Raw genomic sequence first — 53,946 nt, forward strand, 5'->3', positions numbered from 1 at the left:
ACTATTCCTCCCCCCATGACACCAACGATGGGGCACTATTCCTCCCCCCACTGACACCAACGATGGGCACTATTCTCCCCCACTGACACCAACGATGGGGCACTATTCCTCCCCCACTGACACCAACGATGGGGCACTATTCCTCCCCCACTGACACCAACGATGGGGCACTATTCCTCCCCCCACTGACACCAACGATGGGGCACTATTCCTCCCCCCACTGACACCAACGATGGGGCACTATTCCTCCCCCCACTGACACCAACGATGGGGCACCTATTCCTCCCCCCACTGACACCAACGATGGGGCACTATTCCCCCCCCCCTGACCCCAATGATGGGGCACTATTCTCCCCTCACCACACTGACATCAATGATGGGCACTATTCCTCCCACTGACACCAATGATGGGGCACTATTCCTCCCCCCACTGACACCAACGATGGGACACTATTTCCCCCCCCCCCTGACCCCAATGATGAGGTACTATTCTCCCCTCCACCACACTGACATCAATGATGGGGCACTATTCCTCCCACTGACACCAATGATGGGGCACTATTCCTCCCACTGACACCAATGATGTGGCACTATTCCTCCCACTGACACCAATGATGTGGCACTATTCCTCCCACTGACACCAATGATGTGGCACTATTCCTCCCACTGACACCAGTGATGGGGCACTACTCCCCCACTGACACCAGTGATGGGGCACTACTCCCCCCACTGACACCAGTGATGGGGCACTACTCCCCCACTGACACCAGTGATGGGGCACTACTCCCCTCACTGACACCAGTGATGGGCACGACTCCCCCCACTGACACCATGAAGGGTCACTACTCCCCCACTGACACCAATGATGGGGCACTACTCCCCCCACTGACACCAATGATGGGGCACTACCTCCCCCCACTGACACCAATGATGGGGCCTACCTCCTCCACTGACACCAATGATGTGGCACTATTCCTCCCACTGACACCAGTGATGGAGCACTACTCCTCCCACTGACACCAGTGATGGGCACTACTCCCCCCACTGACACCAGTGATGGAGCACTACTCCCCCCACTGACACCAATGATGGGCACTACTCCTCCCACTGACACCAAATGATGGGGCACTACTCCTCCCACTGACACCAATGATGGGCCTCCCACTGACACCAATGATGGGGCACTACTCCTCCCACTGACACCAATGATGGGGCACTACTCCTCCCACTGACACCAATGATGGGGCACTATTCCTCCCACTGACACCAATGATGTGGCACTATTCCTCCCACTGACAACAGTGATGGAGCACTACTCCTCCCACTGACACCAGTAATGGGGCACTACTCCCCCCACTGACACCAGTGATGGAGCACTACTCCCCCCACTGACACCAATGATGGGGCACTACTCCCCCCACTGACACCAATGATGGGGCACTACTCCTCCCACTGACACCAACGATGGGGCACTATTCCTCCCACTGACACCAACGATGGGGCACTATTCCTCCCCCCACTGACACCAACGATGGGGCACTATTCCTCCCCCCACTGACACCAACGATGGGGCACTATTCCTCCCCCCACTGACACCAACGATGGGGCACTATTCCTCCCCCCACTGACACCAATGATGGGGCACTATTCCTCCCCCCACTGACACCAACGATGGGGCACTATTCCTCCCCCCACTGACACCAACGATGGGGCACTATTCCTCCCCCCACTGACACCAACGATGGGGCACTATTCCTCCCCCCACTGACACCAACGATGTGGCACTATTCCTCCCCCCACTGACACCAACGATGGGGCACTATTCCTCCCCCCACTGACACCAACGATGGGGCACTATTCCTCCCCCCACTGACACCAACGATGGGGCACTATTCCTCCCCCCACTGACACCAACGATGGGGCACTATTCCTCCCCCCACTGACACCAACGATGGGGCACTATTCCTCCCCCCACTGACACCAACGATGGGGCACTATTCCTCCCCCCAGTGACACCAACGATGGGGCACTATTCCGCCCCCCCACTGACACCAACGATGGGGCACTATTTCCCCCCCCCCCCCCCCCTGACCCCAATGATGGGGCACTATTCTCCCCTCCACCACACTGACATCAATGATGGGGCACTATTCCTCCCACTGACACCAATGATGGGGCACTATTCCTCCCCCCACTGACACCAACGATGGGACACTATTTCCCCCCCCCCTGACCCCAATGATGAGGTACTATTCTCCCCTCCACCACACTGACATCAATGATGGGGCACTATTCCTCCCACTGACACCAATGATGGGGCACTATTCCTCCCACTGACACCAATGATGGGGCACTATTCCTCCCACTGACACCAATGATGTGGCACTATTCCTCCCACTGACACCAATGATGGGGCACTATTCCTCCCACTGACACCAGTGATGGGGCACTACTCCCCCCACTGACACCAGTGATGGGGCACTACTCCCCCCACTGACACCAGTGATGGGGCACTACTCCCCCCACTGACACCAGTGATGGGGCACTACTCCCCCCACTGACACCAGTGATGGGGCACTACTCCCCCCACTGACACCAATGATGGGGCACTACTCCCCCCACTGACACCAATGATGGGGCACTACTCCCCCCACTGACACCAATGATGGGGCACTACTCCCCCCACTGACACCAATGATGGGGCACTACTCCTCCCACTGACACCAATGATGTGGCACTATTCCTCCCACTGACACCAGTGATGGGGCACTACTCCTCCCACTGACACCAGTGATGGGGCACTACTCCTCCCACTGACACCAATGATGGGGCACTACTCCTCCCACTGACACCAATGATGGGGCACTACTCCTCCCACTGACACCAATGATGGGGCACTACTCCTCCCACTGACACCAATGATGGGGCACTATTCCTCCCACTGACACCAATGATGTGGCACTATTCCTCCCACTGACACCAGTGATGGAGCACTACTCCTCCCACTGACACCAGTGATGGGGCACTACTCCCCCCACTGACACCAGTGATGGAGCACTACTCCCCCCACTGACACCAATGATGGGGCACTACTCCCCCCACTGACACCAACGATGGGGCACTACTCCTCCCACTGACACCAACGATGGGGCACTATTCCTCCCACTGACACCAACGATGGGGCACTATTCCTCCCCCCACTGACACCAACGATGGGGCACTATTCCTCCCCCCACTGACACCAACGATGGGGCACTATTCCTCCCCCCACTGACACCAACGATGGGGCACTATTCCTCCCCCCACTGACACCAACGATGGGGCACTATTCCTCCCCCCACTGACACCAACGATGGGGCACTATTCCTCCCCCCACTGACACCAACGATGGGGCACTATTCCTCCCCCCACTGACACCAACGATGTGGCACTATTCCTCCCCCCACTGACACCAACGATGTGGCACTATTCCTCCCCCCACTGACACCAACGATGGGGCACTATTCCTCCCCCCACTGACACCAACGATGGGGCACTATTCCTCCCCCCACTGACACCAACGATGGGGCACTATTCCTCCCCCCACTGACACCAACGATGGGGCACTATTCCTCCCCCCACTGACACCAACGATGGGGCACTATTCCTCCCCCCACTGACACCAACGATGGGGCACTATTCCTCCCCCCACTGACACCAACGATGGGGCACTATTTTCCCCCCCCCCTGACCCCAATGATGGGGCACTATTCTCCCCTCCACCACACTGACATCAATGATGGGGCACTATTCCTCCCACTGACACCAATGATGGGGCACTATTCCTCCCCCCACTGACTCCAACGATGGGACACTATTTCCCCCCCCCCCCCCTGACCCCAATGATGAGGTACTATTCTCCCCTCCACCACACTGACATCAATGATGGGGCACTATTCCTCCCACTGACACCAATGATGGGGCACTATTCCTCCCACTGACACCAATGATGTGGCACTATTCCTCCCACTGACACCAATGATGTGGCACTATTCCTCCCACTGACACCAGTGATGGGGCACTACTCCCCCCACTGACACCAGTGATGGGGCACTACTCCCCCCACTGACACCAGTGATGGGGCACTACTCCCCCCACTGACACCAGTGATGGGGCACTACTCCCCCCACTGACACCAGTGATGGGGCACTACTCCCCCCACTGACACCAATGATGGGGCACTACTCCCCCCACTGACACCAATGATGGGGCACTACTCCCCCCACTGACACCAATGATGGGGCACTACTCCCCCCACTGACACCAATGATGGGGCACTACTCCTCCCACTGACACCAATGATGTGGCACTATTCCTCCCACTGACACCAATGATGGAGCACTACTCCTCCCACTGACACCAGTGATGGGGCACTACTCCCCCCACTGACACCAGTGATGGAGCACTACTCCCTCCACTGACACCAATGATGGGGCACTACTCCTCCCACTGACACCAATGATGGGGCACTACTCCTCCCACTGACACCAATGATGGGGCACTACTCCTCCCACTGACACCAATGATGGGGCACTACTCCTCCCACTGACACCAATGATGGGGCACTACTCCTCCCACTGACACCAATGATGGGGCACTATTCCTCCCACTGACACCAATGATGTGGCACTATTCCTCCCACTGACACCAGTGATGGAGCACTACTCCTCCCACTGACACCAGTGATGGGGCACTACTCCCCCCACTGACACCAGTGATGGAGCACTACTCCCCCCACTGACACCAATGATGGGGCACTACTCCCCCCACTGACACCAATGATGTGGCACTACTCCTCCCACTGACACCAACGATGGGGCACTATTCCTCCCACTGACACCAACGATGGGGAACTATTCCTCCCACTGACTCCAACGATGGGGCACTATTCCTCCCACTGACACCAACGATGGGGCACTATTCCTCCCACTGATACCAACGATGGGGCACTATTCCTCCCACTGACACCAGTGATGGGGCACTACTCCCCCCACTGACACCAATGATGGGGCACTACTCCCCCCACTGACACCAATGATGGGGCACTACTCCCCCCACTGACACCAATGATGGGGCACTACTCCCCCCACTGACACCAATGATGGGGCACTATTCCTCCCACTGACACCAACGATGGGGCACTATTCCTCCCACTGACACCAACGATGGGGCACTATTCCTCCCACTGACACCAACGATGGGGCACTATTCCTCCCACTAACACCAACGATGGGGCACTATTCCTCCCACTGATACCAACGATGGGGCACTATTCCTCCCACTGACATCAGTGATGGGGCACTATTCCTCCCACTGACACCAGTGATGGGGCACTATGCATCCCACTGACATCAGTGATGGGGCACTATTCCTCCCACTGACACCAGTGATGGGGCACTATGCATCCCACTGACATCAGTGATGGGGCACTATTCCTCCCACTGAAACCAACGATGGGGCACTATTCCTCCCACTGATACCAACAATGGGGCACTATTCATCCCACTGACATCAGTGATGGGGCACTACTCCTTCCACTGACACCAATGACATGGCACTACTCCTCCCACTGCAAAATTACAGTTATGAAGTAGCAATGAAAACAATTTTATGGTTGGGGGTCACCACAACATGAGGAACTGTATTAAGGGGTCGCGGCATTAGAAAGGTTGAGAACCACTGCTCTAGAGGCTCTTTGGATACAAAAACCTCTGATAGAAGCTTTATGGTTGTGAGCTCTAGAGAAATGAGAGTAGTCTCTAGAAGTAGGATTGGCCTCTCTCCATGCATCCACCAAATTATAGCCATATAAAGGTTGAGCAAATTTGCGACTTTGTTTCGGGGGACACAAGTTTGGTCGCATGCAATTTATCAAGCGTTTGATCTAAAGCCAAATTTGAATCACCCACTAAAATGCCATTGCCTTCCAGTTCCGGAGCTAAAGATTGAAACAGGGATCGAAAAAAGTCTAATTGATTCACATTAGGGGCGTAGTAAATCAGGAAAGTCACTAAGTTTCCCCCCAAGTGGCCTTTAACCAATAGATATCGCCCTTCCTTGTCTCGTATCACTTTAGATTCAGTAAAGGAGAACCGCCGGGCCAAACAGAGCGCTACCCCTCAATCTTTCTAAGATGCATTAGCAAAAAGCACACAGGGAAATCTCTATGAATATAACGTGGTGTGAAAGAGGAGACAAAATGGGTTTCCTGCAGAGCAACTATATCAGCTCCCAGGGACTTATAATTATTATTATACAGTATTTATAAAGCGCCAATAGTTTGCTCAGCGCTGTACATTACAAAGGGGGACAGAACATGTGACAGAACAATACCAATACAATGCAAAACATGAGGGGATCGAGGGCCCTGCTCTTTCGAGCTTACAATGTAGGAGGTGGGGGATGGAGTGGTGGGAAGAGTTGAGGAGGTCGGCAGGGGGTGGGGTAGGCTTCCCTGAAGAGATGGGTTTTCAGGGTGCGCCTAAAGGTGAGGAGAGTAGGTGATAATCTGATGGGTTGGGGCAGGGAGTTCCAGAGGATGGGTGACACCCTGGAGAAGTCCTGGAGGCGGGCATGGGAGGAGGAGACCAGGGAACTAGAGAGAAGGAGGTCTTGTGAGGAGCGGAGTGTGCGTGCTGGGCGGTACTTGGATATTAGGTCGGTGATGTAGTTCGGGGCAGTGTGGTGGACAGCTTTGTACGTCAGTGTTAGGATTTTGAATTTGATCCGTTGCGCAATCGGAAGCCAGTGGAGGGATTGGCAGAGAGGGGTGGCGTAGACGGAGCGGTTGGGAAGGTGAATGAGTCTGGCAGCCGTATTCAGGATGGACTGAAGCGGGGATAGCCAGCGGCGAGGCAGGCCAGTGAGGAGGGAGTTGCAGTAGTCGAGTCGTGATATGATGAGGGAGTGGATGAGCTGTTTAGTGGTTTCTGGGGTTAGGAACGTGCGGATTTTGGCGATGTTGCGGAGGTGGAGTCTGCACGAGTTTGTTGAAGATTGGACTTGGGGCTGGAAGGATAGGTTGGAGTCCAGAATGACACCAAGTACTCTGGCCTGCGGGGTGGGTTTGATGGTGGCGTTGTTGGATGTGATGGAGAAGTCAATGGGGGGTGGTGTCCGGGCTGGGGGGAAGACAAGAAACTTGGTTTTGGAGAGATCAGTTTAAGGAAGTGGAGCGACATCCAGTCTGATATGTCGCTCAGTAGGTGTGTGATTTGGGCGGAGACAGAGGGGGTGAGGTGGGGGGTTGAGAGATAGATTTGTGTGTCGTCGGCATAGAGGTGGTAGTTGAAGCTGTGAGAGTGTATGAGTTGGCCAAGGGAGGAGGTGTAGATGGAGAAGAGAAGGGGCCCGAGGACAGAGCCTTGAGGGACCCCAACAGAGAGGGGGAGTGAGGGGGAGATGGTAGCATTATTGGTAACGCTGAAAGAGGGTTGTGACAGGTAGGATGAGAGCCAGGAGAGGGCAGAATCTCTGAGGCCGAAGGAGTGTAGTTTTTTGAGGAGGAGGGGGTGGTCGACTGTGTTGAAGGCCGCAGAGAGGTCAAGGAGTAGGAGCACTGAATAGTGGCCATTAGCTTTGGCGGTTAGCAGGTCATTGTAGAGTTTGAGTAAGGCGGTTTCGGTGGAGTGTAGGGGATGGAAGCCGGACTGTAGGGGATCAAGGAGGTGGTTGTCGTTGAGGTGAGAGCATAGGCAGGTGTAGACGAGGCGCTCGAGGAGTTTGTATGTAAATGGGAGCAGGGAGATGGGTCTGAGGTTGTTCGGGTCATTGGGGTCCAGGGAGGGCTTTTTAAGTATGGGGGTGATGTGTGCATGTTTCAGAGGGGAGGGGAAAGTGCCGGAGGAGAGAGATTAAAGATGTGGGTGAGGGAGCATAGGATGGAGGGGGAGGGAGGTCGTAGGAGTTGTGAGGGGATAGGGTCAAGGGGGCAGGTGGTGAGGCGGGCATCAGAGAGGATCTTGCAGACTTCCTCGATGGTAGTAAGGTCAAAGGTGTGAAGTGTTGGGGGGGCTTCAGTATGAGGAATGCAGGGTGGGGTGGAAGTGGAGGTCAGAGCAGTGGTGGGGCCATGGGAGAGGGGTGATGAGGGGGTAGCTGAGTGAGGGGGAATGGGGTTGGAGGGAGTTTGAGCAGTGATGAAGTCCCTGCGGGTTATGTCGAGGGAGAGGGGGGATGAGGGGGTAGCTGTGTGAGAGGGGACGGGTTGAGAGGGTGTGTGAGTTGTGGTGATGTCCTTGCGAATTGTGTCAATCTTCTTTTTGAAGTGATTGGCAATCTCAAGGGCGGTGAGTGAGGTGCTGGGTGGAGGTGGGGGTGGTGAGAGTAGAGAGTTGAAGGTGGAGAAGAGTCAGCGAGGATAATGAGAAAAAACCTTGAGATGCTTAGAGGGGGATCCCAAACCTGCACATTATGGGAGAGTAAGGGAACAATGCCACTATTAGGTTTTAAGGTGGACATAGAAAAATGCAAGACAGCGATGTGGAGACCCACACATCCCCCCGTAGGGGAGATCGAGAATCCAGGACCAAATAAAAATTCCCGAGATGACCCTCAAAGAAAAACAATTAAAAAAGTGAGGAAAAAAAGGAAGAAATAGGGGAGAGACAAAAGACACTGAGCCCAGAAAATGGCTATCGTCAGTTCAAGTGGTAAAACAACGATATGCAGCATAAAACAGTAAAACACCAAATAACCCAGACACAAGGTCAAGGACTGGAAGGCCTTGATTCACTATTGGGCGTGGTCGCATATTCATGGACTAACGTCCAATTTTCATGGGCGTCGGTTCATTTTTTACCCTGCAACCAAATTCACTATTGAGCAGCGCCCATAAGCAGATGCCCAATCTAATTCACAAAAAGACACACGCCCGGAATCAGACTCACAAAAGCAGACTTGCTAAGAAGCACGTCTAACACCATGAAAAATCACTGCAGAGACGTTCACTTAGAAATTTGCTTTGCCAAATATCAGGACTTCACTTTAAACAATATCTGCTATTTCCAAAAAAATTAAGAATGTGTTAAAAATCGTTTTTTTCAAGGAAATCGACACAGTAAAAATCTAGACGCCCGTGCAGTGTCTTTGGAAGATAGAACTGAGCATGTGCAGAACACATTTTAGACGTCTGCCATGGGCATTTGATTTTTAGCCACTGCCTAATAGTGAATCTTACTGTGGATTCCTCTGACAGCCGGCACTCGGTCGCGTCTCCTGTGTGTGGAGTCCTCTGACAGCCGGCACTCGGTCACGTCTCCTGTGTGTGGAGTCCTCTGACAGCCGGCACTCGGTCACGTCTCCTGTGTGTGGAGTCCTCTGACAGCCGGCACTCGGTCGCGTCTCCTGTGTGTGGAGTCCTCTGACAGCCGGCACTCGGTCACGTCTCCTGTGTGTGGAGTCCTCTGACAGCCGGCACTCGGTCGCGTCTCCTGTGTGTGGAGTCCTCTGACAGCCGGCACTCGGTCGCGTCTCCTGTGTGTGGAGTCCTCTGACAGCCGGCACTCGGTCGCGTCTCCTGTGTGTGGAGCCCTCTGACAGCCGGCACTCGGTCGCGTCTCCTGTGTGTGGAGCCCTCTGACAGCCGGCACTCGGTCGCGTCTCCTGTGTGTGGAGCCCTCTGACAGCCGGCACTCGGTCGCGTCTCCTGTGTGTGGAGTCCTCTGACAGCCGGCACTCGGTCGCGTCTCCTGTGTGTGGAGTCCTCTGACAGCCGGCACTCGGTCGCGTCTCCTGTGTGTGGAGTCCTCTGACAGCCGGCACTCGGTCGCGTCTCCTGTGTGTGGAGTCCTCTGACAGCCGGCACTCGGTGGCGTCTCCTGTGTGTGGAGTCCTCTGACAGCCGGCACTCGGTGGCGTCTCCTGTGTGTGGAGTCCTCTGACAGCCGGCACTCGGTCGCGTCTCCTGTGTGTGGAGCCCTCTGACAGCCGGCACTCGGTCGCGTCTCCTGTGTGTGGAGCCCTCTGACAGCCGGCACTCGGTCGCGTCTCCTGTGTGTGGAGCCCTCTGACAGCCGGCACTCGGTCGCGTCTCCTGTGTGTGGAGTCCTCTGACAGCCAGCACTCGGTCGCGTCTCCTGTGTGTGGAGTCCTCTGACAGCCGGCACTCGGTCGCGTCTCCTGTGTGTGGAGTCCTCTGACAGCTGGCACTCGGTCGCGTCTCCTGTGTGTGGAGTCCTCTGACAGCCGGCACTCGGTCGCGTCTCCTGTGTGTGGAGTCCTCTGACAGCCGGCACTCGGTCGCGTCTCCTGTGTGTGGAGTCCTCTGACAGCCGGCACTCGGTGGCGTCTCCTGTGTGTGGAGTCCTCTGACAGCCGGCACTCGGTGGCGTCTCCTGTGTGTGGAGTCCTCTGACAGCCGGCACTCGGTCGCGTCTCCTGTGTGTGGAGTCCTCTGACAGCCGGCACTCGGTCGCGTCTACTGTGTGTGGAGTCCTCTGACAGCCGGCACTCGGTCACGTCTCCTGTGTGTGGATTCCTCTGACAGCCGGCACTCGGTCACGTCTCCTGTGTGTGGAGTCCTCTGACAGCCGGCACTCGGTGACGTCTCCTGTGTGTGGAGTCCTCTGACAGCCGGCACTCGGTCACGTCTCCTGTGTGTGGAGTCCTCTGACAGCCGGCACTCGGTCACGTCTCCTGTGTGTGGAGTCCTCTGACAGCCGGCACTCGGTCACGTCTCCTGTGTGTGGATTCCTCTGACAGCCGGCACTCGGTCACGTCTCCTGTGTGTGGAGTCCTCTGACAGCCGGCACTCGGTCACGTCTCCTGTGTGTGGAGTCCTCTGACAGCCGGCACTCGGTCGCGTCTCCTGTGTGTGGAGTCCTCTGACAGCCGGCACTCGGTGGTGTCTCCTGTGTGTGGATTCCTCTGACAGCCGGCACTCGGTCACGTCTCCTGTGTGTGGAGTCCTCTGACAGCCGGCACTCGGTGGCGTCTCCTGTGTGTGGAGTCCTCTGACAGCCGGCACTCGGTCACGTCTCCTGTGTGTGGAGTCCTCTGACAGCCGGCACTGGGTCACGTCTCCTGTGTGTGGAGTCCTCTGACAGCCGGCACTCGGTCGCGTCTCCTGTGTGTGGAGTCCTCTGACAGCCGGCACTCGGTCACGTCTCCTGTGTTTAATAAACAGCACTCGGCATATCTTCATGTATTCTAATTAGATTTCCTTAGTTCTAGTGATTCTATTTTTGTTTCTTATCCTTTATAATTATTTCTGTAATGATTTTACTTATTTTGAAGGTCTAGATAAAATTTATTTTGACAGCTGAATGTAAAAATAAAGGTCCGCAATAAAAAAAAAAAAAAAAAAACAGCGTGGGTCCCCCTCAATATCCATACCAGACCCTTATCCGAGCATGCAGCCCGGCAGGTCAGGAAAGGGGGGGGGACGAGCGAGCGCCCCTCCCGCTCCTGAACCATACCAACCCACATGCCCTCAACATGGGGGGGTGCTTTGGGGCAGGGGGGCTCCCCCCCAAAGCACCTTGTCCCCATGTTGATGAGGACAAGGGCCTCTTCCCCACAACCCTGGCCGGTGGTTGTGGGGGTCTGCGGGCGGGGGGCTTATCAGAATCTGGAAGCCCCCTTTAACAAGGGGGCCCCCAGATCCTGGGCCCCCCCCCTACGTGAAGGAGTCTGCGGTACATGGTCCCGCAGACTCATTCACAAAAAAACTAAGTGTGGTGTAAAAAAAACACAGTACAGGGTCTTTGACAAGTCCTTTATTAAAACAATGTCCCCCGAAGTAGATCCAACGTCAATCACGGTGGCTGCGCGAACCGAAAAAAAAAAAAAAAAAAAAGGTTCCGCTCCCGTCGGAGGCTTCCAGCCTTGTGAAGAAAAGGCTAGCTGACATTTCTTATATAGGTATGGGGCGGGGCCAGCTGGGGACATCATCCGAGTGACCCGCCCCATGTCACATGCTTGCTGTTCCTGGCTGGCCCCGCCCCATACCTATATAAGAAATGTCAGACTGTCTCCTGCATTCAGCTAGTTAGCCTCAGTGGAGAGACAGGGTGACAGTTCCTAAATAGGTAAGGGGCGGGGATGATGTCCCCGGCTGGCCCCGCCCCATACCTATATAAGAACTGTCAGCTAGCCTTTTCTTCACAACGCTGGAAGCCTCCGACGGGAGCGGAACCTTTTTTTTCTTTCTTTTTTCGGGTCCCTGCCGCCGCCGCCGTGATTGACGTTGGATCTACTTCGGGGACATTGTTTTAATAAAGGACTTGTCAAAGACCCTGTACTGTGTTTTTTTTACACCACACTTAGTTTTTTTGTGAATGAGTCTGCGGGACCATGTACCGCAGACTCGTTCACGTAGGGGGGGGGCGGGATCTGGGGGCCCCCTTGTTAAAGGGGGCTTCCAGATTCTGATAAGCCCCCCGCCCGCAGACCCCCACAACCACCGGCCAGGGTTGTGGGGAAGAGGCCATTGTCCTCATCAACATGGGGACAAGGTGCTTTGGGGGGAGGGGGAGCCCCCCTGCCCCAAAGCACCCCCCCATGTTGAGGGCATGTGGCCTGGTATGGTTCAGGAGGGGGGGGCGCTTGCTCGTACCCCCCCTTTCCTGACCTGCCGGGCTGCATGCTCGGATAAGGGTCTGGTATGGATATTGAGGGGGACCCACGCTGTTTGTTTTTTTTTCATTTCAGCGTGGAGTTCCCCCTTAATATCCATACCAGACCTGAAGGGCTTGGTATGGATGGGAGGGGGGACCCCACGCTGTTTTTTATATTATTTATTTAATTCACAGAAATAATTTAAAATTCAGCTGTCAGTGGGAAACCCCGATGACAGCTGAAACATCTCCGCTATTATATTTTACATTAAAAAGTATAGAGACTGCAACATTGTATCTATTTGTATCCATTTTGGATATAGATTTTTTTATTCGGATACATATAGATTCAATGTTGCAGTCTCTGTACTTTTTAATGTCAAATATAATAGCGCAGCTCTCTGCAGGGACAGAAGTAATTACTTCGCTATTATATTTGCCAGCCGTAGACGGGGCGAAAATCGAACAATTTTTTTTACCATTGGTGGTAACGTCGGCCCATTGAACAACCGATTTTTCTTTTTTTTAAAAAAAAACGGTCAGTTTTCGCCCCATCTATGGCCTGCATTTTTCTTTTTCTTCTTTTTCTTATTCTTTTTTTATTCTTCTTTTTCATTTTCTACTTCTTTTTCTTGCAGGTCATGGCTCATGTGCAGATTTTTTTGTGTTAAAAGATCAGCCAATTTGCCGATCATTGCAGCTAAAATCGGCCGATTTTTATCCAAATTTATCAATTAAAAAAAGTGGCAAAATCCCCCAAAATGGCTGACCAATTAACCCACTAATGGCCCAAAAATCAGCCAATTTTTTTTTCGGGCGATTTTAGACCATCTAAAGCAGGCCATAGATGGGTCTAAAATCGGCTGATTTTTCTGCCGAAAAAAAAATCGAACGATTTTCGGGCCGTTAGTGGGTTAATTGGTCGGCCGTTTTTCGGGATTTTGGCACATTTTTTTTATTAGTAAATTTGGAAAAAAAATTTCCAACTTTACTGATAAAATATGCTAAAATCCCAAAAAATGGCCGACCAATTATCCCACTAACGGAAGAGGCCCTTGTCCCCATTAACATGGGGACAAGGTGCTTTGGGGGGAGCCCCCCTGCCCCAAAGCACCCCCCCATGTTGAGGGCATGTGGCCTGGTATGGTTCAGGAGGGGGGGGGCGATCGCTCGTCCCCCTCCCCTTTCCTGACCTGCCGGGCTGCATGCTCGGATAAGGGTCTGGTATGGATTTTGGGGGGATCTCCAAGCTGTTTTTTATTTAATTTCGGCGTGGAGTTACCCCTTAATATCCATACCAGACCTGAAGGGCTTGGTGTGGATGAGAGGGGGGACCCCATGTCATTTTTTATTTATTATAGTGCTGGTTTTTAAATGTAATTCTCCCTTTTTTTTTTTTTCTTCACTATAGCTCAGAAATTCACCTGTCACTTCCCCCAGCTAAAAGAGAAAGTTTTCTTGGAATTTATATCCCTAAAGGAAACAATGTTTACTTTGAGTTTATTAAAAGATACAAAGTTTTCTGTAACTTCGGGGAAAGTGACTTCTAAGCTTGTGAACTATAGTGAAGAAAAAAAAAAAGGCGGCATTTGCATTTGAAAATCAGCGCCGACATACACTTTGTATTGCGAAAAAAATAATTAACAATTGTGTAAACCGAGGCATTATTTTCAATGGATTTTCATTCGTAAACCAAAAATTACGTTAACCGAGGTGTTGGTACACCGAGGTACGCCTGTATTAGTATTGCAATCCTTTGTATTGGGATACATAGAACCAACATACATCTGAATTGGTAACATAGCACAACATTTGTGTCACATTGGAGATATCTGGTAGTTACATTGACCTTGCCCAGGGACCTAGGATTGATTCACACCACAGAAATACAGGCTGGATTAGTGTTCAACAGCTCCGTGGATTAGTGGTTAGCACTGCTGTCTCACAACGCTAGGGTTGTTGGTTTGAATCCCAACCATGGCAATGAATTTGCATGATCTCTGTGTGACTACCCTAACATACATGTGCTGGTGGCAGCATCTTTGCTTTCTGTTTAAATGATCCCTAGAATGTGAATTAGAATGAGGCCTTGTCTGTTCAATCACCTTCAATGCTGCACCTTATGTGAATGTCAAACGATGGGATGAGATAAGGGCCTGGACTAATGATTGATTGGATAATGCTGGTTTGCACTCCACATCCTTTTGGGAAAGTTTGTCAAACATGAGAAGAGTGAGCGAAAGAAATGGATTAAAAAAATAAAATAAAATAATGGCATGGAGTCCCCCCCAAATCCATATCAGACCCTTATCTGAGCATGCAGATACCGCACGCCTTCAAAGATTTATTTCCTTTGTTGAATTGCCTGCTTGGTTCACACTAGATGTGATTTAAAATTGTGATTTTTGTTGGCAATTTCACCGTGTTTTCTGTAGATTTACCAATAAGTTATTGCGTTTTCAATTGTGTTTTGCATTGCGATTTCTATTGTAGTCTATATGTGAAATCGCTACAAAATGCTGAAAAAGTTAGACGAGAACTACTTTTGAAATTGTGCTGCAGCAAATCGCTTACGTTAAGACACTCACATCCACATTCATTAGATTGGATATCAGGTACAATTTCAATTCCCAAATCGCACCTGAAATCGTGCACCCTGGATGTGACTTGGCATGCGATTTGCATGGCATGCGACTTGCAAATCGTATGCCAAGTCGCACCCTATTTTCTGCTATTAGAGCGGTCACATGGGTGCGTTTCCGACACTGATTTCTATAGTAGTACATGTACTACTTTTATGGCAATTTGCATAGATATCTGTGTCAGATGTCTTGCAAATCGTAAGGAAATCAGCATCTTCACTGTACGTCGCACAATTTCTAAATCGGCTTTGATGTGACCGCGGTGTAAGGCCTTTTTATGTTTGATTTCCTGAGTGTTTTTCCGATTTGTGGGAAATGCTGCATACTAGCAAAAGTGAATTGACATTTTCAGTACTGCATGCGAGATGTGGTCATGTGACTGCCTTAACTCATGCGATAATCTGGAGGGAATTGTGCCCATAGGGCCAAGAAATATTGCCAATAGGGTTCCCTTCACATCCCTGTTCAATGTTCTGTTGTATGCTGCACAGGTACAGTTCACTGTGGCTTTCTTTCTGACTCTGATTTGTGGGGCCTGTATACCAAGGGTTAACGCAGGTGGGAAGAGGATTCATCAGGTGCAAACACTTTCTCTGACCCAATGAATGACAGTGGTGGGTGTGGCCTACCTTATATATAGAGATTCAGTAGTCGCTGTTTTTTCCTTGTACAGGCACATTATTTCTGCAAGTCCTTGTCTGTGGTGGTTTGGGGGGGAGGAAGAGATATTGTGGTGAATTGCCCCAGGTCACACTCACACTGTGTTTTGATGTGGGCTGTAAATGTTTTGCATGTTCTTCCTTCTAAGGTGTGTTTGTGTGTTATTGTACAATGATTGTGTTTATTATCTTTGCATTGTAATCCTAACACATGTCCATTGCTCTGCTCTTCCAAGTTTGCTTTATTTAGAATGAAATGCAGTTTTCAGACAAATATGGTGAGAAATGTATGTGTGGGGGATTTGGGGAGGTGGGAGGTATTTTTATTTTGGCACGTATGTATTTTTATATAGATATTTCGATCTGCAGCTTGTATTGTGGATAAGCCCAAGTGATTCCTATTAACTGTTTGTTTCCTGCTGTAACCTGTGAAAGCACAGTTCATTAGAAGTATAGTCTTTTAGATTGTAAGCTCTTATGAGCAGGACCATTCTATTTTAGCAACATCAATCCTGCTTTTTTTTTTTTTTTTACCGAGATATTGAATGTACTTATTTGTTGTTGCTGTCCAAATAAATGTGGAATGTGTATTTGATCAATAAACATTTGGACTATGTATTTTTTGGGGGATTATTTCATGTTGTAGTTGAATGTAGCACAGTGGCTAAATGGTTAGCTCTTCCACCTGGCAGTACTAGGGTCGTTGGTTCAAATCCCAACCATAGCACCTCCTGCCTGGAGTTTGCATGTTCTCCCTGTGCCTTTTTCCTCCAGGTACTTGGTTTTCCTCCCACACTTTAAAGACATGCTGGTAGGTTAATTGGATCCTGTCAAAATTGGCCCTAGTATATGTATGAATGTAAGTTAGGGACCTTAGATAGTACGCCCCTTGAGGGTTAGGGACTGATGTGAATTTACCACATATATATGTAAAGTGCTGTGTAGATTGACAGCGCTATATAAGTATCTGAAATAAATAAATGTACTCACACCCTTAACACTTATTTTTCCTAGCTATATAATATGCCCAAATCTTCCTTGTTAGAGCGCACATGTGCAAGTATGTCCAAACTAACCAACCAAAAGCCCCCTATTGCACCACAAGACCATGTTATGTACCAATGAATAGGTCGTGTTCAATGTGCAGCTAGCTATTCTTTTTCTACAATCCTCTTAACAGTAATAAATTGGGCCCCCAATTTATGTTGACTTTGGGCCTTTACCGGCAAATATATATTTGCCAATGTCATATACACAGTATAGCTGCAAGCATACATTCACCAATGTCATATACACAGTATAGCTGCAAACATACATTCACCAATGTCATATACACAGTATAGCTGCAAGCATACATTCACCAATGTCATATACACAGTATAGCTGCAAACATACATTCACCAACGTCATATACACAGTATAGCTGCAAGCATACATTCACCAATGTCATACACAGTAGAGATACAAACATACATTCACCAATGTCATATACACAGTATAGCTGCAAGCATACATTCACCAATGTCATATACACAGTATAGCTGCAAGCATACATTCACCAATGTCATATAAACAGTAGAGCTGCAAACATACATTCACCAATGTCATATACACAGTATAGCTGCAGGCATACATTCACCAATGTCATATACACAGTATAGCTGCAAGCATACATTCACCAATGTCATATACACAGTAGAGCTGCAAGCATACATTCACCAATGCCAAATCCACAATAGAACTGCAAACATATATTTGCGAATATCATATACACAGTGGAGCCGCATGTAAAATTGCTATGGTGCACAAATAAACGCCAAGATGGTTGTTGGAGGAGGCGCTAGAGAAGCTGTCATACCGGAAATACGTCATGACATTGGCGGCAGGACGTTTGCACACACCCGGAAGTGGTAATGGGGAGTGTGAGTGGATGGGAGTGTAGTTAGGAGAGTTTAGTGGTCATTTACAAGTCTATTTTTTAGTTTTGTGAATTGTTCTTTTGTGGAATTCCAGACCACATCTGAACATGGCGAGATCGCTGTTCTCCACCGAGGAGCTGATCCTCATTTGCTGGGGAAACATTACTAATAATTGTTGTATTTTCAGTTGAAAACATGTCCAATTCCTAGATCCGTTGAGGTGCATAGCAGAGGTTCAAGGTTCTTCCTAACTATACAGGTGGCACAGACACAAGCATACACCCAGGGCCACTGTTAGATATCACAGTGCCCCGTACAGTATACCTGACAGCCCCCCACCGCCAGAGCAAATATCCAAATTATATTTATGGTAAAAATACACTAAAAACATTATTAATGGACATAATCCCAACCATATTCCTGTGAAATCTAAATGATAAAACTGTACTGAGTTCATAAATAAAGCTGTGTGTGTAATTGAGGTCTTGGGGCTCATTCACATGGGTGCTGTGGCCTGTAGAGTGGGAATCAGTGGTTGGTTTTTGTGGCTATCGCCGTTTGCAGGCAACCTATCTTACACTATGGAATTGCTGCAGGTCATAATTTGACAAGCACATGGTGAAGGTGTACAGCCCTGAACACAGACAGTGAGCATTCAGGGCCACTTCCCCATGCCTTCACACCTGTCAGATGACAACCTGTGTTCATACAGCTGCTGTGTCCCCATAGTGTAACAGGTGGCTCCAGCCACATGAACAACCCCCTCATTCATGCTGTACAGGACAGAGGACCTGTGTGAATGGGGCATTTTTTACTTTTTTTTCCTCAGCTCATTAATTTCAATGGGCTGCCTAATGTGTGGGAACATGCAAAATTTCTGCAGGCATGTTATTGTAAAAGTGTGTTACACCTAACCGCACAGTAGTGTGGTGCCATGCGTTTTGGTGGCTGCGAATGGGGCTGTTTTTAATAGAGGTGTGTAGGTGCAATTGCATTTTCATCATGTTACCTGCGTACATCTACAGAGGGCATTGCATTTCTTTGCTGTGCTGGAAAATGTGTGTTCTTGCATGCGTTTCTGCACCACCAATGGTGTGAACAAGTCCTAAGGGCCAGTTCACACTATAGAAACAGTCTAAATGTGTTCCTGATGCGTTTTTGCATGCCCTTTTGGCATGTTTAATGTGTTCCAATACATTTTGGATGCGTTTTGGACACGTTGCATTGCATTTTTGTATCCCTTCCAGTTAGTTTTTTCTACTTTCTTTTTATTCAATTTAATTAGGGACATGTGCGTTTTAGTACATTCAAGGGCATTTCAACGTGTTCCAGTACAGTTCTGTGCAGAAACAATGCAGCGTGCTCAACTTTGTTTACAGCACCTGCAATGCACTGAAAATGCAAGCGCTGATGTGAACTGACATTGACAACCATATAACCTTCTTTGTGATGCCGAAAAAGCAACTGAAACACATGTAGTGTGAACTGGCCCTAAAGATTATTAGAGGTAAGGGAATGGGACTGACCAGGAATTGTGAATTCAATCAGACTAGAGGTGAGATACAATCAGCAATCCTATAATAATGTGAGATCTGAGCTGCAGCTGATATAAAATGAGACACATTCACTTGATCAGTAAATAAATAGTTAAAAAGAGTGGGGCGTAATCCCTAGATTTGCATATGGGACAGGTGATGATGGGGTGGGGGAGGGGGTCAAGTTATATAAGGAGAAAGGTTTAAAAGAAGATAAAAAAGTTACAATGAAATATACACAGCATGAAACTTGCACATTTCCAACTTGTCAGAAGAACGGGATGCAGGTAAGAGTCACTCCCTTTCCACTTTTTTGTCATTAGGCAAAATCTTAATTGATTGATCAATATTCCTGGCACTGACACAACCCAGACAATTTATCTCCATTTTTTTTAACATTCATAAATGTCAAGGAGCTTACAATCTAAGGGCAAAACTCAGCCATGTACTAGGCCCAATTAACCTAACAGCATGTCTTTGGAGTGTTTTGCAGAAACACATCCATACAGGGAAAGCATGCAAACTGGAATGCAGCCATGACTGGGATTAGAATCCATGACCCAAATGCTGTAAATTCTGAGTTCTAACCACTAAGCCACTGTAGGAAACAGAGTTTAAACTGCAATGTAGAATAGTTACATTGTTTAAAAATGATAAAGCGAGCGCTGGTCAAATGATATAGACTACTAAAATGGTATTACACAAGATAAATATAAATCCAGGTATAGATATGAAGGTAGCAGCTAGCACTCAGGGTATTGTCAACAGTCCCAGAATAGAAATATGTTACAGTAATAGTGCAGCGCTATAAATGCATGTTATCAATCATAAACGCATTTAAAATCAGAAAAGTGCAATAATTTATTTATTTCAGGTACTTACTGTACATAGCGCTGTCAATTTATGCAGTGCTTTACACATACATTGTACATTCACATCAGTCCCTAAACCTCAAGGGGTGTACAATCTAAGGTCCCTAACTCCCATATACTAGGGCCAATTTGGACAAGAATCAATTCACCTACCAGCATGTCTTTGGAGTGTGGGAGGAAACTGGAGTCCTCGAAGGAAACCCACGCAAGCACAGGGAGAACATGCAAACTCCATGCAGGAGGTGCCATGGTTAGGAATTGAACCCATGACCCATTTACTGCAAGGCAGATGTGCTAACCACTAAGCCACTGTGCTGCCCATTAATGATGATGTAAAATGGTAAATGGTGCTAAAAAAAAGTTCATCTAATCATTCGTGAATAATGGAATGTCCTTGGTGTGAGAGTACCAACTCAGAGAGTGCCTATGAATGGCACGTGTGGTCTCTCCGTGACGGACAGTAGTGCATGAACTCGTGAAAGGTAAACCACCCTTGTGACAGTGTACTACACTATTAAGCACCTTTCTGGCTCCTGTGGCTGAGCTAATTCCTCCCCAGGACCATTTTGGCACCCACCCTGATGGATGGATGGATGGAGCTGGATGACTAACCCATAGCTGCCAGCATTCTAAGTATTCTCATATGCAAACAGAAAAACGCCGCTACAAAGCCTGCGCTTGTGGGCCATCTAGCGAACATATCCAGCATTGCACCTAAAAATGTGCCAGACGTGATTCCACATTTACTAACAGGAAAGTAGACGTTCATCAATGAGATTGCTAGACGCCACTCAGAAGACTGACAGGTCTTGATTGATTTAATTGAGTCTGCCTGAATGTTCAGCGTCTGCTGGTAGACTCAATTTTTAGTAAATCACGGCCATACACTTTACCAACCGATCAGTGACTGCTGCCCCTCTCTGCCAATCCCTTCACTGGCTTCCACTAACCCAACATATAAAATTCAAAATACCCACCACAACTTACAAAGCCATCCACAACACTGCCCCTAGCTACATCACCAACCTCATCCACAGATACTGCCCAAATCGCCAGCTCTGCTCCCCCCATGATATCCTCCTCTCTAGCTCCCTCATCACCTCCTCCCACGCTCGCCTCCAGGACTTCTCCAGAGCCTCTCCCATCCTCTGGAACTCCCTACCACAGCATGTCCAGTCAGCCCCCACCCTGTCTGCCTTTAGACGATGTTTGAAAACCCACTTATTCAAGGAAGCCTACCCCACCACCACCTAAGAACTGTACTTGAATCACCTCCACCGGATCATCCCCCGCAGCTATCACCTTTTGTATCCCCTCCCCCTTCCTTCAGATTGTAAGCTCCTCGAGCCGGGCCCTCCTATTCCTTCTGTACTGAAATGTATTGTAATTGTACCGCCCCCCTTATATTGTACAGTGCTGCACAAACTGTTGGTGCCATATGACTCCTGTATAATAATAATAAACACATAGAAGACCCTGTAACACCCCTATATTGGAGGAAGACTACGCCCAAAAAGAAGACCACCAATTATTAGTGACATCCAAATCTCAATTCAGTATTAGAGATGGATTACTGATAAGAACATCCAAAAATGGTGTCCAACAATGGGGAGTCCCCACTATATGTAGAGGACTCAGGTTACAACATCTCATTACACAGAGCATTGAGGTCGGCTTGTAAGTTGGAGACATCCTGTAAGGACGTTATTCCCCGGCACAGCTTGGTGTCATCTGCAAAGACTGGAATGGGATTTATAATCTCACACCCCATATTGTTTATATATATATTAATAAGTAAGGGTCCCAACACTGAACCCTGGGGTACCCCACTAATCACACTGAACCCTGGGGTACCCCACTAATAACACTGAACCTTGGGGTACCCCACTAATAACACTGAACCTTGGGGTACACCACCAATAACACTGAACCCTGGGGTGCCCCACTAACACTGAACCCTGGGTACCCTACTAATAACACAGAACCTTGGGGTACCCCACTGACATGAACCCTGGGGTACCCACTAATACCACTGAACCTTGGGGTACACCACTGACACCCCCAGACCATTCAGAGTATGAATCATTAACCACTACTCTCTGAATACGATCTTTTAGTCAGTTTTCTATCCATTTACATCCAGATTTTTCCAGCCCATAGACTTTACCTTACACATTGGCCGTGTGTGGGGAACTGTGTCCAAGTATACCACGTCCACCACCACCCCTCTGTCTAAGTATACCACGTCCACCGCCACCCCTCTGTCCAAATATACCATGTCCACCGCTACCCCTCTGTCTAAGTATACCACGACCACTGCCATCCCTCTGTCCAAGTATACCACATCCACCGCCACCCCTCTGTCCAAGTATACGACGTCCACCACCAACCCTCTGTCCAAGTATACCACGTCCACCGCCACCCCTTTGTCCAAGTATACCACATCAACCGCCACACCTCTGTCCAAGTATACCACGTCCAAAACCACCCCTCTGTCCAAGTACACCACGTCTACCGCCACCCCTCTGTCCAAGTACACCACGTCCACCGCCACTTCTCTGCCCGAGTATACCATGTCCACAGCCACCTCTCTGTCCGAGTATACCACGTCCACAGCCACCTCTCTGTCCGAGTATACCACATCCAGCGCCACCCCTTTGTCCAAGTATACCACATCCACAGCCAGCCCTCTGTCCAAGTATACCACATCCAGCGCCACCCCTTTGTCCAAGTATACCACGTCCACAGCCAGCCCTCTGTCCAAGTATACCACGTCCACAGTCAACCCTCTGTCCAAGTATACCACGTCCACCGCAAGCCCTCTGTCCGAGTATACCATGTCCACCGCCACCCCTCTGTCCAAGTATACCACATCCAGCGCCACCCCTCTGTCCAAGTATACCACGTCCACCGCCACCCCTCTGTCCAAGTATACCACATCCACCGCCACCCCTCTGTCCAAGTATACCATGTCCACCGCCACCCCTCTGTCCAAGTATACCACATCCAGCGCCACCCCTCTGTCCAAGTATACCACGTCCAGTGCCACCCCTCTGTCCAAGTATACCACATCCACCGCCACCCCTCTGTCCAAGTATACCACGTCCACCGCCATTCCTTTTTCCAAGTATACCACATCCACCCCCACCCCTCTGTCCAAGTATACCATGTCCACAGCCACCCCTCTGTCCAAGTATACCAAGTCTACAGCCACCCCTCTGTTCAAGTATACCACGTCCATCGCCACCCCTCTGTCCAAGCATACCACGTCCACCGCCACCCCTCTGGCCAAGGTTTTGCTCACCTCCTCATAAAAAGAAATCAGATTTGTGTGACAACTTCTGTCTTTCATGAATCCACTACAATCCACTACAATTTGGTAATGGATAAATGGGAGGAAGATTGAATCTATGACAAATGGCCAGAGATGGCGCTGTACAGGCGATACATTGATGATATTATCATAATATGGAATGGCATCTATGAACATCTGAATAATTTTATTGAACAGATCAATAATAATATGTATGGTTTAACCGCATGCCGCCCAGCCACTGTAGAAACACGGTGGCAGGGCGACACGACTGGGCAAAACCACATTTTAAAACATGTGTTTTTAAAACAGGTAGGGGGCACGCGCGAGGCCGCAGATGTCAGTCGCCAGGTTACAGCCAGTCGTTACCGGCTATGTCCCAGCGATCGGCAGCAATTGCTGACAGAGAGCACAGCTGCAGTAGCTGTGCTTTCTGTCAGTTCCCTGACAGCTCCAGGACACGCTGATCAGGACAGAAGAGTTTCTCTCTCCCGATCAGCGGTGTTCCCTGCAGTACACACCCCCGCCCCCTAGTAAAACACTCCCCCTTACACAGTTAACCATTTCCCTGAATAATAAACTTAACTCCTTCCTCCCCCGTGCCATTAGTACAGTGTCAGTGTTTTTTTTTTGCACTGATCACTGTATTGGTGTCACTGGGGATGTCAGTGACCCCAAGTCAGTACCCCCCAATGTCAGAATGTCCGCCACAGTCCCGCCATAAGTCACTGATCGCCGCCATAAGTCGCTGATCGCCGCCATTATTAATATAAAAAAAAACTAAAAATCCCAGTATCTTTCCGCCATTTGTAAACGCTATAACGTTCACGTAAACCAATTAATTTACACGTATTGGGTTTTTTTAGCAAAGACGTCGCAGAATACATTTTGGCAGAAATTTATGACTAAATTTGATTTTTACATTTTTTTTTACTGGACATGTTTTATAGCAAAAAGTCCAAAATATTGTTTTTTTTTCCTTAAAATTGTCAGCCTTTTTTTTTATAGCGCAAAAAATAAAAACCGCACAGGCAATCAAATACCACCAAAAGAAAGCTCAATTTGTGGGGAAAAAAAGGATGTAAATTTCATTTATGTACCGCATTGCATGACCGCGCAATTGTCCGTTAAACTAGTGCAGCGCTGTATAGCAAAAAAATGGCGTAAATTGCAGTATCTATCCCATAGTTTGTAGACACTATAACTATCACACAAAGCAATCAATATACACTTATTGGGATTTTTTTTACCAAAAACATGGAGCAGAATACATTTTGGCCTAAATTTATAACCAACTTTGAGTTTACTATATATTTTTTATAGCTGAAAGTAAAAAATATTGTTTTTCTTCAAAAGTTTTGGCCTTTTTTTGTTTATAGCGTGAAAAATAGAAAGCGCACAGGTGATCAAATACCACCAAAAGAAAGCTCTATTTGTGTGAAAAAAAAGGATGTAAATTTTGTTTGGGTGCAGCATTGCATGACCGCGCAATTATCAGTTGAATTAGTGCAGCGCCGAGCAGCAAAAAGAGGCGTGGTCATTAAGGGGGGTAAATCCTCTGGAGGGCGAGGGGTTAAGATTTACGGTAACTAGCGATCTTAATCAGATTGATTTTCTTGACCTCATATTATATAAAAGCGATGGTGAAATTTTGACTAAAACTTTTTTCAAGGAAGTTGATAAAAATAGCTATATTCCTGCAATTAGTGGACACCATCCTGGATGGCTTCACAATACACCTAGGAGCCAATTTATGAGAATGAAAAGAAGTTGTAGTGAAAACAGACTATATCAATCAAACAGATATTATTATTGACAGATTTGTGGAGAAGGGATATGAGAGGCCTTTTCTTCTTAAAGAAAGAAATTTCATTAATGAAAAAAATAGAGAGTCCCTTTTGAATAATAAGTTATCTAAGGAATTTGAGAACAATATCAGCTTTTTTACCAATTTTAATATGCAATATCGTAAGGTTGAAAGAAGTTTTAAAAAATATTGGCCTATTTTGTTACAAGATGTATCATCTTGTAACAAAATTAAAGAAAATTATTCCTAAAAAACAATATTTGTCTATAGGAAAAATAGGTAATTAAGGACAAGAAGAGCCCAGAATGTTATAGACCCCCCTAAAAGAGTAGAGTTATTTCCAGATTTAAAAGGTTTCTTTTATTGCAACAACTGTATATGTTGCAGAACAGTTCGCAGAGTCAAAGAAAAATCTTTAATTCGTTTTGTTCTAATAAAGAATATAAAATCAATTCCCTGATTCCTTGCAATTCAACCCATGTAGTTTATATCCCAGAATGTCCGTGCCACCTTCCATACGTGGGGCGGACAGGGAGATGTCTTAAAACTAGAATAGCTGAACATATTGCCAATATAAAAAAGGGTTTCGAAAAACACAGCGTTTTGAAGCATTTTAAGATGAAACATAATTGTGATCCGAGTTTATTAACCTTTTATGGTATTGATTTGGCTAAATCCCATTGGAGGGGCACGGATTTAATTAATAATATTTCCAAGAAAGAAACTTATTGGATTTATGAATTGAATGCTCTTAAACCCAATGGAATGAACGTTGATATTGATCTTAATTGTTTTCTCACTAATTTTTGACGTTTGTTTTTATTTTGATTTTTTTATGCCATTTTTTGCGATATTTTATATTACGGTCCCCTAGTCCCCTTTTTTTTCTCTTTTCATAAGATATTTTTTCATGAGTTGTTCCCTTTATTTTAGTATTTTAGTTTATTTATTGTATTAGAGTTCCCCTTAATTATTATCTATCCTTGTTGAATAGTATTACAATCCTTTTCATTTTTGATCAGAATTCTCTTTTAGTATCTATTTGACAATGCCACGTTAAATGTTTTTTTTTTTTTTTAATGTTTCTTTATCATGTTTATGTTTTGTATAGATATTTTTATATACATTCTTACGTTAGATATATTAGGTTTTTGTTTAGATAGGTGTGCAGAGATATCAAAGTGCATTACAAGATACATGTGTTTATGTTGAATGAAGATTTTCCTTTAATGACACATGTATCTATTTTGTTACTGTCTCCCAAGATGTTTATGTTCCCAATGATCTTTTATCTGCTTATATTGAAGTCATGTTTGTTATTTACCACATTGTTACATTTTACCCATCTATTGTATCCATTTGTTTACATGACAGATTGTTGTTTTGGGATAGGATTGCTTGCTCAGTCCCTCTCATTAGTCACCAGCTGTCAGTCTGGTGCAGTGAATATTTAATGAACAGCTGACATCTCACATCCATCCGCTCCTTGAGGACGTCGATGATGAAATGCGTAGGGCGGTGCCTTTGGATGTGACGTTCAGAACACTTCTGGTCTGTTTGCACGTTGCATGTGCATGTTTAGCTGGGTCTGAGTCGCTTGTATTCATCACACACGCTGTTTATACTGGTGTCAGTCTGGACACCTTGCTTGGAAGTGCATTTCTTCATTAAAGTTTGATGCCTTTTAAAACATACTGCACCATGATTGGTCACTTTTTTCTTTCGAGTGACGGTCTGATCATCTCTCAGTTTGGATACTAAATCACCTTTGAAGTGGATTTTCAGCTTTGCAGCACATCATCTGTTGGAGTTCATCCCACATTTCGTCAGGGTTGCTGTCAACATAATATTCATTTCTCCCAGAGTAACAAGTACTATATGCTGGTTTTTCAACAATCAGCATATTACTCTGGGGAGTTCTATTTAACCATTTTTGGTGGTGGATTCATGCGGTGAATTATTATTTTGGACATTATTTATTATTTGAACTTTTGGACATTTTTGTTTTTGCTGGATTTTATTTTGATTTAATATATTGTTTCTTATTGTTTTGTTACTTTTTTTGTTACACTTTTGTATGTATTTAAGCGTAACCTATATTTTTTTGAAGTTCATGAATCCATGGTGTCTGTGGCTTACAATATTTCTTTCCAGCAAGAACTCCTCTCTGTGGTCTTTTATTAAACTCTCCAGTATCTTCCCAACTATAGAAGTTACACTAACAGGTCTGTAATTACTTGGGAAAGATTTTGTCCCCTTTATAAATATTGGCCCCACATTGGCCTTACACCAATCCAGTGGTACTATGCCAGTCATTAAAGAGTCCCTAACAATGAGAAACAATGTCTGTGAGATGACAGAGCTGAATTCTTTAAGGCCCCGTGGGTGTCTGCCATCCGGTCCAGGGGCTTTATTCACCTTTATTCTGTACAAATATTTCTGGATCATATCAATTGTGAGCCAATGTGGATCATCTGGGGGGTGTCAGTACCACCCCCCATTATGGACAAGAGCCCCCCCATGCTCCTTTGTATACACAGAGCTGAAGAAGGGATTTCATACATTGTCCTTCTCTTTGTCCCCCCCCTCTAGATGGTTCTGTAAAGGGCCTACATGCTGGGACCGGACCTTTCTACTATTCATATATTGGAAGAATATTTTGGGGTCGTCCTGATATCTTTCTGTCATTTGTTTGTTGTTATTTCCTTTTTGCATCTTCTGTTCTATTCTTTGTAATGTGTAAACGATGATCGCGTTCCTTCATTTTTATATTTAATAAAAGCTCTTTTCTTATTATCTATCGCTTTTGTAACTTTGGCCGTAAGCCACATAGGTTGGATTTGTAGCCTTTTATACTTGTTGCCCATGGGAATATATTTTGCAGTGTGGTCACGTACAGTGTTTTTGAAGAACTCCCATTTCTGTGTTGTGTTCATCGATGTCAATATTCCCTCCCAGTCTAAGTCTTGGAGAACAGCTCTCAGCCTTGGAAAATTAGCTCTCTTAAAGTTGAGCATTTTTATTTTTCCCGTATGTGCTCGCTGTTTACAGCTAACAATAAATGAAATGATGTTATGGTCACTGCTACCCAGATGTTCTTTTATATGGACATTCGTAATAAGCTCTGCATGGTTGGAGATGACCAGGTCCAGCAGAGCATCATTCCTAGTTAGGGCTTCTATGAACTGGACGATAAAATTGTCCTGTAGTAGGTTTAAAAACTTTTGCCCTTTAACTGTTCCTGCAGTACCATTACTCCAGTCACTTTCCGGGTAGTTACCATCCCCCATTATCATCACTGTCCCAGCCCTTGCAGCACTTTCCATCTGTGGGAGGAGCTGAGTCTCCACCTTCTCATTAACACTGGGAGGCCTATAACAAACTCCAATGATGACCTTTGTAGTACCGCCCCCATGTGCAGCTCCACCCATAATACTTCAGCCTCATCACACTCTCCATGGACTAGGTCCTCTTTCACACTCGCTCTGAGATCACTTCTCACATAGAGACAGACACCACCACTTTTCCTATTTCCCCCGTCTCTCCGAAAGAGAACCTAGCCAGGAATATGAATGGCCCAGTCATGTGAGGAATGAAGCCAAGATTCAGCAATACCAATCCAATCCTAGTTCTCTTCATGCACCAAACCTTCCAACTCACCTATTGTGCTGGGCACACTTCTGGCATTGGGGCACAAACACTTTCATTCACTGACACCTTGTTCATTCACTGACACCTTGTTCACATGGATTTTGTGTATTTTTTATTTTCATACAAATGGTACAAATTCCACTGGTTGTTTGTAACATGGGAACCTTCTTATCATCTGCCATAGCCCTCCACCCATCTTTCCCCATTCCACCCCTCAATAAGTACTGACCCCTGTCTGATCTGTCTACCCCGTTATAATCAAATTCTCCCTCCCCCCTCCATCCTAGTTTATATACTCCTCCAGCCTTCCCATAAACCCCTCCCCCAGGACAGCAGACCTCCTTCCATTTAGGTGCAAACCATCTCTAGTATATAGGCTGCACCCCAATGAGAAGTCAGCCCAGTGCTCTAGGTCAGGACTCCATTTTTATTCTTCTCCTGCCATAAATGGCCAACCCGGTCCCACACTTCATCCATGTCTTTGGTGACCTCTGATCTCCTTATGAACTGTTTCTTCCATGATGAAGATCAGTCATGGAGTATATCTGAGGTGTATATCAGGGTGTGCTTCTTCCCCACATGAGAGCTGGGATATCCAGCAACATTCATCTAGAAGACATTTCCCGCACTCAAGGCACTAATACACCTCCAGAGTTGTGTGGGACCCCTGATGTACAGGAAGACAGGACTTCAGTGAGGAACATTTCCATCACTCAGGACAGGAATACGGCTACTCCCCCGTGTGAGATCTCTGATGTCTGTGAAGATGGGACTTATCTGAAAAACATTTCCCGCACTCAGAACAGGAATATGGCTTCTCCCCTGTGTGAGATCTCTGATGAATGGAAAGATGGGACCTCACTGAAAAACATTTTCCACACTCAGGACAGGAATACGGCTTCTCCCCCGTATGAGATCGTTGATGTATGTAAAGAATGGACTTCACTGAAAAACATTTCCCACACTCATGACAGGAAAATGGCTTCTCCCCTGTGTGAGATCTCTGATGTGTGGAAAGATGGGCCTTCTGTGAAAAACATTTCCCGCACACAGGGCAGGAATGTGGCTTCTCACCTGTGTGAGATCGCTGATGTGTGAAAAGATTGGACTTCTGTGAAAAACATCTCCCGCACTCATGACAGGAATACGGCTTCTCCCCCGCGTGGGATCTCTGATGTGTGTAAAGATCGGACTTCTGTGAAAAACATTTCCCGCACTCAGGACAAGAATACAGCTTCTCCCCTGTGTGTGATCTCTGATGTTTGTGCAGAATGAACTTCTGTGAAAAACATTTCCCACACTCAGGACAGAAATATGGTTTTTCGCCTGTGTGAGATCTCTGATGTTTGTAAAGACTGGACTTCTGTGAAAAACATTTCCCACACTCAGGACAGGAATACGGCTTCTCCCCCGTATGAGATCTCTGATGTTTGTGAAGATCGGACTTAACTGAAAAACATTTCCCGCACTCAGGACAGGAATATGGCTTCTCCCCCGCGTGAGATCTTTTATGCCTATTAAGACGGGATTTATAACGGAAGCTCTTCCCGCACTCAGTACAGGAGAAGCTCTTCCCTATTGGAAGGCCGGCCTGGTCCCGCACAGTCTGAGGTTCCTCAGGATACGAGGAATCCGATGGTCCATCTACACTGGGTGGTGCCGGATGGACATTGGAGGGAGCCGGGTTTTCTCCTGGACTATACTGTGTGATGTCCTCATCTTCTACTTTCCAGTCTGGAGACAAAGTGAGACAATCCTCGGAGGTTTTCCTCATCTCCCGGCCATGGACTAAAATACAAAGACAAAGAGGATTACTAGACAGGAGCTGATTGGTTCCCCCAAACCAGGACTCCGCCCACATCACGCAGCTTGGTCTCTGAGGAGCTTACAATTCCACCCTCAAGGGAACTAGGAAATGGCTCCTCTGATCTCCTACCAGGTCATTTCTTTATTCATGGACCTTAGTCAGAGAGTGAGGAAACAACCAGAACTGTCTTTTATAGGAGGGACAGTGATGAGGGGATTATAGGACGAGGGTCCCCACCCCCTCTATCACTCATCGCCATCTTCCCAACACAAGAAGTACTGCACTTCCTTATTTAGTCCATGATTTAGTCATGAAGAACAGCGGGGCTGAGCCCCACCAGAGGTCAGAGAGTGAGGAGGGGGGAGAGCATCCATGATGAAGACTGGACTGATCCTGAAGACCACCATCATTGGGGTATTGACTCCTCCCTCATTATCACTTTCTGTTTAAGGGTCCAAAGTTGGAGGATGTTATCACATTATTATCACCATGTAAAAGTCTGTGCTCCAATCACATCATCCCATATAAAATGTCCAGCTGGGAGGAAATGGGTGTAACAAAAGAGAATCCATATTATGTGTATATATAGCAGTGGGGGGAGAGCAGGGGTCAGGAGTATGGAATGTACAACATAGAGTATATAGTGCAGGGGTCAGGAGGATGTAACATACAACATAAATTATATATAGTGCAGGGGTCAGGAGAATGTAATGTACAACACAAAGTATATAGTGCAGGGGTCAGGAGTATTTAATGTACAACATAGACTATACAGTGTAGTGCAGGGGTAAGGCGTATGTAATGTACAAGAGTATATAGCGCAGGGGTCAGAAGTATCAAATGTACAACATAGTATATATTGCAGGGATCAGGATAATGTAACGTACAATATAAAATATAAAGTGCAAGGGTCAGGAGGATGTAATGTACAACACAGAGTATATAGTGCAGGGGTCAGGAGTATGTAATGTACAACACAGAGTATATAGTGCAGGGGCCAGGAGTATGTAATGTACAACACAGAGTATATAGGGCAGGGGTCAGGAATATGTAATGTACAACAGAGTATATAGTGCAGGGGTCAGGAGTATGTAATGTACAAGTTATATAGTATAAGGGTCAGGACTCACAGTATTAGTATTCTGTAATCAGTGGAAGCTTAAATGTTTACTGTAGACAACATGTAGATGTGATCTGGGATTAAACCATCATGAAACAGGTTAGATTGGAGGTGAGCAAATCCTTGGATGGAGGGGTGGCGGTGGACGTGGTATACTTGGGCAGAGGGGTGGCGGTGGATGTGGTATACTTGGGCAGAGGGGTGGCGGGGGACGTGGTATACTTGGACAGAGGGGTGGCGGGGGACGTGGTATACTTGGACAGAGAGGTGGCGGAGGATGAGGCCCGCCTCACCACTAGCCCACACACAACTCCTATGACCTCCCTCCTCCTCCATCCTATGCTCCCTCACCAACATCTTTAATCTTTCCCTCTCTACTGGTGCATTCCCCTCCCCTCTGAAGCATACACACATCACTCCCATACTCAAAAAGCCCTCCCTGGACTCCACCGACCTGAAAAACCTTAGACCCATCTCCCTGCTGCCATTTACATCCAAACTCCTAGAGCGCTTAGTCTACAATCGCCTAAGCTCTCACCTCAATGACAACAACCTCCTCGATCCCCTACAGTCTGGCTTCCGCCCCCTACACTCCACCGAAACTGCCTTACTCAAACTCTCCAACGACCTGCTAACCGCCAAAGCTAATGGCCACTATTCAGTGCTCCTACTCCTTGACCTCTCTGCAGCTTTTGACACAGTCGACCACCCCCTCCTCCTTAATAAACTACACTCCCTCGGCATCAGAGACTCCGCTCTCTCCTGGATCTCATCCTACCTATCCCAACGCTCCTTCAGTGTTACCTATAATGCTGCCACCTCCCCCTCTCTGTTGGGGTCCCTCAGTGCTCTGTCCTCGGGCCCCTTCTCTTCTCCATCTACACCTCCTCTCTTGGCAAACTCATACACTCCCACGGCTTCAACTATCACCTCTACGTCCACGACACACAAATCTATCTCTTTACCAGTCGCCTCACCCCTTCAGTCTCCGCCTAAATTATCCACCTCCTGAAAGACATATCAGACTGGATATATAAATAGTGTAGCGCTCATAATAAATACTAAAAAATATGTGACCAATTCATATAAAACAACCCTAAAAATGATCAAAATTCATCCAAACACTTTATAGCAATAGTGAAAAAATAAATGGTGTCAAACGTATAATCAATATCTGTGTTCCGTAATGAACACACGTGTTCACACTCTAAATAAATATACCAGGTGTCTAAAAATTAAATACTTTGCTCACACACCTACTGTATAAAATAATAACTAGGTTATAATAAAATCTTTATAAAGATAAAGTGCTATAGTGCCAAAACAGTGCAAAAAAGTGTCCACTCTTTCAAAAATCAATCAAAACAATGTCCTTTTGATGATAGACATAATCATGCAATGTGTAGTGGTAATTGACCAATTCGTGATTGTGCCAAAATCTTCTCCTATTGGCGGCTAGATTGCCTCCTCACCTCCTCCCAGTGACCCCTAGGAGCCAACAGGCTTGCAGGATCACCCTGGATCCTTAACTCATATAGGCCAGCAGCTTCCTTCCTTCAGTAGATCTCCTTCTGGGGCTCCTATTTCCCCTGATCAGCCAAGGTATCTCTGACATGAGACAATACAGTAGCAAAACAATACACAATACTCGAGGGTTAGAGGGCCCTGCCCTTTCGAGCTTACAGTTCAGGAGGGAGGGGATGGTGGTACAGGAGGAGATGGCTGTGAGGGATGGAAACGAGTGAGGAGTGGAGGGGGGTCGGCTGTTAGGTGAGGGTGGGGTAGGCATCCCTGAAGAGATGGGTTTTCAGGGTGCGCCTAACAGTGAGGAGGGTAGGTGACAGTCTGATGGATTGGGCTAGGGAGTTCCAGAGGATGGGGGAAGCTCTGGAAAAGTCCTGTAGTCAGGTGTGGGAGGTGGAGACCAGGGAGCTAGAGAGAGTAGGAGGTCTTGCGAGGAGCGAAGATTACGGGTAGGGTGGTATTTGGATATCAGGTCGGTGAGGTAGTTTGGGGCAGCTCCACGAATGGCTTTGTATGTCAGTGTTAGTAGTTTGAATTTGATGCGTTGGGCAATCGGGAGCCAGTGGAGGGAATGACAGAGAGGGGTGGAGGACACTGAATGGAGGCCAGTGGAGGGATTGGCAGAGAGGGGTGGAGGACACTGAATGGAGGCCAGTGGAGGGATTGGCAGAGAGGGTGGAGGACACTGAATGGAGGCCAGTGCAGGGAATGACAGAGGAGGGTGGAGGACACCGAGTGGAGGCCATGGCAGAGGGGGTGGAGGACACTGAGTGGAGGCCAGTGGAGGGAATGGCAGAGGGGGCGGCAGAAGAGGAGTGGTTGGTAAGGTGGATGAGTCTGGCCGCTGAGTTCAGGATAGACTGAAGTGGGGATAGTCTGCGATGAGGTAGGCCGGTGAGAAGGGAGTTGCAGTAGTCCAGGCGTGAGATAATAAGGGAGTGAACGAGTTGTTTAGTAGTGTCTGGGGTTAGCAACGAGCGTATTTTGGAGATGTTGCGGAGGTGGAACCTGCATGCGGTAGTCAGCGATTGGACATGGGGTTGGAAGGACAGGTTAGAGTCTAGGATGACACCTAGGACCTTTGCTTGCGTGCTGGGACTGATGGTGGCGTAGTTGGTTGTGATGGAGAAGTCAGTGGGGGGGTGCGGGCTGGGGGGAAGACTAGGAGCTCGGTTTTGGAAAGGTTCAGTTTTAGGAAGTGGAGCGACATCCAGTCTGATATGTCATTCAGCTGGTGGGTGATACGGGCAGAGAATGAAGGGGTGAGGTGAGGGGTGGAGAGGTAGATTTGCATGTCATCGGCATAGAGATGGTAGTTGAAGCCGTTGGAGTTTATCAGCTGTCCAAGGGAGGAGGTGTAGATGGAGAAGAGTAGGGGCCCAAGGACAGAGCCTTGAGGGACCCCAACAGAGAGGGGGAGTGAGGAGGAGGTGGCAGCATTATAGGTAACGCTGAAGGAGCGTTGGGATAGATAAGAGGAGAGCCAGGAGAGAGCGGTGTCTCTGATGCCAAGGGAGTATAGTTTATTAAGGAGGAGGGGGTGGTCAACTGTGTCGAAGGCCGTGGAGAGGTCAAGGAGAAGGAGGACTGAGTAGTGGCCATTAGCTTTGGCGGATAGCAGGTCATTAGTGATTTTGAGTAGGGCGGTTTCGGTGGAATGTAGGGGATCGAGGAGGTTGTTGTCGATGAGGTGGGAGCTTAGCCGATTGTAAACTAAGCGCTCAAGGAGCTTGGAAGTGAATGGCAGCAGGGGGATGGGGGATAATACATAGGGGAGTATGATCTCCATGTATAATACATAAGGGGGGATATGATCTCCATGTATAATACATAAGGGGGGATATGATCTCCATGTATAATACATAAGGGGGGGGATATGACCTCCATGTATAATACATAAGGGGGGATATGATCTCCATGTATAATACATAAGGGGGGATATGATCTCCATGTATAATACATAAGGGGGGATATGATCTCCATGTATAATACATAAGGGGGGATATGATCTCCATGTATAATACATAAGGGGGGGATATGATCTCCATGTATAATACATAAGGGGGGATATGATCTCCATGTATAATGCATAACTGGGATATGATCTCCATGTATAATACATAAGGGGGGATATGATCTCCATGTATAATACATAAGGGGGGATATGATCTCCATGTATAATACATAAGGGGGGATATGATCTCCATGTATAATACATAAGGGGGGATATGATCTCCATGTATAATACATAAGGGGGGGGATATGACCTCCATGTATAATACATAAGGGGGGATATGATCTCCATGTATAATACATAAGGGGGGATATGATCTCCATGTATAATACATAAGGGGGGATATGATCTCCATGTATAATACATAAGGGGGGGATATGATCTCCATGTATAATACATAAGGGGGGATATGATCTCCATGTATAATGCATAACTGGGATATGATCTCCATGTATAATGCATAACTGGGATATGATCTCCATGTATAATACATAAGGGGGGATATGATCTCCATGTATAATACATAAGGGGGGATATGATCTCCATGTGTAATACATAAGGGGGGATATGATCTCCATGTATAATACATAAGGGGGGATATGATCTCCATGTATAATACATAAGGGGGGATATGATCTCCATGTATAATACATAAGGGGGGATATGATCTCCATGTATAATACATAAGGGGGATATGATCTCCATGTATAATACATAAGGGGGGATATGATCTCCATGTATAATACATAAGGGGGGGGATATGATCTCCATGTATAGTACATAAGGGGGGATATGATCTCCATGTATAATACATAAAGGGGGATATGATCTCCATGCGTAATATATAAGGGGGGGGGATATGATCTCCATGTATAATACATAAGGGGGGATATGATCACCATGTATAATACATAAGGGGGGATATGATCACCATGTATAATACATAAGGGGGGATATGATCACCATGTATAATACATAAGGGGGGATATGATCACCATGTATAATACATAAGGGGGGATATGATCTCCATGTATAATACATAAGGGGGGATATGATCTCCATGTATAATACATAAGGGGGGATATGATCTCCATGTATAATACATAAGGGGGGATATGATCACCATGTATAATACATAAGGGGGGATATGATCACCATGTATAATACATAAGGGGGGATATGATCTCCATGTATAATACATAAGGGGGGATATGATCTCCATGTATAATACATAAGGGGGGATATGATCTCCATGTATAATACATAAGGGGGGATATGATCTCCATGTATAATACATAAGGGGGGATATGATCTCCATGTATAATACATAAGGGGGATATGATCTCCATGTATAATACATAAGGGGGATATGATCTCCATGTATAATACATAAGGGGGATATGATCTCCATGTATAATACATAAGGGGGGATATGATCTCCATGTATAATACATAAGGGGGGATATGATCTCCATGTATAATACATAAGGGGGATATTATCTGCATGTATAATACATAAGGGGGGGATATGATCTCCATGTATAATACATTAAGGGGGATATGATCTCCATGTGTAATACATAAGGGGGGGATATGATCTCCATGTGTAATACATAAGGGGGGATATGATCTCCATGTATAAGACATAAGGGGGGATATGATCTCCATGTATAATACATAAGGGGGATATGATCTCCATGTATAATACATAAGGGGGGATATGATCTCCATGTATAATACATAAGGGGGGATATGATCTCCATGTATAATACATAAGGGGGATATGATCTCCATGTATAATATATATGGGGGGATATGATCTCCATGTATAATACATAAGGGGGGGGATATGATCTCCATGTATAGTACATAAGGGGGGATATGATCTCCATGTATAATACATAAAGGGGGATATGATCTCCATGCGTAATATATAAGGGGGGGGATATGATCTCCATGTATAATACATAAAGGGGGATATGATCTCCATGCGTAATATATAAGGGGGGGGATATGATCTCCATGTATAATACATAAAGGGGGATATGATCACCATGCGTAATATATAAGGGGGGGGATATGATCTCCATGTATAATACATAAGGGGGGATATGATCACCATGTATAATACATAAGGGGGGATATGATCACCATGTATAATACATAAGGGGGGATATGATCACCATGTATAATACATAAGGGGGGATATGATCTCCATGTATAATACATAAGGGGGGATATGATCACCATGTATAATACATAAGGGGGGATATGATCACCATGTATAATACATAAGGGGGGATATGATCTCCATGTATAATACATAAGGGGGGATATGATCTCCATGTATAATACATAAGGGGGGATATGATCTCCATGTATAATACATAAGGGGGGATATGATCTCCATGTATAATACATAAGGGGGGATATGATCTCCATGTATAATACATAAGGGGGGATATGATCTCCATGTATAATACATAAGGGGGATATGATCTCCATGTATAATACATAAGGGGGGATATGATCTCCATGTATAATACATAAGGGGGATATTATCTGCATGTATAATACATAAGGGGGATATTATCTGCGTGTATAATACATAAGGGGGGGATATGATCTCCATGTATAATACATTAAGGGGGATATGATCTCCATGTGTAATACATAAGGGGGGATATGATCACCATGTATAATACATAAGGGGGGATATGATCACCATGTATAATACATAAGGGGGGATATGATCTCCATGTATAATACATAAGGGGGGATATGATCTCCATGTATAATACATAAGGGGGGATATGATCTCCATGTATAATACATAAGGGGGGATATGATCACCATGTATTATACATAAGGGGGATATGATCTCCATGTATAATACATAAGGGGGGATATGATCTCCATGTATAATACATAAGGGGGGATATGATCTCCATGTATAATACATAAGGGGGGATATGATCTCCATGTATAATACATAAGGGGGATATGATCTGCATGTATAATACATAAAGGGGGATATGATCTCCATGTGTAATACATAAGAGGGGGATATGATCTCCATGTGTAATACATAAGGGGGGATATGATCTCCATGTATAAGACATAAGGGGGGATATGATCTCCATGTATAATACATAAGGGGGGATATGATCTCCATGTATAATACATAAGGGGGGATATGATCTCCATGTATAATACATAAGGGGGATATGATCTCCATGTATAATACATAAGGGGGGATATGATCTCCATGTATAATACATAAGGGGGGATATGATCTCCATGTGTAATACATAAGGGGGGATATGATCTCCATGTATAAGACATAAGGGGGGATATGATCTCCATGTATAATACATAAGGGGGATATGATCTCCATGTATAATACATAAGGGGGATATGATCTCCATGTATAATACATAAGGGGGGATATGATCTCCATGTATAATACATAAGGGGGATATGATCTCCATGTATAATACATAAGGGGGGATATGATCTCCATGTATAATACATAAGGGGGATATGATCTCCATGTATAATACATAAGGGGGATATGATCTCCATGTATAATACATAAGGGGGATATGATCTGCATGTATAATACATAAGGGGGATATGATCTGCATGTATAATACATAAGGGGGGATATGATCTCCATGTATAATACATAAGGGGGATATGATCTCCATGTATAATACATAAGGGGGGATATGATCTGCATGTATAATACATAAGGGGGGATATGATCTCCATGTATAATACATAAGGGGGGGGATATGATCTCCATGTATAATACATAAGGGGGGGATATGATCTCCATGTATAATACATAAGGGGGGATGTGATCTCCATGTATAATACATAAGGGGGGATATGATCTCCATGTATAATACATAAGGGGGGATTGCTGTAGGAAAATCCTGGATTCTTTCTTGGATACACAGAATATAACATTTATAGGGAAAGTTGATCCAGGGAATATCCGATTGCCTCTCGGGGGATCAGGAAGGATTTTTTCTCCTGCAGGTGCAGATTGGTTTGTGCTTTGCTGGGTTTTTGCCTTCAGCTGTGGGTGTAGGATTATAACTTAAATTTTTCATGGTACAACTAGATGGAATGTCTGTTTTCAGCCAGACTAACTATGTAACTATGTAGGTCCCACACCGCTGCCTCCCATCTCCTGAGACTGCACTCAGTGACTTAGATCTGAGACACTACAGACATATCCCTCCACCCGGCACAGCCAGCAGATAACAGAGAAGGTCCCCTGGAAGAGTCAGGCACAAGGCAGGAGACCCCAGTCACATGTCCTGGGTGCCTACATTATGCAATGCTTAGAGTAAAAATCAACATTTTGCTGCCAGCTGAACCCCAGAACCTCCAGAAATCCAGTCTAGATACATAAATTGTGTCTGCAGCACAGAGAAGGAAGATTATCTGAGAGAAATCCAGGAATACAGGACGGGGAACACAGCTCAGGAAAGTGACCAGGGGATTACAGGCTGATATCACCCAGTCCCCGCCCTACTCTGGACCAATCAGTGAGCAGTATGGGTGGAGGAATGGATTTAGTGTTCATGACCCACCTGTGCTGATCTCTGTAGGAGTGTCCTCCTCTATAAATGTCCCCGTTATTCCATCCTCCTCCATAGACTGCTGATCATCCCTCACATACGCCTCTTCTTCTTCTGCTTTCACCTCAAATTCTATATCTATTGGATCTCCACTCTAAATCAAGAAAATAAGAGAAAATATCATCTGTAAAATATAAGGTCACATAAAACTCCACACATTGTCTCCATGAATCCATGTTCTAGATTCTCCATCCCACCAACCTTGTATTGGTGAGGGATGGTGTGACCTTCCTGTTTGGAATCCCGGGAATACAGAGGATGGGGACATCTCTCTGGTGGGTTCCTGATATTAGGTGGCTCCATCATATCCTTGTGTCCTTCTGAAAACTCCTCCATCACTCCATACTCCTCATCTTCCTCTTTATACTCTTCTTTAACATCAATATTATCATCCCCGAGGATTCCACTCTGAAAGATATAATAAAACATTCATTGTAACAAACATGCTGTGTATAAATCACAACTACCAATAATTGTCATCATCTACCTGATGATGGTGAGGGATGGTGTGACCTTCCTGTGTGGAATCCCAGGAATCCAGAGGACGGGGACATCTCTCTGGTGGGTTCCCATGACTGGATCCATCTGTAGGAAACACACACACTGACTGAATCCATTGTTTCTATGTGTTTATCAGATGATGGGGGATCTAGGTGGATCCTCCGTACTGCTCTCTCCTTTACAATAAAGTCTCCTCTTACCCGGTGATGTGAGGGGCGGCTGATTGTCCATCATGACGTCCTTGTAGAGATCCTTGTGTCCTTCTAAATATTGATATGTATCATCATGTGTGTATCATCATCTGCTGGAGATAAAAGACGTCACAGTGACTATAGAGGAAGAGGATGGACATGACTATGGGAGGAAGAATGTTAGGGAGCGAGGAGCCAGACACACAAGGAGGTGCAATTAAAGGTAGGTTTATTATACAAACACAAGACAGAGTCTATGCAAGTCCAACAGCAACAGCGGATGACTTGATAGGACAGTAGCCAGGAAGCATGGTCGCCAGAGCCGGGGTCAGAAGCCAGGAAGGAGTCTTGCCAAAGCCGAGTCTGTATCCAGGAGAGCAATGAAAAACAAAACAGGAGCTTGCTGCTGTGCAACAGAAAGGACACGAATGCAATGAACAGCTACAAACAGCAAACTTATATGTGATAAGCCGCCACCTCCTAGAGGAGCCACAGAGGGCTGAAAGCATAAAGGATCCCACAATGCTTTGCAGACACCTAAGATGGATGCCAGCACATGGAGCAGCACAAGCCCTGAGGAAAGGTAGGACCTTGACAGTACCTCCTCCTCAAGGGCCCCTCCCCCTCCGTGGCTCAACATAAGGCTTCTTGGGAAAGCGGGCGTGAAAAAAGCGGAGGAGGGCAGGAGCATGAACCCTCCTCGGGACCATAACCACGCCAATGGACCAGGAACTGCACCCGACCGCGGACCAACCAAGAGTCCAGGATGCTCATACTCCTCATGACTGTCAACCCGGATAGGACGAGGATGAGGCGGAGAGGCAGTAAAGCGATTACAGACCAGAGGCTTCAACAGGGATACATGGAAGACATTGGAGATACGCATCCCAGGAGTAAGAGCAAGGGCATAGGCAACCGGGTTCACCCTGCGGAGGATGTGGAAAGGACCAACAAAACGGGGAGCCAGTTTCGGTGCGGGCCCCCGAAGATTGAGGTTACGAATGGACAACCACACCCGATCTCCGACCTGGTATGAAGGAGCGGGCAACTGTCTACGATCACCCTGGAGCTTCTGGCGCTGAGCTGAATCCTTCAAGGACCTCTGGATCTGCCCCCATGAGGCATGCAGGGCAGAAAGATTGTTATCCACAGCCGGAATGTCCTGTGGCGAGAACAACTCAGCAATACAACAGGTTGGAACCCATAGTTGGCCATGAAGGGAGACATCCCGGAGGAGGAGTTGACAGCCGAGTTCCTCGCAAACTCTGCCCATGGCAGGAGATCGACCCAATTGTCTTGATGGTCTGAGATATAGCAGCAAAGGAATTGTTCCAGGGCCTGGTTGGAACGCTCCGCAGCCCCATTGGACTGTGGGTGGTAGGCCGAAGAGAAGGAGTGCTTGATACCCAACTGGGAGCAGAAGGCGCACCAGAACCTGGACACAAACTGGCTCCCACGGTCCGAGACTATCACCTTAGGCAACCCATGCAAGCGAAAGATCTCCCTGGCAAAAACCGTAGCCAGTTCTTGCGCAGTCGTCAATTTTCTTGAACGGAACACAATGGCACATCTTGGAGAAATGATCAATGACCAAAAGAATGACCGTATGGCCTCAAGACGCAGGGAGGTCTACAATAAAATCCATGCCCAGGTGTGACCAGGGACGCTCCCCATTGGGAATGGGTTGCAGAAGGCCCAATGGAAGATGCCAAGGAGATTTATTCTGGGCACAGACAGAACATGACGCTACATATGAGGCGATGTCGGAACGGAGAGATGGCCACCAGAATAAATGAGAAATGACCCAGGACAACTGGTTCCTCCCTGGATGACCGGCAGTCTTGGAGTTATGATAGGTACGCAGCAAGCGGGTGCGCAATCCCTCAGGTATGAAACATTTACCAGCCGGTCTCTCAGAGGGAGCATAAGTTTGAGCCACCAAAATCTGCTCCCCAAGTGGAGAAGTCAGGCTGGTACGAATGGCAGCCAGGATCTGATCCGGAGGTATGACCGAGGTCGGCTCAGAGTCCTCCCTGGACAGTTCAGAGTATTGCAGCGACAAGGCATCAGCCCTGACATTCTTGGAGCCAGGCAAATAGGAGACCACATAGTTAAAACGCGACAAGAACAGAGACCATCTGGCCTGACAGGGCGTCAACCTCTTAGCTTCCGAGAGATACATCAGGTTCTTGTGGTCAGTGAGAATGAGAACCGGAACCGAAGAACCCTCGAGCTGGTGCCTCCATTCCTTGAGAGCCTGAATAATAGCCAACAACTCCCTGTCTCCAATCTGGTAGTTGCATTCTGCAGAGGAAAGCTTCCTGGAGTAGAACCCACAGGGAAGTAGGGGTCCATCGGGTGACCGACGCTGAGACAGGAGGGCACCTACTCCCGTCTCAGATGCATCAACCTCGAGGATAAAAGGCAACCCAGGATTGGGATGAGACAGTATCAGAGCCGATGCGAAGGCGGATTTCAGAGCTTCAAAAGCTGAGATGGCCTCGGATGACCACTCGTGGGGATTATTGCCCTTCTTGGTCAGATCTGAGAGAGCCTTGGCTAGCGTGGAGAAGTTCCTGATAAACCTCCGATAATAGTTGGCGAATCCCAAAAAGCACTGAATGGACCGAAGACCACTGGGACGAGGCCACTGCAGAACCGCCAAAACCTTCTGAGGGTCCATGGAAAATCCCACAGCGGAAATGATGTAGCCCAAAAAGGCAACCTGGGATCGGTGAAATTCACACTTCTCGAGCTTACAGAAAAGCTCATTCTCACGTAACCGTTGCAGCACCTGCTTAACATCCTGGATATGAGACTCCATAGACGCAGAGTAAACCAGGATGTTGTCCAAGTAAACCACCACGCACTGCTGCAACAAGTCACAAAAGACATCATTAATGAACTCCTGAAAGACCGCGGGCGCTTTACACAACCGGAAGAGCATAACCAGGGATTCATAGTGGCCGGTTCTGGTGTTGAACGCGGTCTTCCACTCGTCACCCTCCTTGATCCGTACGAGGTTGTACGCAGCCCTAAGGTTGAGTTTAGTAAAGACTGTTGCTCCCTTGAGGCAGTCGAACAACTCGGTAATCAACGGAATTGGGTAAGCATTCTTAATCGTGATTCGATTGAGACCCCTAAAATCAATGCAAGGCCTCAATTCACCGCCCTTCTTTTTCACGAAGAAAAAGCCAGCTCCTGCTGGAGAAGTAGACTTGCGAATGTGCCCCCGGGAGAGCGCATCCACAACGTACTCCTCCATGGCCTGATTCTCCGCAACCGAAAGAGGATACACCCTGCCACGAGGAGGAGTGGCACCGGGTTGTAAGGTTATGCCACAATTGTATGGACGATGAGGAGGCAGAGCACCAGCGCGCACCTTGTCAAACACGTCCAGGTACTCCCCATAGTCAGTGGGCAACACAGAGTCCGAGGAGGCACACAACACCTTAACAGGTCCACGCATGCAATCGGCCCCACACTGTGGAGACCACGAGAGAATCTCGGCCGACCGCCAATCAAAGGTTGGTTGGTGGTGATTAGAGGTTTATCTTTGCGGGAAACCGGGGACGAGGAAACTCCACCCAAGATCTTCCCCCGACAGGATCTCAGGTGCGAGCGTTTCCCGGAAGGACCGGAAAGGACAGCCAAAAATGCCCACCGAGACCACAGTACAGGCAGCGACCCTCCCAATGCCGAGAGGCCCGCTGCCCCTTAGAAAGGCGAGCAAACCCCAGCTGCATGGGCTCACCTCCAGACAAGCCATCCTCAGGAGGCGTGGGAGGAGAGGGAGGAACGGGTGGGACAGAAAACGTAGGCGCCAATCGGTTAGGAGGCCTCTGCATACGCTCCTTAAAGTGAAGGCCTCTCCCTGAGCCTGGTGTCAATCAGGATTAGGAAGGAAATGAGTGCTTCAAGCTCCACAGGCAGTTCTTTGGCTCCAATCTCGTCCTTCAACGCTTCTGAGAGCCTCATTGTTCCAACCCACCTCTGCCGCCAGGGTACGAAATTCTTTGGCGTACTCGGCAACGGTTCGTGAACCCTGATGCATGGACATGAGCAGCTTAGCAGCAGAGGCGGAGCGAGCCGGTACGTCGAATACCTTAAGGAAGGAGGCAACAAAACCGGCAAACTCGTGAATCACAGGGTTATTGTTTTCCCATAAGGGATTTGCCCATGCCAAAGCCTTGTCCAAGAGCAGCAAGATTAGGAAGCCCACCTTTGACCTCTCAGTAGGAAAAGCGTGGGTTATCAATTCAAAATATATGCCCACTTGGTTAAGGAAACCCCGACACTGACTCGGCTCACCCCCAAAGCACTGTGGAAGGGGGGCTGAACCAGTCATACCTCTGGGCACCGCAGGTGCAGCAGCAGATGCGGAGGTAGGCGCAACAACCGGAGCAACAGCGGGAGTGACCACAGGAGTGACAACCGGCCTAATAGCACCAGGAGTAAGGTGCGCAGTGCGTGCAAGCAGCGTCTGAAACACCTGAGCGAACTGATCCAAAAAGAGATCCTGATGATCAAGTCTGGCAACCAACATAGGGAGCGAGGGCGTACCTGCACCGTCAGGATTCATGACATTCGTGCAGTGTCAGGGAGCGAGGAGCCAGACACACAAGGAGGTGCAATTAAAGGTAGGTTTATTATACAAAAACAAGACAGAGTCTATGCAAGTCCAACAGGAACAGCGGATGACTTGATAGGACAGTAGCCAGGAAGGATTGTCACCAGAGCCGGGGGCAGAAGCCAGGAAGGATGGTCGCCAGAGTCGGGGTCAGAAGCCAGGAAGGATGGTCGCCAGAGCCGGGGTCAGAAGCCAGGAAGGATGGTCGCCACAGCCGGGGTCAGAAGCCAGGAAGGATGGTCGCCAGAGCCGGGGTCAGAAGCCAGGAAGGATGGTCACCAGAGCCGAGGTCAGAAGCCAGGAAGGATGGTCGCCAGAGCCGGGGTCAGAAGCCAGGAAGGATGGTCGCCGGAGCTGGGGTCAGAAGCCAGGAAGGATGGTCGCCGGAGCCGGGGTCAGAAGCCAGGAAGGATGGTCGCCAGAGCCGGGGTCAGAAGCCAGGAAGGATGGTCTGAGGGAGGAGCTGCAGAGGGCTGAAAGCATAAAGGATCCCACAATGCTTTGCAGACACCTAAGATGGATGCCAGCACATGGAGCAGCAGAAGCCCTGAGGAAAGGTAGGACCTTGACAAAGAGGACGGACATGACTATGGAGGAAGAGAACGGACATGACTATGGAGGAAGAGGACGGACATGACTATGGAGGAAGAGGACGGACATGACTATGGAGGAAGAGGACAGACATGACTATGGAGGAAGAGGACAGACATGACTATGGAGGAAGAGGACAGACATGACTATGGAGGAAGAGGACGGACATGACTATGGAGGAAGAGGATGGACATGACTATGGAGGAAGAGGATGGACATGACTATGGAGGAAGAGGATGGACATGACTATGGAGGAAGAGGATGGACATGACGGGGGGTTACTGGGTGTAAATAGAACATCTTATTACCGTTTTATGACTGTAGTCTGTGTCTGGTCTGTGCTTGAGAATCATCCCCCCCATTCATGTGATCCTTTTCAGTTCCTAATTGGGGCGGAGATGAGTGCTCATTTGGCCATCTCCTGATAAGTTTAGAACAGCTTATGGGGGGAGATCACTGATGGGGTGCTGCTTTTGAGTGAGTGCTGCGTTGATGGAGTGCTATGAAGCACTTGGACTAAAGCAGTTGAACTAAAGCAGAACTCAAGCAGCAGGAAGATACAACAAGAAACTCTCCTGCATGCTGGACAGACTGCAAGCAAACACCCTGGGAAACATCTCCTACAAGTCTGAGTCCCACTCCGTGTACCTTTAATATGTCCCCTCTACTCCTCCTTTTCATATTACTTTCCTGCGTTCCCCAAATCTCACTTCTTTACCCCTCCGCTCCACCCCAAAACTTGTAAATCTCCCCCTCACTGCTACCATCTCCCTACTACTGCTCTCATCACCTCCTGCTGATACTTCACTCCCCTGCTGACCCAAACACCAGGACTGGAAGGCATGTGCACTCATGTACATCCCGCTCCCATCTTACTTTCCTCACCCTCCTTCTTCTCCTAACCTCTGGGGATATCTCCCCAAACCCTGGTCCTCCACTATCTCACCCCCACACCAGGCACCCTCCTTCTCCTAACCTCTGGGGATATCTCCCCAAACCCTGGTCCTCCACTATCTCACCCCCGCACCAGGCACCCTCCTTCTCCTAACCTCTGGGGATATCTCTCCAAACTCTGGTCCTCCAGTATCTCACCCCAGCACCAGGCACCCTCCTTCTCCTAACCTCTGGGGATATCTCCCCAAACCCTGGTTCTCCAGTATCTCACCCCAGCACCAGTCACCCTCCTTCTCCTAACCTCTGGGGATATATCCCCAAACCCTGGTCCTCCACTATCTCACCCCGACACCAGGCACCCGCTTTCCTCCAGGAATAGCCACAATCCCCTCAATTTAATATCAGTCCCCGTGCTCCCAAAAACCACCCTCCCTTTTTCATGTGCGCTCTGGAATGCCCGCTCTGTCTGTAATAAGCTCACCTCTGTCCATGACCTTTTTGTCTCCCGCTCCCTTAACCTACTAGCAATTACAGAAACCTGACTCCAAGCAGCAGATTCTGCTTCCACCGCAGCACTTCCCTATGGAGGCCTCCTCTGGACCCACTCACCCAGACCCAGTGGTCAGAAAGGTGGTGGGGTTGGTTTGCTTCTATCCCCACTGAGCACCTTTCAAGTCCTCCCTAACCCTCCCTCTCTATCCTTCTCTTCTTTTGAGACTCACTGCATCCGGCTGTTTTCTCCCATTTCTCTGAGGATTGCAGTGATCTATCGGCCTCCTGGACCCGTGTCCCGCTTTCTTGATGATTTCTCCGCCTGGCTACCCTACTTTCTCTCCTCTGAACTACCCGCTATCATTCTCAGAGATTTTACCATTCCTATTAATGTCAACAACCCGGCTACATCCCAACTCTTCAACATAACCTCATCTTTTCATTAACACAATGTATACAGTCCTCCACTCACTCTGATGGGAATACATTAGACCTTGTTTTCTCCCATCTTTGCACTCCCTACAACCTCACAAACACCCCCTTTCCTCTCTCTGATCACAATCTCATCACCTTCACAGTCTCCTTGTCTTCAAACACCTATCCCTCCAAGCAGCAAACAATTACCAGCAGAAACCTTCACAACTTGAACCCGGCTCCTTTCCACTCTGCAACTGACCAACTCTATGACAGAATCTCTCCCCTGTCCTGCCCTGACCTGGCCACTGCTGTCTACAACTGTAAGGGACCACCCGGCGGTACCACTAGCACTCCACTGATCAGGCGTCCCCAGCGTACGGAGTCTAAGCCCCAGAGTACTTGTTCACCAGAGCCCCTGATGGTGGGGATGGACTTGGAGTACCCCGGGACAAGGTCGTGACTACTGAGGACACCCGTCAGTGGTAGGGGTATTCGCCAGGGGCTCCCACGGGAGAGAGCCAGGTATGAGGAGGTCTGGAGACCCCGTAGAGAGGGATGGATGGATGGATGGCTGAGCAAGTGCAAAGTCAGGCAGGCCGGGTCGGTAACTATGGGGACGGTGCGGTACAGAGCAGCGGGCAGAGAATAGTCGGGTCACACACCAGGTCAGCAGCAGCAGGTCAGATCCAATAGGGGGCATCCAGGAGAGAGGTCAGGCAAGCAAGGGTCAATACAGGAGAAAGCAGCAAGGTCAGGGCACAATCCGGGTCAGCAACTCACTAGAAACAGGTTCACAGGTTCACAGGATACAAGGAGACCAGAAGGCACTGAATGACAGCTCAGGGCCATTTAAATATCCCGCCCTGCTCTGTCATTGGTGCCAGGCGCGCGCCCGCGGTCTCTACTGCGCATGCGCAAACTCAATTGCCGCAGTCGGCCAGGTCCCAGCGCCCACGTCCCTGCACAGGGCAATGCACTGCGCCGAGCCCAGCGCCGCGGCGATCCCCGACAACAACAGTTCACTGTCATCCACATTAGACTCACTTGCTCCTCTAACACGAAGCATCAGGCCCCGACCGTTACATCCGTGGCAGACTGACCACACCAGACATCTTAAATGACATAGTCAAGCACTGGAGCGATTGTGGTGTAAAACCAAATCTCAGCAAGCATTCACCTTATATAAATCTGCTTTCTCCATATACAATTCCTCCCTCCATGCTGCCAAACAAGACGACTTTGTCACTCTGATCAATACCTTGTCATCCAGCCCTCGTCATCTCTTCTCTACGTTTACCTCTCTACTTTCTCCACCTCCACCCAGTACCTCACTCACTGCTCACGAGATTGCAAATCATTTCAAAAACAAGACTAATACAATTTGTAGGGGCATCTCCACTGCACAGACATCCATCCCACTTAGCATACCTTATACTAAACCTCCCTCAACACTTTCCTCTTCTGGCCTCACTACTACCGAAGAGGTCACTAAGGTTTTCTCAGAAGCCCGTCTCACCACCTGCCCCCTGGATCCTGTCCCCTCAAAACTACTACGGTCATCCTCTTCTTCCATCCTATGCTCCCTCACTCACATCTTCAATCTTTCCCTCTCTACTGGTGCCTTCCCCTTCCCTCTAAAGCATGCGCACATCACTCCCATACTTAACAAGCCCTCCCTGGACCCCACCAACCTGAACAACTTAAGACCCATCTCCCTGCTGCCATTTACCTCTAAACTCCTAGAACGCTTAGTCTACAATCACCTGAGCTCCCACCTCACTGACAACAACCTTCTTCACCCTTTACAGTCTGGCTTTTACTCACTACACTCCACTGAAACTGCCCTACTAAAACTCACTAATGATCTACTAACTGCTAAAACCAATGGCCACTACTCCGTATTTATCCCAACCAACGGCCACTACTCCATACTCATCCCAACCAACGGCCACTACTCAGTACTCATCCCAACCAACGGCAACTACTCCGTACTCATCCCAAACAATGGCCACTACTCTGTACTCATCCTAAACAACGGCCACTACTCTGTACTCATCCCAAACAACGGCCACTACTCTGTACTCATCCCAAACAACGGCCACTACTCCGTACCCATCCCAAACAATGGCCACTACTCTGTACTCATCCCAACCAATGGTCACTACTCCGTACTCATCCCAACCAATGGTCACTACTCCGTACTCATCCCAACCAATGGTCACTACTCCGTACTCATCCCAACCAATGGTCACTACTCCGTACTCATCCCAACCAATGGTCACTACTCCGTACTCATCCCAACCAATGGTCACTACTCCGTACTCATCCCAACCAATGGCCACTACTCCGTACTCATCCCAACCAATGGCCACTACTCCGTACTAATCCCAACCAATGGCCACTACTCCATACTAATCCCAACCAATGGCCACTACTCCATACTAATCCCAACCAATGGCCACTACTCCATACTAATCCCAACCAATGGCCACTACTCCATACTCATCCCAACCAATGGCCACTACTCCATACTCATCCCAGCCAATGGCCACTACTCTTACTACTTGACCTCTCTGCGGCTTTTGATACAGTTGACCATCCTCTCCTCCTCAAAAAACTACACTCTCTTGGCCTCCGAGACTCTGCTCTCTTCTGGTTCTCCTCCTACCTATCGCAGCACTCCTTCAGTGTTACCGGTAACTCTGCCTCCTCCTCTTCACGCCCTCTCTCTGTAGGGGGTCACTCAAGGTTCTGTCCTTGGACCCCTTCTCTCAATCTACACCTCCTCCCTTGGTCACTTGAAAAACTCCCATGGCTTTAAGTACCATCTCTATACTGATGACACACAAATCTATCTTTCTACCCCTCACCTCACCCCTTCAGTCTCCTCCTCACCTCACCCCTTCAGTCTCCTCCTCACCTCACCACTTCAGTCTCTTCTCGCATTACTAACCTACTAAGTGACATATCGGCATGGATGTCACTCCACTTCCTCAAACTCAATCTTTCCAAAACTGAGCTCTTAGTATTCCCTCCAGCCCCGTGACCCCCCCCCCCGACTTCTCCATCAATATCAATCAACACAATCATCAATCCCTCCCCTCATGCCAGGGTACTAGGTGTAATCCTAGACTCCCATCTGTCCTTTCACCGCCAAATCCAATCACTGTCCAAATCTTGTAGACTTCACCTCCGCAACACCTCCAACCTTCCCAACATCTCCAAGATATGGCGGTTCTTAACCTCGGAAACCACTAAGCAACTTATTCACTCCCTGGTTATCTCTCACCTTGACTATTGTAACTCCCTCCTCATTGGCCAACCTCATCACAGGCTATCCCCTCTTCAGTCTATCATGAATGCTGCTGCAGACTGATCCACCTTACTAATCGCTCCATATCTGCCACCCCTCTCTGCCAATCCCTCCACTGACCTCCACTCAGTGTCCTCCACCCCTCTCTGCCAATCCCTCCACTGGCCTCCACCCCTCTCTACCAATCCTTCCACTCCTCTCTGCCAATCCCTCCACTGACCTCCGCTCAGTGTCCTCCACCCCTCTCTGCCAATCCCTCCACTGGCCTCCACTCAGTGTCCTCCACCCCCCTCTGCCAATCCCTCCATTGGCCTCCACCCCTCTCTGCCAATCCCTCCACTGGCTTCCCATTGTCCAATGGATAAAATTCAAAACAATAACATATAAAGCCATTTATAACTCCGCCCCAAATTACATCACTGATCTCATCTCTAAATATCACACAAACCGTCCTCTCAGCTCCTCACAAGACCTCCTACTCTCTAGCTCCCTTGTTTCCTCCTCCCATACTCATCTCCAGGACTTGTCCAGAGCTTCCCCCATCCTCTGGAACTCTCTACCCCAATCTATCAGACTATCGCCTACTCTGCTCACTTTTAGGTGATATCTGAAAACCGATCTCTTCAGGGAAGCCTATCCTGCCCTCAGCTAATAATGGAATCTTCTATTCCTCCTACCAGTCCATCCCCCACAGTTACAACCTTTTGTACTACTAGCCCCTCCCTCCTAGATTGTAAGCACGAGGAGCAGGGCCCTCCTAACTCTCTTGTATTGAACTGTATTGTTGCTGTATTGTCTCCCGTTATATTGTAAAGCGCTGAGCAAACTGTTGGCGCTATATAAATCCTGTATAATAATAATAATTACCTCCTCTACTGCCACGTCCACCAACCTCTCCAATCTCCTTCAGACCACACGGAACATCTTCTCTTTATTCCAGATCACTTCCTGTCTGTTCCTGACATCACTTCCTATCAGTACCCGACATCACTTCCTGTCTATATTCCATAGAGAAGTCCTGTCTGGGTAGTAGAAATGAGATCACCATCTTGTTGAGTTCAGAGGAACTGCAGCCCCAGAATGTCCCATCCTTCATATCGGAGAGAGAGAGACAGACTACCCAGAATATCCCATCCTTCATATCAGAGACTGAGACAGACTACCCAGAATGTTCCGTCCTTCATATCAGAGACAGACTTCCCAGAATGTCCTGTCCTTCATATCAGAGACCGAGACAGACTACCCAGAATGTCCTGTCCTTCATATCAGAGAGAGAGAGACAGACTACCCAGAATATCCCATCCTTCATATCAGAGAGAGACAGACTACCCAGAATATCCCATCCTTCATATCAGAGACTGAGACAGACTACCCAGAATGTTCTGTCCTTCATATCAGAGCCAGACTTCCCAGAATGTCCTGTCCTTCATATCAGAGACCGAGACAGACTACCCAGAATGTCCTGTCCTTCATATCAGAGAGAGAGATAGAAGGACTACCCAGAATGTCCGTCCTTCATATCAGAGAGAGAGACAGACTACCCAGAATGTCCCATCCTTCATATCAGAGAGACAGACTACCCAGAATGTGCCATCCTTCATATCAGAGAGAGATAGACTACCCAGAATGTCCCATCCTTCATATCAGAGAGAGACAGAATACCCAGAATGTCCCGTCCTTCATATCAGAGACCAAGACAGACTACCCAGAATGTTGCATCCTTCATATCAGAGACCGAGAAAGACTACCCAGAATGTCCCGTCCTTCATATCTGAGAGAGAAAGACTACCCAAAATGTCCCATCCTTCATATCAGAGAGAGACAGACTACCCATAATGTCCCGTCCTTCATATCAGAGATCGAGACAGACTACCCAGAATGTCCCATCCTTCATATCAGAGAGAGAGACAGACTACCCAGAATCTCCCATCCAGGGGCGGACTGACCATTTGGAAACTTGGGCACTGCCCGAGGGCCCAGGATCAGTAGGGGGCCCCATGAGATGCCCCTGGTACCTTTTTCATAGGCTTTTTTTAGTTTGGGCAAGGGAACAGGGGCCCCATGATCCCCTATTGCCCGGGGGCCCCATGAGTTGTCAGTCCGCTCCTGCTCCCATCCTTCCTATAAGAGAGAGACAGACTACCCAGAACGTCCCGTCCTTCATATCAGAGAGAGACAGATTACCCAGAATGTCCCATCCTTCATATCAGAGACCAAGACAGACTACACAAAATCTCCCATCCTTTCTGTCAGAGTGAGACAGACTACCCAGAATGTCCCATCCTTCATATCAAAGAGAGAGAGACAGACTACCCAGAATGTCCCATCCTTATATCAGAGAGAGAGTCAGACTACCCAGAATGTCCCATCCTTATATCAGAGAGAGTCAGACTACACAGAATGTCCCATCCTTATATCAGAGAGAGTCAGACTACCCAGAATGTCCCATCCTTCATATCAGACAGCCAGCCAGCTCTTGAAGGCTGGTAGGAAAGAACCCTAAGGGTACCTAAGGGCTTGACTAGAAGAAGAAAAAGTGCCAAGACTCCTCCACAGGGGTAAGCAGAGAGAAGAAATATGGTGCAACCCATATGGTGCACAAAACACCAGCAGGTCATAAGGATGCACAGGGACCCATGTGCCTAAACACCCATCGGTGCCTCTAAGCAAAACTGCCTACATCTAATCACGGAGCATGGTCCAACAAAGCATCCTCAGCTGAGGAGAGGGGAATGGGGGGAAGGGATCCTAGATTGTCTACCTGATTAGGAACAGGAGCAAGGGAAGGAGTCTGGAGGAACTG

The 53,946-nt window shown here is 47.7% G+C and overlaps 1 protein-coding gene across 2 annotated transcripts; it reads right to left on the reverse strand.

Moving 5' to 3' along the window:
* Positions 1-39,903: 39,903 nt before the first annotated feature.
* On the reverse strand, positions 39,904-52,082 carry LOC149441603 (uncharacterized). Of its 2 annotated transcripts, none has more exons than XM_089657094.1 (5): positions 52,011-52,082; positions 40,816-40,916; positions 40,602-40,699; positions 40,316-40,522; positions 39,904-40,208 (listed from the first exon to the last, which is right to left on the reverse strand). In XM_089657094.1, the coding sequence occupies exons 2-5, from the start codon at positions 40,847-40,849 to the stop codon at positions 40,056-40,058; spliced, it is 492 nt and encodes a 163-aa protein (XP_089513220.1). In that variant the 5' UTR covers positions 40,850-40,916; positions 52,011-52,082; the 3' UTR covers positions 39,904-40,055. The 2 variants fall into 2 exon arrangements, with proteins under 2 accessions (XP_089513220.1, XP_089513219.1); XM_089657093.1 differs by having other exon boundaries at positions 40,816-40,919; positions 52,011-52,066.
* Positions 52,083-53,946: the final 1,864 nt, after the last annotated feature.

Source organism: Staurois parvus, unplaced genomic scaffold, assembly GCF_062004578.1.
Source record: "Staurois parvus isolate SC_StPar_1 unplaced genomic scaffold, SC_StPar_1.0 ptg000965l, whole genome shotgun sequence".
NCBI classification, from domain to species: Eukaryota; Metazoa; Chordata; class Amphibia; order Anura; family Ranidae; genus Staurois; species Staurois parvus.

Bases quoted from the DNA above. Each gene is read 5' to 3' on its own strand.
- LOC149441603 (XM_089657094.1), bottom strand. From the start codon at position 40,849: ATGATGGACAATCAGCCGCCCCTCACATCACCGG. The intron at 40,700-40,815 runs GTAAGAGGAGAC...TGTTTCCTACAG, and splicing joins GCCGCCCCTCACATCACCGG to ATGGATCCAGTCATGGGAAC. The intron at 40,209-40,315 runs GTTGGTGGGATG...TTCTTGATTTAG, and splicing joins CCATCCCTCACCAATACAAG to AGTGGAGATCCAATAGATAT.